This window comes from Mobula hypostoma, chromosome 2 (genome assembly GCF_963921235.1).
Source record: "Mobula hypostoma chromosome 2, sMobHyp1.1, whole genome shotgun sequence".
In the NCBI taxonomy this organism is placed as follows: Eukaryota; Metazoa; Chordata; class Chondrichthyes; order Myliobatiformes; family Myliobatidae; genus Mobula; species Mobula hypostoma.
In genome coordinates, this window is record NC_086098.1 from 222,327,845 (window position 1) to 222,399,933 (window position 72,089).

Genomic DNA, 72,089 nt, shown 5'->3' on the forward strand with positions numbered 1-72,089 from the left:
TCTAGCTGCGCGGCAGCATTTGTTACTGCGCGGCTACGCAGTTTCGAGGGAACGGTACACAAAGATTTCATCTCAAAGATGTACGGATTAGTTAAGGGTGGGCATGCTGTTGACGCCAGAAGAATGGCGACACTTGCGGGCTGCTCCAGCGCATCCTCGGACTGTGTTATTCATTGAGGTCAAGGTCAAATTTGACTGGATGCTTCGATGTAAACGTAACAAATAAACAGAATGGTAGACATCCCTCCAGATATGTATTCTCCCAATCTGCTGTTTCTTGCTGTGTACAAATCACACCTAATTATTTGGGAAAACTTTTAAATAAATCTAGCTTAAATATTGCTATCATTAATACAATCTTGTTAGACATCCCTCCAGATATATATTCTCTCAATCTGCTGTTTCTTGCTGTGTACAAATCACACCTAAATATTTGGGAAAACTTTTAAGTTGCTGCAGAATAGCTTAATCCAAACAGTTTGCAATGTAGGATGTATAAAATATATCACAAGGAAAAAATATTTTACATCCTAACATTTTCCTTCTGTCTTACGGCAGCTTCATTAATACAGCCGACTTCACATTAATACTCACAGAAATAATCAAAACCAACTGAATGGATTTTGTAATCACTGAAGAAAATTACATAGAAGAGTTTTGTACCTTTCCCATTTGTAGAAAATTAAAATCCCTCAATCTGGTCCTTTAACCTTCTCAAACTAATAATATATTCATTCACCATTGCTAAACGGTTAATACTGATAAGATGGCACCGGTAAATCACAGCCATATGCTGTATGTTGCTTGCAAAAACTTGTAAATACGTATACTGTACCTCTTTTGAATTACTCTCATTACAATATGCAGCATGTAATTTTCCTTTAAGCAATGTACTTTTGAACCATTATAATTAACTAGTGATTTCACGATCTTCTGAAAGATTTGGCGGACTTAACTCTTAAGCATGTAGTTACAGCACTTCTAAGCAGATGCAGGTACATCGCCATGGCCGGAAGCAAGTGAGGAAGGGTGGACTCCAAGCCAGGCGGAAATGCAGTGGAATGCGACACCCTCTACCCAGCATCTTCTTAGCAGAGGAGCAGCTGCAGCATTGCTTTGAGTTGGTGGACTGGGCAGTGTTCAATGGCTCAGAGGATCTGAAAGAATATGCCAGTTACCACGGGCTTTATAAAAAGTTATAAGTGTGTCCCCACAAAATCATCCAGTCTTCACCAACCAGAAGCCCTGGATGAACCATGAGATCCACAATCTGCTAAGGACCAGATATGAGTGGCTTTCAGGTCTAGTGAACAAGAAACAAGAGACATACATCAAAGTTGCTGGTGAACGCAGCAGGCCAAGCAGCATCTGCACCTCTTCCTATAGATGCTGCTTGGCCTGCTGCGTTCACCAGCAACTTTGATGTATGTTGCTTGAATTTCCAGCATCTGCAGAATTCCTGTTGTTTGCGTTTAAAGAAACAAGAGATCCAGTTATGATCTCCAGAAAGCCATCTTGCAGGCCAAGTAGCAATTCCAGACTAAATTTTAACAAATGAAGAATGCTCGACAGCTGTGGCGGGGTTTGAATGCTATTACTTCTTACAAAATGAAACCAACCAACATAGGTGACAATGGGGCTTCACTTCCAGATGACTCTGCGATTTCAATCTCTGAAGGATGTGAGAGCATCCTTCAGGATGAATCCGCGGAAAGTATTCTGCCCAGATGGGGTACGGCCGAGTACTAAATACCTCTGTTAATCAACTGGCTGGAATGTCACCTATCTTTAATCTTTCACTTCAGCAGTCAGAGGTACCGACCTGCTTCAATATTCTGCCTCAGTGTAGCACTTGCATCCACTGTATTAAGTGTTTTGAAGAGGTTGATGATGAAACACATAACTCCTGTCTGAGAAGTGACTTGGATCCACTCCATTTTGCCTACTGGCACAAGAGGCCCACAGCTATTTCACTGGACAATATATCATCCCCTCAAAACTAATTCCTGTACAATCGGATCCTCGTTTACCTCAGTGAGGAAACTTGAGTTCAGTTTAACAATATCTCCTCCACAATCTCCAACAGCACAGGTGAACAAGGCTGTGTGCTTAGCCCCCTGCTCTACTCACTTATGACTGCAGTGGCAAGTACAGCTCCAATGCCATATTTAAATTTATGACATTGGCCAAATCAAAGGTTGTGACAAATCCACGGATAGTAGGTAGATTGAAAATCTGGATGAGTGGTGCCACAACACCCTCTCAATGAATGTCAGCAAGACCAAGGAGCTGATTATTGACTCAGGAGGAATACCAGAAGTCCCTGAACCAGACCTCATCAGAGAATCAGAAGTAGAGGACTAGCAACTTTAAGTTCCTCAGTGTTATCATTTCAGAAGAGCTGTCCTGGGCCCAGCACATAAGTGCAATTATGAAGAAAGCATGGCTGTGCATCTACTTCCTTAGTTTGTGTAGATTCGGCTTGACATCCAATATTTTGACAAGATGTCTATAGATGTATGGCAGAGAGTACATTGACTGGTATGGAAACATGATGCCCTTATACAGAAAATTCTTCAAGTAGTGGATATGGCCCAGTCCATCACAGGTAAAGCCCTTCCTACCACTGAACACTGGTGCAGGAAAGCAGCATCCATTAAGGACCTCCACCAACCAAGCCATGCTCTCTCCCCACTGCTGCCATCAGAAAGGTAGTACAAAAGCATCAGGTTCAGGAACAGCTATATCCCCTCAATCTTCAGGCTCTTGAACCAGTGGTGATAACCTAATTAAAAATAATAACCTCACTCATCCCATCTCTGAACTGTTCCCACAACCTATGCATTCACCTTCAAGAACTCATCTCATGTTTTACTATTTGCAGTTGTTATTTGCACACCAGTTATTTGCCAATTTTGTTGGGTGAGGTCCTTCACTGATTCTATTATGTTTCTTGGATTTAGTGAGTATGCCCACAAGAAAATGATTTTCAGGGTTGCATATGGTGATGTCTGATAATAAATTTACTTTGAACTTTGATGTAGGTATCCTTAATTTTATTATATTACACATTTTAATTAAGTACGCAAGTGTACTATACCAGTTTGAAAATATCCTGTTACACAAAGTTTGTATACTTACAGTTTGCAGATAACAGATAATTCAGCCCAATTAATCTGTGCTTGCCTCCAAAAACATTGCCATTTGGTCCTATTCCCCTGTAACCTATTGTCTCTCACACATGCCCATCAAATACCCCTAATTCTTCTGCCACCCAATTGAGAGATGTGGATGGAAACCAGAGCACCCAGTGGAAACTCATGGAAAAAAAATGCAACCTCCATACAAAGACCACTGAAGATCAACATCAAACCCAGCATATTTTGCAGCACAAAGTGCCAGCTCTATTATCAGTCAGACCTTTCAGAGTTAAATGGAGGTTGTGTTTATAAAACAATCTCTTGATAACATTCTATAGTAAAACTTTTACTTTTTTCTTCATAATGAAGAGCTGGTGAACAGTTTCATGGATACTAACCCTACCAATGTGAAGCACTAAAGCTAATTTTTCTGAGTTAACAATAATTTGGCCATTGATCTTGAAAAATATCAAATGCAGAGCATTTAAAAAAATAAGCACAATTAGAAAAACAGCGTGTCAGAGTGCAGGATCAATTTAGAGACCTAACTTCACAGTGCCAGAAACCCAAGTTCAAATCCTGATCTCAGGTACTGGTTGTATGGAGTTTACACATTGTCCCTCTGTGTGCATTTCCTTTCTACATCCCAAAAACTTGTGGGCTGGTAGGTTAATTTGCCATTAAAAATGGTCTGTGATTGATAGAATCTAGGAGGAAACAATGCAAAGGTAGGAAGAGTAAATGTTGGGACTGATGTAGTATTAGTGTAAATCAATGGCTGATGGTTGGGCCACTCAGTTAGCTGAAGGGCCCATTTTCATGTTATATCACTCAAAGATTTTAAGACAAAACTTGACAGAAATTGAGTTGTTATATAGTAAAGCACTTCTACTATGAATTATTACAGACCACTTTGCCTCCTGGAACTAAGACAGGCATACAAACATTGAAAAATGCAACAATCCATTGAAATCCCCAAATTTGCCTTGTTTTTACCTTTTAAAGTATTTTTTTTTTCCTCTGGGTGTCTGAAACTTCCAAACACAATACAGCATTTTAATGCAACCAAATTAAGATACTAAATTTTACAAATCTTATTACTATTTTGGCACGCTAGCATTTTATAAACAGGCATAATTCAAGTTGAATCCTTTACCTAAAAGAGTGGCTGTACAAAATTACCCTCACCAAAGGCAGAGAACACAATAATTGCATTTATACGACACCATGTCCCACATTGTCCCTTGATTTCCCCAGTGAAATGTTATAACCAGCATCCCTCAACACCAATGTTTAATGCAAAATAAAAATTATGGTATCAGGATTAAAAATACACCGAGACATCATTAAAGTAGTCCTGTTCTATTGAACCCTAGCTTTTGAAGCCCTGTTAAAATAAAAAACACAACACCACTTAACAATGAAAGGCTATTTAGCCCAAATTTATTACAAATAAGAAACCATTCAAACAGGCATGAACTTCTTTTCCTAGTCTTGTCTATAAGCTAATATACAAAATGCAGATGTGCTGCACCCCATTTTGTTGGTTTGACTGAGCACTGACCATATTGGTTTATCAGCAGCTGTATAAGATTACTGTTTCAATAAAACTCCACATTGATAGATGAACCAACCTTGACTAGAGTCAAAATAGTACTGCAGCAACCACTCATATGCACCAGGGAACAGATGGAATCAGTTAATCACGGAGGAACATTAAATACTGTGTATCAGATTTTCACTTACATAATACTTCAAACGATCCATCAAAGTATTATTAAATAAATCTAAACCAACATCAGATAAGTAAACTCCTGCACCAGTATAAAGAGCTTCACACTCAATGTTAAAATAAGGATGCTCTATGAACCTTTGCCCTCTGTATTCCATGTATTGCTTCATTACCCCATTTATGGTTTTCCTTACAGACTCAAGTTGGGCACCAGGTTGAGAAGCCCATCTAGGAAGTGGAAGCAATTCTGAACACACCAGTACAGTTTTTGGAAGTAGGGCTTCCAGAGCTCCCAGCACCTCTTTCAACGTGTATATTAAATCAATAGCCCGGGTATAACCTATCTCATTATCTCCCAAGTGAATGAGCAGGTACTTTGGGGGCTGGTTATGACTCAGGTGATGAATTAATAAGCCACGGAGCTGGCACCATCTCAGGTCAGGTGTGCTCAGCCATTGAACTGAAAAACCGAGTTTATCAAGGCCAAGATTGATCCCATACGGTTTGGTGGCTGCTCTGTCACGCGCCTGGCTGATGATCACATGTCCTGCTATCCACACAGTATTCTGGGTGTCTGAAACATAAATAATACCCTGTTGAGCCAGAAGAAAAAGAGGAACTGATGACTCAGTGCTTAATCAGAATAGGGATAGATGTTTGGATACAATTATATCCTTGCAGCAGACCAGTGCATTTGATGGTCTTCTAGCAATGTATATGATCAATATTAATCCCTCAACTTGGTTAGAAATCACTCACTATTCTTTCAGTGCTATATAATTCAGCTCCTCTAACTCAAGCAATGCAGCTGCCTCAGTGTACTTCGTTTAATCTCCAAGGAATTACAAAGTTAACATTACTGTTTGTGCCATACAATCCTATTATAAACACTACGGCTTTTATCTAATTAAAAGAAAAGTTTGTTGTTCCCTCTACTACTACCCCAAATCTAAACATTTGACCTACATATAAAGATGACTTTTCCCAATCTTTACCAACCCAAAAGAAACACCGTGATGACGTGAATTAAGCCCAAAACTGACATTCAAACTAAAATTTAATAAGAGCAGTCATTTCTCATTTTAAGATTGATGCACATCAAGATCAAAGATAGAAATAACCAGGCACACAATAACTATATTATGGGATCTAATTTCTATATTAATATAGCTTTTAAAAATACACCATTGGTGCACTAATTTCTAAATTTATAATTTCCAGTTGTTCCCTGTGCTCTAGTAGGTTTTACTAAAATCTAGTTTAGGAAAAACACTACAATTCCCTTTTGAAAAAAAAATCACATGGCTGCAGCTGCATTTTTACATAAATGTACTAGTAATATACACTGGCTTCCTTGTTCAATGAGATCATGTAACAGGAGAACTTAAAAACAATGACCAGGAAGTGACAAAGAAAATTCACTGGGTCATTATCATTTTAAAGAGCTGGTTGATAGTTGTGTTCTCTTTGGTTGTCATGATCTTGTACAGTTCATGAGACAATACATTTCTTAAACACGAAAATGCATGGCCTTGTATCTGTAATCCTCTGGATTATGGAACTCTTGCTACTGGTCAAACTTCCACAGGGATTAGAAAAATGCACAGTAAAAACCATATATTGACTCCACAGAATCAAACTAATCTGAAGTGACATCCCATCACAGATGTTGAACTATTAGCCTCAGATTAATAATCAGTACACCACTTGCAATATTTGTAGAAAAATTTCAACTGCAGCTTCTTGGGTGTTTTTATTGACCACAGGTCCAAAGGGCTTCTTTGATAATTAACAGTGATCCAATTATGCACCATTCTTCATTTCATCTTCAGTTCGATTCCATTTAAATAAGGATCTAGCCTTCAAATAAACATTCATAGTTGACCTTAAGCACATTGTTCACAACTTGTACTCAGACAGACCAAGTCTCAGAAATCTCAACTTTTGCCCATTTTTCTGCAGTGAAAGTTCATGCCCACTTGTCAACTTTCCAATTTCTGCTACACTATTTCAGACAGGTTTTCAAAAACAAAATCTTCGCTTCCACCGTACCATTTTTTTTTGCTGTTATGATTCACTTGCCATTGCTCAATATTTAACTTTACTCTTCAACCTTCCTTGTTCATATTGCAGTGGGGAAAAAGCTTTTATTATACTTAGAATGGAATGTGTTTACACTGGTTTTCTGTCACCCATCTTTGCTCAGGTTTTGGACTCCAACATTCTCCTGCCCATCCAATACATACACAATAAAAAGGGGAAAAATGGAAGAGAAACGTTTATTCTTTACAAACCAGATGAAAGTAGTGACTCAAACATTAACATTTCTACTAAGAAATATATACAGCCACCATTCCACAACTGCAAATGGTTCCGGCTACAAATGAAGCACGTAAAACAATTTCTCATAGCTGCAGAGAGTGAACATAAGGGAAGGGAAATCACAAATGTAACAGAAAACCATAAAAATTACAAAAGTCAATTTTACAGAACTATAATGACGACACAAACCTGTCTGACGTAATATCTAATTATTAAAAAAAGAGGCAAAACATTAAAATATAAAAAAAACTTGTTTACTTTTGTAAGAGATCTGCTATCCTGGGTTTTAGTTACATTTTTGGAAATACCCATTTTAAAACATTGGATTCAGACTGCAGCATCATGCTTTAATACACAATCATCTGGCTAACATTTCCAATTTTTTTTTAATATATTTTAAAAGATTAAAGTCATAAAGAACCGAGTGATTGCATTAAGGCCTTGTTCATTAACAAATGCAGTTTTTTTAAATTATATACAGTAACAACCGATATCGAGTGCCTTTATAAAAATTTTCATTTCCTGGCTACCATAAAATCGTTATGGATTTCTTAAAATCACTTTCAAACCCAACAATAACCAGATTTATTGAAGCACTCTCTGGATACCGACATTTGTTTATGAAACCTTAACAGGTAGCCTTAAGGGGATTCAATAGATGTGCTGACTGCTCTTCTTTAAAGACAATTCCACCCAACCCCAGACTTAGTAGTGGCGCTGGTAAGACGCCATAGAAGCCTGGTTCATTGGTTGCCCAGTACGTGGTACCTGAGCAGATGCTTGGTTTACCAAGTGGGAAAGAGATGGGCCACTCTGAATAAGAGTATCCAATGCTTTCTGCACACTAGGGTTATCAAAGTTTATACCTGTTGCAACACCAGATCTCTGGGCCTGAGACAAAGCATTTGACTGGATGGGGTTTGGACCTCGAGGTTGCTGCTGGCCATAAATACCTTGGGTTTGAGGCAGAGGTGAGCGAATTGCAGTGGCTCTTGGTGCAACTGATTGATTTATTAAAGGTGGAAGTTGTGAATTAGGGCCTGTCATGCGCTGCTGAGCTTGAGACAAATATGAAGAATTACTGAGACCAAGCTGACCAGCACGACTTTGAGGCTGGGTGTTTAGTGCACTTCCATATGTGGGGCCCTGTGCTCCTGCAGTATTAGTATTGGTACCAGACGCTCCACTGTTGAAGAGGCTTAGGATCTTTGCTTGCAGCTCTTGCTGTTGTGTTGCTTGTGCATCCTGTGGACCTCCCTTCAAAGATTGAGCATTTGGCAGAGACTGTTGTGCATCAAGTGGACTGATTCCAACAGAGCCCATGTTTGTTCTTTGCATGGGAGCTGGATTGTGAACAGATCCTGTCAAGAAAAATAGTACACTTATAACCATGCTTATGTTGAATTACAGCAGCTTAACAAAGGACCTGAGCAAGAAAACATTACTTTTGAAGACCTGGTTAAGCAAATAATTTAATCGGAGAACTAGTGACCAAGCAGATGAAATAATGTTATTGTAGTCTAATTAGAAAGAATTATTAATATTGTAAGACAAAATCTATGCTGTGCACCACATTCCCTGTACTTATTCATGATTTGAATATAAGGAATGCATCAGATTCAAGAAAATGTTGCCAAGACTCCAAGGATAGATTATAACTAGATAGTCTGTGGAAGAAAGGTTCTGAGTGATACATATTTTTAGGATTCCGAACAGATTTTGGAAATTGAAGAATATTTATATCCTGGGGGAGTTTAGGATAGGCAAACATAATACTAAAATAAGAGCCAGGTTTTTTAAGAGAGCAGACAAGAAACACCACTAAATGGTGATAGATGTGTGGAAAGTTCAAGGAATTTCCTATCAAACACCTTTCCTCAATAAATTTTACAATACATTAAAAAAAATTGTCCTAAATTTAAATATTTTATTCATTCATTGGAAGCAAATCCAGTTTGAAATGCCACCTTTAAATGCTCTTTAAAATCATGGACAATTAGATCGGGAGTATGTATGGTGTTCTCATCCACAATGGGGCACATTCCTAACCTGACAATAGTTTGAGCAGGTTACATAGCTTGATGCTCAGCAGCTACATTCCCAAACAAAGCAACTGCAGCAGGAAATAATCTCTGCAGTTTCAAAACTTCAAATAATCATTACAACAGTCAAAACACTGCCTCCACTACTAATTCTTTTTGCAACCACATCAAAATCATAGAACTTGCATATACAAATTATCAATGTTACCATGCAAAGAATCTCCTCCTCGAAGAAACCGTTCCTTTTTCTCTCTCAGATATTCTATGATTTTATCAATTTCCTCCAAGGAAAGGTATCTTCCATCCACAAGTAGGTGCAATAATGGCTGGATGCTAGGGGGGTTTCCTCGCTCTTCAAGCCCTCCTTGGGTAGGTTCACGTTCACGCATGATTACTTCATCTGCCATTTTTGCTGCCTTTCTTGCAACCTCTTCCCGCTCCTTTTCACGCGTTTCTGTCTTGTACCTTTCATAATTACGTGCAACCAAGATCATAGCATCAGCTATTGGCATGTTACGATGCTCTAGAGTTGAGAAGTGCAAAACAGAATTGCATTTAATAACATTCTAGATTCCCGAAATTTATCAAGATTAACCAAAATTAAAACATTGTTTTACCAATCTAGACAAACCCTAAAGCTAAAATTTATCACATTGCATTAAACATACTTGAATTTCACAAATGAATGGTAAGAAATTAATCAGGTCAAGCATTCTATGTCCGGTCATCAAACTGAAATGTTATTTTCTCTCTCCAGATGCTCCTTCACCTAAGTGTTTTTTTAGTTTTATTTCAGATTTCCAGCATCTGCAGTTCTTTTTTCACTGAAAACTTGTTTTGGTTTCTTAAACCCCAAGAGTTCTTCGAAACCTGTATTAGTATATGACAAATTAAACAAAACGCTCCCTCGTCAAATTATTTAAAACTATTCCTTCAATTTCTGAACAAGCAATCTTCTGCATTTCCCACTAACAATTAAAAGATCATCATTTATATCCGGAAGAGAATCCTGCTCTTTAGGTTGAAAAACCAAAACTATACAGATGCCAGAAGTCTGAAATAGAAAAGGCTAGAAAGTCAAGCCAGACAGCAGCTGCAAAAAGAGACATAGTTAGACACGTCAGGTGAAAAGCCTTTGGTCTAAACTGAGAAAGAGAGAATAGGGAAAGAATGGGTAGGACAAAGGAAATAGAGTAATACTATCTTAATTTGTCACCTTTGAGCTTCAGAAACACCAAAAGATTTTCCATTTCATTGTATGCTATTAACGTCCAGACAAGTATTTCTATACATTACACTGTAATTATAAATAAAGGTGGATTCATTATACATTATATAGTGAATCCAATCAATTTGAGTCCAGCAAGAAGTCAGACAAAACCCCATCTCTGAGTAAAATCTACCCATTTTCTGAACTCTAACCTCACAGAGTCCAAACCAGAGCCACATTTCACTTGTTCTTAGGACTAGCTCACATTCCAGAATAAAGCAGATGCTGGACCATCAGGATTTCTGAAGTATGGTTTGCCGCATTATCAAAAATTTACTATATACCCAAAAAGAGAAAAGTAAAGAGGATGAGGAACAACTGAAAGTTCAGGTGACCCATCAATATGAATAAATATGCACTTCAAAGCATTCATCCACCCTGGAAAAGATGATGATGCATCTGGTGGTGGAACCTCATCAAAGAGACAAAAAAATGCCCTCTAAATGTGGGAATTGATGGAAAGCTTTGGATGACAAAAGAAGAAGAATGCTTGATTGGCAGTTTTATTAACAGGGAAAACCACAGTAAAGGAGAACAGAAGATCTCAAAAGCATTCTTATGGAACATCTTATCATCAGAAAAGATGAAATGGAGATGAAGAATATACATTTTATATACATAACATCGTTAAATGACAATAAACTTGATTTGACTTGAAACTAATAATGTTAAAGAAATATTGGTGGAAAATTACAAAGAAAGCTTATTTGGTCACAACGATCAGCACTTATGAATCCCAATGAAAAACTATCTTTTTTTTTTGGGGGGGGGGTTCTGCCTGTTATTAAAGAACAAAAAGAGGCAGCAAGAGGACATTTGCATTGTTCAAACTGACTGGCTGTAAAGAATTTGAGCAAATTTAGCACTACAATTTAAATTAACTTAATGAGAAAGTCTTAAACTCAACTTATCAGCTGAACTGAGTTTTATGAATCATTCTCAAAAGATGCAACCAAAAACATTACCAAAATTCATTCTGACAGAAAATGTGATTGGTTAAAGCAAAACTTTATTTACTTCAAACCAATCTCAAGATATTTGACAACAGTAACAACACCTAATACTGCATGAAAACGGTTCCAACAATAGACAGGGAGCTTGATGTTATCCTAGACAAAACACCCCATTTGACTGGCATGTATTCAGCCACTTTTTCACTCCCTCAAACATATTTATATTTACAACATATGCTAAACCAGCAATTTCCTCCACCAAAAACAACTCCTTGGTTTGGAGCCCTACAAAACCTCTGCCAATGAGTCCAGAGGTCAAGGCCCATAGGTCGACAGCCCTGGGTTAGTGTGCCCAAAGGTCATAAGTCTAAGAGGCTGCAAGTCCAGGCAAGCAACTGAAGGTTGGAGGCCCATGTCTGTGAGCCTGAGAGTCAGCCTGTCCTGGGTTGAAGGCCCATACATGTACATGACTGGGAGGGTGGGAAAGGGGGTTGTGTTGCTGTTATTGCTTTGTTTAGTTATTGTTGCTGCTTGTGTTCTGCTGAACATAGAGGGAATGCTATGCTGGCATCAGAACATGTGCGCCCCCCCCCCCGCATACCCTTAAGTTGTGTTTGTTAACACAAATGACGCATTTCACTGTATGTTTTGATGATAAAGGAATCTCAATCTGTAGTTTCCCTTGGAAATATCTCGCTATTAGTTACACTATTTGCACTAATCCTATTCCTTCCAACTTACACCCATTCACCTAAGCAGTAAATGTGCTATTTACCGAGGCAAAATAAACTTAAGAATCAGCAAGCCTTTCAATTGAGGGAGGAAACCATGCAAAATCCAAACAGCACTGTGAGATCAGGAACTAATCCAGGTGGATGAAACTGGGCAGCTCTACCAGCAGTGCCACCCTGTCGAAATCCTGGAACTGCTCATGTCAAACAATCAAGGGGGTAGTTTAATTCCACCTTCTCAAGGGAAGGCAATAAACCCTAGCCTTGCCAGCAACATCCACACCACTAAACTTCAACAAAAACAATTCACCAAGATTTTGAACATTGCACAGCATTAGAAAATATGACCTGACAATAAATATACTCAGTATTAAATGTTCATCAGCAAGTTCTAAACTGATATTGAAAGATTAAAATGGAATGAGAACTTCAAATTGTTTTCATTCACTGTGCTGAATTAGTTCGGGCATAACAAGCTGCTCAAAATACAAAGATTAACTTTTTTTTATGATCACATAAAATTTTAGCAAATACAAATCAGAGAAAATATGCTAAACACTATCTTAAGAGGGCAGAAAACTCACCCTGTGGTGTCCCAAACAGGATATTGACAGTGCATGATCTGTGTATTTCATGTTGTTGAGTAATAACAATTGCAAATGCTGTGCCTCCTCTGCTGACATCTTCAAGAGCTTGAGTAAGCGACACTTCAGTATTCAGGAATATCAAGTCAACCACCATACCAAGGTCGCGAACCTTACGACCAACAGACTCTGCATATTCCCTAATTAATTGCAAAATTTTATAAAATTAATATCCATATATTAAGATCTCCAAATTAAGAACTATAGCAGAAAAATGCTGTGAAACCTGAGCAGACATTCTACTATCATGAAATTGTTGACTACTTTATGCCACACAACTTTATTTTAGCATGGTCTCCTGCACAGAATTCTGTTGATAGCACTTCCATGTGACCCAGCCCATACAAAGCTAACCTAGCAGAAACATAACAACTTTGAACACTGAATCTGTGTTCACAGATCAGAACTGCCCCTTTTTAAAAAAATTTAAATATTTATTTAAATTCAAAGGGCACATCCAAATACTAAACCACAATTAAAATGATTGAATCTAAACTAAATAAAGAGTAGTTACATTTCTTCCAGGACAAGCCTGAGCTTGGAGGTTTGCTTAAGTAGGTGCTTCTCACATTTGGACTCAAGAAGGAACACCAAAGCAGCAGATGTGTAGTTATCAAGGATGCCAATTAAGATCAAAGCCTGTGCTGGAAACTGGGTTTTCCAATGGAATTAAAGCATAGGACCCAACATCACTGATACCAATGGATAGTAAAATCTGCCTCAATAAATCTCAACTGCTACAAAACATACTTTCTCAGATACCCAGAGTCACAGTTGCAAAAATACTTAAAGACTATTCTGTCTGATAAATAGAACCATGTGCTCTTAACAAAGCATTCCAAAGAAAAAGTTCTAACAACTCAGATTAATCCAGTCCCAGCTGTAATTTGTTAAGCATTTAATGCAATGATAAAACAGGGAAGTACCACTGTGGGCTCACCAGAATATGCTGAATAAAACCTTAATCGAAATGAAACCCAAATGGGGCATACAGCTGTAGAGCGCAATATTGATTTTTTTTTTCAGCTTTGAAACGGGCACAAGCACCACTGTTACAATGTGACCATTGATTCTTCCAATTCAACTGTTGACTTACCCTGTGAACTGATCCAATTTTGCATCTTTCTAATGTAGATTCGTCTTGGGCAATATAGTAACGTGCATGGTAATCAGCTCTATATGAATGTGATAAAATATCACTGTCTTACAATTCCCTATCAACAAAGATCGACATACAATTGGCCTTCCCAATGGTCTGGTTGATGCACATATATGCCAACTTCTCATTTCTCAGGCTTCCAAACTTGTCAACCATTACTTTCAACTTCTTAGAGGAGTTTTTCTTTGATATTTAATAACTAAGTTTTAAATCTCATTTCAAGTTCTATAATGTATAGGAAGATTTTGATGTCTCTTCAATAAACAATGCCATCATCACAAGATTCAAATTAGTAAAACTGTAATACACCAATTCCATTGCAGGGAAATGGCAATTTATAAATGTATACCATACTCCAAATGTGGCCTTACAAAAACCTTGCCCTCTAACCAAGACTTCTAAAATCCAAATCCTTTGTAATCATTTGCTTTGTAACCGATTGCTACACCCATAAAGATTCCTTCCTACACCTCATGAAGCAGCACATCAAAAACACTTTGTATAGCCACATACAATCATTTCTGTTTAAAAATTACTTTTCTATTTTTTTTACCGGAGAGAAAAGGCTCATTTTCCTATCAAGTTCCTTATCAAGTACCTTTTGGATTTCTAGATACTGTGTATCCACTAATTCCTCTTCATCTTCACTGCTAGTTACACACTCAAAAGAACACTTTTAATAAACTACATTGATAATAACCTACTCATTTTCCCCCCATCTAGCATTGTATGATGCTGTAGGGTCCTTATACAATCAGTGAAAACCAAGAAATTATGCCGCGTGGAACTCTCCTAGCTTGAACCCAACGTCCAACAACTGGATTCTTATTTCTACTGTGCCAAGTTCTGTAACCAATTGTCATAACTAAACCCTTACCTTATAAATATACAAAATACAATACATCCTCCTACTAACAGTATACTGTTGAGATTTGCTTTGTTCCATTTCCCTTTTATAAACTTTTGCAAAGTAATGTTTCACCTAACTGAACAGTTTTCATGGTGGAACACTGGCTGGTTCTCTGAATGTGACAATCGAAGCAAATGCAACAAGTACACCCAATCTTTAGAGCATAAACAAACAACCAGTAAAAGAAAATTCATTTTTCACACTCACCAATTTGCAATTTCAACCAAAAGAAGCAATAAAAAAAAAAGCTGGGAAACTCACATGTGACTATGATGTAGCTCACAGTAATGCCAGTTAGATCTTGTTGCTGTATCGGAACTAAAGCCAGTGGATCATATTTTTAACAGATCATAAATAGATTTATTAAGCACATGAAATATTCCAGATAATTCTAAAAATTTACTATCAATCCACAACTGCTCTGGGCGTGACAGTGAGCTTTCTTGAATTATTTAGTTCTCCTGGTGAATGGAATCCCGCTGCTTTTGGGGAGGAGATACCCAAGTTTCAACCCACTAGCAACAAAGTGACTGGGAACATTATTTCCAAATCAGAATGAACTCAAATTAAAGGAGAACCTGCAGGTGGTGGCAATCCTATATACCAATTGCATCTGTCTTATCTTGGCAGCAGAACTGTGCATATGTTTGGAGATGCTATTAGAGTAGACTTAGCAAATAAATAGATCCCAGCCAATCAAATTAGCTGAAGACTGATATTAGTATGGACCTTAGGAGGAAGCCAAGAGAGATGCAATAGTAACAAATCCTTCTACTTTGTCTTTTACAATCATTGAATAGGTTTTGGTGCTGCTGAGAATAACTATGTTCTCAGCAACATTCCCTCATCCAGCTGTTAACTCGTAACAACCCATCAACCATTACAACTAAATGCAGCAAAAATTGGTTGTGGGGCCACCTAACTTGTGTCAATTGTGCACTACCTTACATGAGATGTGCCTTAATTTATTTGTTTAGATACACCCATGTTACTCATGATAATTTTTAAAAACTTCATAATTAAGGACATACTGAACAATAATGTTACACACTACCAAATCTGTTCCAAGACTCTAATTGTGCATAATAATGCTAACAGACAACAAAATGGAAATGTGCTCATGTGAAGATATTAACAGGCCTCCATGAAGTAGAGGTCCACTCATTTCAATACTGTCAAACCTATATTCATGCAGCTCCACTCCATCTTTGTACATTCTGTGTCCTTACTGCAGTTCTGCTTATTGTACTATATGAAGTAATACCAATCCATCAGCAAAGATGGTGCATGATAATCAGTAAGAAGATACTTTGCCCACATGATATCATACTGTTGCTTGTAGGACTTGCTTGATGCAAAATAAAAGGAACTGGAGCAGCCAAAAATAGGAATGAAGCTAATTAATAAAAACAAAGAAAATGAATGATTCAGATCTAGTATCACTGGACAGATGGTAGCAGACAGAAAGGGAATTGGATAAGTAACTGAAAAAAAAAGTTGCAGGGCCATGGAGCACAGAGGAGGAAGGCTAAATGGATTGTTTTTTACAATTAGTCAAAGTACCAATAGATATCTATTATGCTGTAAGCTTTTCTAAGGTTCTGAATAAGTTTCCAAAATATATCGTTTTGACATGTCCCAAGATCATGAAAAGTAACTTTCTTTTACTCACTTTTGCTGCTTGTTGACGACAATAACCGAACAATCCACAGGTCTTTCAGCATCATAACGTCTTTGGATTTCATCATAATACTGGCGATACAATTCTTCTCTTCGGCGCTCTCTTCTCATGGGATCTTGGGAGAAAAATTAGAACAAAATTTAAAAAGCTTCTGCTTACCCCACCCAGATTATGGCTTGACATAAGCTAAATAAAAAGTACATGGTATTAACAGCTCAGTATATAGGCATTATAGGACAGTGTACTCCTACATTTCCCTGAAGCCAGACATCCTAGCAATATAGTCTTACATCTCAGAAAAATTGTTCATTGGCATGATTTGAACAGCAGATAACAGAGGCATAGCAGCTATTTATCAATCCACAAATGTTCAACATTTGTGTATCTGTGGTTTGTACTGCAGTACTTTTGGACAGTAATTAGATATAGGAATATTAAGAGATCATCCTGTATAAGGGCACAAGGTCCAGAACACAATAAAATCTCGTTAGTGAGCTAAAAAACAGCCTTGATCACTGAGTATGTTATGAATTTACAGTTTTCAAGATAAAATTACTTGGTCCAGATTGGATATACTCTTGTGTTGCAGAGGGAAGGCACAGAGGAGATTGTAGATTGTCAAAACATGCCAAGAGTGAGGACTACAAATGTGCCATTGTATCAGTTGGTTCAAGGAACACAGGATAAACTCAATCACTACAAGCTATTCAATTTAATTTCAGTGATCAGTAAAGTTCTGGAAACAATAATTCAGGGACAGAATCTATAGTCAATCGACAAATGGACTACTAATTTTTATTAACAAGTGACAAATTAAAGAGAGCTAGCTTGGATTTATTAAAGGCCAAGCTGCGCCTAATGGACTGGATCGAACTTTATTTTGAGGAAATAACATGGGGTTGATGAGGGAATTGTGATTGAGGATACACACGCACCTCCAAAAATAATAAATAAATCACTTCTTTACCCTCCAGAACCTTTGCATCTGTCTAAAGTGTGATCCAAAAACTTGATAATACTTTAATGTGAAGCTATTCTATGCTTTATACAGGCTCATCATGACTTACTTGCTTTTTAGCTATACGCTTTGTTATATTATCTATTTACAGACTTGCCTTCAAAACTGGGCCCCAAGGATGCTGCAATTCAGAAGGAAGTTCCCCAGCAGAGCAATCCTAAAGACCACTGCTTTTATTAAGTTGGAGTCTGTTGTACTTGGCACCATTTGTAAATATGCAAACACATAAATTCAAGCCACTGAAAAAATGCAAGGTTTGCAACAGACTTCAGGGAATCATAGATAGGTAGATAGAATATGCAAATGTGCGGCAGAATAAAGTTAATCCTGGGCAAATAAGATAATTATTAGTAGGAAAAAACATTACCTTGAGAGCATAATTCTAAGACATACAAACATAAGCGGGGGGGAGGGGGGAGGAGGAGAGGAGATTTGCTGGGCAGCAATCTGTGTGTTACTTAAGAGAAAAACAGGGCTATTTGAAGTGGTTACCAAACTATTTCGGATGTAGGCCTATTAGGTGTAATGCATATAGCAGGAAAACAATGAAGTCATGATGAGCATGATGAACATAGAATGGCCTCACATCAAACTATTATATCACATAACAAACAAATTCTGGAGAAAATCAACAGGCCAGGCAGCATCTATGGAAAAAAAGTGAACAGTTGACGTTGTGGCCAAGATCCTTCATCAAGACTAATATCAAGTTCTTGGATCATGCTTTAGATTGATGCAAAGGCTCTGGAGGGTAGAGGAGTGATTTATTAAAATGAAATAAAAGAATGAAGGACTTTGGGTACACGGGAAGGTTAAGGAAATTAGGGCTATTCTCAAGAGGCTGCAAGGGTATCTATTGGAGGTATAAAGTGAACATACAATAGAAAAAATGTTCCTCTTTGCACCAAGGGTCAAGAACAGGTGGAAAACCAACAGAAGTAGGACTTTTTAAGTTCTAAAAATACAGCAAGTGAAGATAGATTCAATTAAATACTCAAAAGGCATCTGGATACATACTATCAAGGATTCAGCAGAATACATGGATGAGTTGGATCTCTCATGTATAGACTTTACAACTGAAAGTTTCTTTCCCTACTGCAGTTACTGTGATCAGCAAATTTAGCTTCCATAATTTGGAATTTTGGCAAAGACAGAAGTGGACCATCCACTCATACATGTAATAGAAAAAAATGCAAATGCTTTGGTTTCACCTTCATCCCTCATTCCTCACTGTTTTGACAACCCTGCTGTCAAAATAATTAATTCTCCACATTACAACTCACTGGAGGTGGCTTGACTGTAAAGTTTTGAATTGATCCAGTTATTACTGAGTCCTCTGAAGTAAAATTGAAGGAATATGGTGTTAAGTTATGGTGCTAGAACTTTAAGAGGAACAGGCTGTAAATTAAACACCCAGAGAATACTGGTCGTCTAGAACATGTTTCAAGTCTAAAGAAACCAGAGCGCCCAGGGGAAACCTACACAATCATACACCTGAGGTCAAGATTAAACCCCAGTCACTAGTGCTGTGAGGCAGTGGCTCTACTAGCTTTACCACTGTGTTGCAAGAAAACCCGTTCTTCATCTTACATCTCAAGCCTCCAGAACATCTTCTTTCCCCAGTCTATACAGCTCTCTCCTCAACACTATCTCATCTTCAAAATCCCAATTTAGCAGTCTCTCAGCAGCTCAAGATACCCAAAAATTTCACCCCCACATCCATCTCACCTAACATGATTCCAGACAAGTAAGATATGATGTTGTGAGGAGCAATTTCTGGCCTTTGTATTATTAGAGGTTGTAACTATATGGATACTAATAGGGAGACTGGGCAAAGAAGCCATCATTTCACAAAAACTCCTTTTTCCAGTTATAGCCTGTCCACTTACATATCTTCACCTGTGGTTTGTGATGTAAATAGGTCATTTTGAAGCTTATTTATAATTCCTAACTTGAATCAAGACAGCTCATAGCTACTTCAGTAAGTGCCACCTTGCCAACCTCCCACCTGCACAGAGTTTGTTTCATCCCATTCTCTTTAGGTGAATCACTTAGCATAACCACAGTGGATAAATAATTTTTACTACGTTCATTAACTGATTTGACAAGCAATATAGATAGTACAGAAGTACAAATACTTTATGAATCGCACTAATCAACCAATATAGACGAAACATTTATAGATGCTAAAACCAAGCCTGACAGAAATGCCCTTTACTGGAATAACCATGGAGCTGGACATATTATCACCATCATCACTGAACACCATCATCCTTGATGAGTAAGTCAGTAGAAGATCTCCTGAATTATCAAGTAGGGTTAGAACATTAAAATTTTTTGCATGCAAATATTACCATTTTTTTAAAATGGGACAGCAGGAATACTTTAGGAGACAACTAATGTTGAAAAATATTAGAAAGACTCCACAGGTTGAGGATGAAATACTGGTAAAGGATGAAACACGGTCCAAAATCATGATACAACAGTTTCAGATTTCCCAATATTGAATTCACCAAAATTCATGCAAAATGTTTTTTCTGAAATCTCAGTATTACCTAAAAGTTTTTGCTAAACATTCAATTAATTTGTTCTTTGCATGCAACATTATCAAACGATATCCCATTATTTACCATCAACATCCCGAGATGCTCTGGGATCCCATGGCTCACGGAATCTATCCAGATATGGCTCCTCCTTCCTGCGCAAAATATCATCATAGCGGTAATAGCGGTCATAAACTTCATCTCGCCTGCAGTGCAAAGAGATATTAAATTACATGAAACACATCGTAATATATAACAAAGATTAAAATGTTTAATAATTCCTGTAACTGAGGTTTCGTTGCCATTATTTGTTTATAAGAAAACCCAGTGAACAGAATTACAATGTAAAGTCCTTCACATGTTTAACACAATTGTCATTGCTTGCTGAATAGCACATGGGTCAATCATTCCACTTGCACCAGTTTTGTTAAGAAATAACAGCACATTATCAAGAGATTATGCTTTACTGTCAAGTAGCACACCGCATCATTTTGACATTCTGACCATAACTTGACTATTAAATCTATTAGCTCAATGGCAAGAAATGTTCCTTCCATTCAGTCTTCTACCGTTTTCTCTTGCTGGCTATTGACACTATAGGTTTGTAATAAGCCCCAAAAAAGAACCCACGCCAAATGGTCATTCTTAGCTATATTTGAATGCACTCTGAACTGAGAATAACTCGTGAGGCAGTAATTTGATAGATTAAATCTACTCAGTTAGCGAAAAGCACACTTCTGTGTAACTGACCATAAGATATAGGAGAATTAGGCCATTTCACCCATCTAGTCTGCTCTGCCATTTCTTCATGGCTGCCCCATTTCCCTCTCAGCCCCAATCTCCTGGCTTCTCCAAATATCCCTTTGTGCTCTGACTAATTAAGAATCTATTAATCTCTGCCTTAAATATAGCCAATGACAGCCTCCACAGCTGCTTCTGGCAACAAATTCCACCAATTTACCCCTCTCTTCCTAGTCTCTATTCTAAATGGACATCCTTCTAGTCCAAGGCTGTGTCCTCTGGTCTTAGTCTCCCCCACCACAGGAAACATCCACTCTATCGAAGCCTTTCAACATTCAATAGGTTTCAATGAGATCCGCCCCATTCTTCTGAGTTGCAGTGACCACAGGCCCACAGCTATCAAACACTCCTCATACAAGCCTTCCAATCCCAGAATAATGTACGTGAACCCTCTTCAACATCAGCACATCCTTTCATAGGTAAGGGGCCCAAAGGAGAGGTGTTAGAGCTGGTGTGACACTGCATCCAGGCTGGAGTCAGTGCTGCCTCCCAGCATTCGCCTGGCAGGAGACAAGCTGCATTATGGTCAACTGCAGATTTCTGCAGCATTTATGGACTCGGGATCTGAACTATTTCTTTTTGTGTGGTTGTATTTTATTGATATATATGCTTGCTATCCTGCATGTGCAAGGACAAGGCCAAGCAACCGTGTCACCCGTTTACAGCCTCCAGGAGAGGCGCTGGAGCTGGTATGCTCCAGCATAGGTGGCGTGGCACAAGACAAGCTGTACTGTGGTCAACTGCAGATTTCTGCGGCATTCATGACTCTGGTCTGGACTATTTTTGGCATGACTATCTCACTGATTTTACGTGCTTGCTATCTTGTAAGTGCTATGTATGCTTTGTGCAGTGTGACTTTTGGTACTGTGCTTTACACCTTGGCCCCGGAGTAACGTTGTCTCATTTAGCTGTGTTTATGTATGGTTGAATAACAATTAAACTTGAACTGAATTGCAAGCTGCTCACAATATTCCGTGGGGCCTCACTAGTGCCTTATAAATATTACACCTTTGCTTTAATATTCTAGTCCACTCAAAATGATTGCAAACATTGCATTTGCCTTCTTCACCACCAACTCAACCTGCAAATGAACCTTTAGGGAATCCGGCACGAGGACTCCCAAGTCCCTTTGCACCTCAGTTTTTGAATTTTCTCCATTGAGAAAATAGTATATACTTTTATTTCTTTTGCAAAGTACGCAATTATACAATTGCAAATACTGTTTTCCATTTGCCACTTCTCTGCCTATTCTCCTAATCTGTCTAACTCCTTCTACAGCCCCTGATTCCTCAACACTACCTGTCCCTCCACCTATCTTCGTATTGCCTGAAAACTTGGCCACAAAGGCCTCAATTCCATCATCCAAATCACTGACATGTAACATAAAAAGAAGCGGTCCCACTTCTGCCACTCAGCCAGTGTTTGCTCCTGGCATGCTCAAGTATACACCTTATTGACCCACAGGAAACCCTTCAGTTCTGACTAAATGAAATAGCGATGAATGTTCTACGTTCTATGAAGTTATAGATCTTGATGAAATACAACTGTCCTCGCCAGCCATAGATCAGAATGGCATTTATGTCTTTCATAACTCAGCCAACTCAGTCACCATGGTTCTACTAACTGCTGACAGTGAAATATTATCCATTCCACGGCCTTGGTGCTATCAGCGCATCTTCAAAAGTGATATTCAACATGACAGCATTAACTTGAAGAGGACGGCAGCTGACGTAACAGGAATGTTCATCCAGATATAACACAATACCATGTCATACATGGTATCAAGTAGTAAATGAATCAATTTCTTCTAGCACCATCACCACCTCTACCTCCATCAGTTTTAGGTCTGTCCCACAGTCGAGGTAGAAATAAAGAAGCCTGGGTTTGCTTGAAAAGTATGACTGCATATACAACAGGACTCTGCTTCTGAAAGACAGCTCTCCCAATTTTGGCACTAGTCCCAAGTGCAAATAAGGAAGACTGGAGTGTGAATGTCTTTGTTGAATAATTTGTAGAGGATGGAAATATATATAATATTGTAGATGAAATAAATGCAGGATAGAAACAGAAGCCCACTGTCACTCTGAAATATTAACTTTCTCTTTCTGTGTTTGCTACCTGATTTAAGGAGTATTTCCAACTTTTTCTGTATTAACTCAGAGGATACTGGAAACACCATCTGGTTTTATTACATTACCATGTTTTCTCTAGAGGCATATACAAATTAAGAGGTTTTCGTTAAAGGATCATTAATGAACAGGACAGCTTTTTCCCCTCAGTCCAAGAGTTTCATAATCATGATTGTTCACACTATAATTCAATGCCTGATTTATCAAGTTAGCAGTACAAATCCTCCAACTACCAGATGTCGTCTCTGGATCATATAGCCCGGGCCTCCAGATTACTCGTTTACAGACTCCAACCATGATAGAATAAATGCCACAGGAACTTAACAAACAGGAAGAAGTATTCATCATTTGGCATGAAATTACTCGCCAGGTATCAGCAAATAAATCTGACAGCATCTTATATAATTTTATTATAGAAATACAAGTCAAATTCCTAGGTGTTATTATTTGGAGGACCTGTCCTGGGCCTAGCACACAAGTGCTATTATGAAGACCAGCACCTCGCCTCTACTTCCCTCATTTGCGGAGATTTGGCATAGCATCTAAAACTTTGGCTAACTTCTAAAGATGCATATTCGAGAGTACACTGACTGGCTGTGTCACATTCTGGTATGGAAGCACCAATGCCCTTGAACAGAAAATCCTACAAAAATAGCAATGGCCCAGTCCATTACAGGTAAAGCACATCTACATGAAATATGTCACAGAAGAGCAGCATGCACTTATCAGGGACCTCACTACCCAGGATATGCTCTCTTCTCACTGCTGCCATCAGGAAGAAGGTACAAGTGCCTCAGGACTCACACCACAAGAAAATATTCCCACAACCGAAGGATTCAGTTTCAATAACTATTCATCTCATGTTCTCAATATTTATTCCTTTTTTATCATTGTTAATATTTGTTTTCTTTGCATTTCTTCTGAGCTCAAGTTGGTAAAACCTAAGGTGCGGGAATAGCCAAGCATGCTCATTTGTCAACAGCTAGGAACTTTCAGACTATTCTAGTGGTGTGTAATATTACTTCTTTCTGAAGATTTACATATATATTTCTGTGTAGCTATTGTTTAATGCTATTGTGTAGTGCCTTTGGGATGACACCAGTTAAAGATATCTGGACAATGTATACCTTGTCATGTTCCAAAGTCTTTCAATTTCCTCTTTTAATTCAGTACATTTCTGGTGTTTCTCATTTACTGATATCTGTTATTTAATAGATTTAGCCATTCCAAACACAAGTAACTAAGTTGTTCTAGCTTGTTTATTCTGTATTATTATAGCCAGATGGTTATTATGGACTTTCCTATCTGTAATAACTAATCAGTCATAACATAATTCGTGGTATTCTGATTTTAAAACTGAATCAGGCTTGTATTTATAGTAAGGTGTGATTTCATCTAAGAGTTTGTATTTTAAAGGTACCTTTTGATGAATTATGTTGATTGTGCCTGTATAAGTAATCAGACTGTGTTAAACTGCTACAAGATCCTGTAACATGTTGGATTGTTTCTGGTTTTTCCTTGGCACTTTCTTCATTTATCATCTTGAATTTGTTGGTCTTTTATTATATACTTTGATTTTTTTTTTGTTAATCACATGGTCCTGTATTACCACAAGGAAACCACCTGTTTCTGGGAAGAGGTCTCCAACTTGGAGCCAGGCATTCAATGCTTCCCTATCGACATCTAGTCTACTCAGATCGTGGAGATGTCTTCCATGGAGGGTCATGCTCTTCCATTAGTTAATTTTTTTCTTCAATAGTGATAATGTCCTCACTGTTCTTGGTTGTGGTCTCATTTAAGTTTAGTGGTGGTATACTTATCAGAATTGTCTATGTTTGCATGTAGTACTGATTCCAGTCATTGATGAAAGTATATCCTCTAAAGTTCTATTTGACTGTTGTGTTGATTTTTAATGTCTGTTATTCTTCTTCCCCCTTCTATTTCAGGTAAGTGTTAATCTAAGTACATTCAAATGTACATAATTTCTGAATTTTGTCATTTCAGTTATTTTTCTTTGTAAATTCTCCAGATTCTTTGGACCAAGATATTATGCCAGAAGAATATATTAATATAGGTATTACAAAAGTGGTTGTTGCCTTTGTTGTATTTTTGCTGATGAGCTCTGTTTGGCAGATTTTCTTAAGCCTCAAAGTAAATTTTGTCAAAGTATTTTTTCCTTTATCATGCTATGGCTTATTTTCTTCCCTTGCTGATATCCCAGATACCTACATGTTTCATATTCATCCATCAGTTGTATTGTATTCTACTGCACTGTTTTGTATTCTATTAGCCCTATTGCACCTTTATGTTTAATGTTCTGCATTTATCTAGGCCAAAGTTCATGTTTATGTCTTTTGAAAATAGTTCTATTTGAATTAATTGCTTTAGCTTAACTGATGAGGAGTATATAATTTCACAACAGCTGTGTATAAAAGTTGTGTTAAGGTATAGCTCATTTCATTGTTTCTGATTTGAAACCCAATTTTTGTCCAATTCAATACATTAGAGAGCAGGTTTAATGCCAGACAGAACTGCAGTCAACTTAGAGAGTTGCCTCGAAAAATGCCTGTTTATTTTGATAACGCTGGCTGTCCTTTTTTGGTTGTTAATAAATACAGTGATTACAGTACGTCAATGCCTCATCAGATGTTGCAGGAATTCCACAAGTATTGGGTGTTGTTTATATAAATATTAAGAACTTCTATTAACCATGAGTGTGGGACAGAGTCAAATGCTTTTTGGTAGTCAACATAGCAGCATGAAAGATTTCTGCTTTTCTGTTGGGCTTCTTTAGAATTATGTAATCTATCAAATTATTATTATTTCTTCTTTTTGTATTTGCAGTTTTTTGTCTTCTGCACTCTGGGTGAACACCCTAGTTGGGCAGTCTTTCAATGGTTCCGTTATAGTTAATATTCTATAGATTTATTGAGCATGACCACAAGAAAAAAAATCTCAGGGTGGTATACGGTGACATACATGCACTTTGATAATAAAATTTACTTTGAACTTTGGAATATGCAATATGGAATTCGAAAATGCTACTTCCTGGATCTCTGTTTAAGACAAATTAGAAATAAATGGGTTGTCAGACCTTGACCACATTACTAAAATAAATTCTGGGTTCCAAAGTAATCCAATCTTTGGTAAACCAAGACTGGTGCCTAATATCTTTTCTTTCCCTGGTAAGATGGTGGAGTGGAGGTAAACTGGAATGAAGACAGGAAATTGACTACTATGCACAAAATTGGAGTAGAACCTTAATAATCAAAATGGTTCCAACTCTAGTACAAATAAGGTTAAGTTTTTTTTATAGCATAACAACATAAGGTAACTAGCAAGTAGATGGTGATATACTCAGATCTAATGACCATTATACTAAGGAATTCATATCTAACTTCCTATGTATTATTATCCCAATGCTCAGAATCAGAAATAGATTATATAACTGACTTATATGATGTGAAATTAGTTGTACTGCAACAGGAGTACAGTGCAAAGACAAAAGAATTATGACAAATTATAAAATAAATACAGTGCAAAAATAAGGAATAATGAATGAGTAGTATTCAGCAATCTCATTCATGGCTGAGGAGAAGAAGCTGTTTCAAAATCAAGTGTGGGTCAGAAATACAATTATCCATTTAACATCTCTTGTTAGCTAGGAGTAGTAAGATAGATTTATTGGACAAAACTACAATGAGAGCTACAATCAGTATATCCAGCCTTATGCAATTTAAACATAAATTGCTAACTCAAAGTTAACTTGAAATACAGGTGCACATTCCTTTACCCGAAATTCTGAAATCCAAAAAGCTCCAAAAACCGAAGTTTTTTTCGCCAACAGCTGACGTCACTCAGGTGTGACATGGCAGCACTAGCAGAGGTTGCCAGACGTCAGTTGTGGCTCAGCACTCGTACTGGTTACACGTGTATTTGCTGTTCTCTGATATTTTGTGTTCACCATTGACTTTGTGCTTAATTTCACTGTGAAAATGTCAAAAAGAGCTGCAGATACCCCTATGGGTAACAACGAGAAAAAGAGAACTCACTACTGTATACGATTTAAATAAACAGAAAGACAAGTTACTAAAGTTTTATAGTGACAGTGACGTTCTACATTTATTCCAGTAAGTCATTTACCACCTGTTTCATTCGATTCATTTGAGGCTGTATATTTTTATGTTTTATTGAACATTTTTGTTGGAAATAAATTATTTTTAGATTATGAAGACACGCAGTCCTCTTTTATTGTCATTTAGTAATGCATGCATTAAGAAATGATACAATATTTCTTGTCATTATTCCCTAAACAATACAGTATAACAACTATTTACACAGCATATTGTATTAGGTATTATAAGTAATCTAGAGATGATTTAGAGTATACAGGAGGATGTGCATAGGTTTGGTGTGCCACTGGGTCCTAAAGTCCACCACATTGAGGCAGGTTAAATAAGGGACTTGAGCATACGTGTTTTTTGGTATGGGGGCGGGGGGAGAAAGAGTCTGAAATCCAAAAAATTCTTAATTCCAAAATGCAACAGGCCCCAAGGATTTCAGATAAGGGATTGTGGACCTGTACAAATTAGAATACTTGTAAAAACAGGTTCCAAAACACAAGTTCAATGCATTGCAAAAGTAAAACATCCAGAATTTTCAAGGGTGTAACACAGGGCAGGAATAATTTAATGGTTTATGCATAGAGATGATCAACAGTTAGCAATGGACACGAAAGCCAAAAATGAACATTCAAAACATCTAGTTGCTATAAACTACTGCAGAACATTTATGCTGGAAGGATGAGAAGAACTAATCAGAAGAATCAGCTGAACCTATGAAAAATCTGTGTGTGGAAATTAGGAATAAAAATTAACAGTTTGCCATTGAACATATGAATTCTGAGGTGCAATATCAATTTTATCTTAGGACTCAGTACAGGAAACAAGACTCACTTGAGGTAAGAGCTACTTTCTCAATGCCAAATCTTATGACAGCACAAATTGCTGTCAGAGTTTAATAAGTAGAAATGGTTCCAAGATCATACAAGGGGAATGAAACCTAGGCCAACATCAAAATAATCTTCATCTTGCTGAGTGATAGAACTATTATCAAAGTCTTAAGACTTGGCTCTTGACTGGTAGCAACAAACAGACACATTGCTGTACAATTTCTTAAATCTGTATGCAAGATCTTAAAATGAGTGCATACAATTAAGTTTTGCTGTAATGAATGAAAACTTACTAGCATCATTTAATATAAATTATGAAATTTAGGATACTAGTGACTCAAAGATTTTTACTTGCTTTCATTAACAAAATTGCACTATCAAAATCAACATGATTGACTTTTTTGTGCAGATAATACTGACTTAAAATAAAAAATATCACAATCCCAATAGGAAACTATGAACAGTGGTATTTGCGAATTCATATGTAAGTGAAGTTACTCCTCATTTAAAGTTCCAGCATGATACCCACTTCCAATCAAGTAAACAGATAAAATGGAAAAGAATCAAATCCTTAAACAATCAATAACTTAAGATTTTACTGTTGTGTTCACTATTTCAGTATGCTACAACTATACTCAATTCAGGTCTTGCTCCAACTAAACCCCTGGGTAATTCTGCTCACTCCGTAACTAACCAATCAGTAACAAATTAATAGGAAGGTCAGTAAATTTTAAGCACACCAAATCAGTATTTTTCATTGCACAATTTGAAGTAATTGTGTCTTCAAATCAAACGATGAAAATTAATATGTTCAATGGCCCAAATATAGTCAATTTATTGCCTTGGCAAGGTTTCTTCTCTTCTCCCTATTACGGAGATTGTTATCACATGAGCAACCTTTATGTAACATTCTACAGTCTAACAGTACTTCATTGCCTAAGGGCTACATATGATCTCCAAACTTACTGTGCCTGTGGGTGTGCCTGGCCAAGCTAATGAAGCATTCAAGTATATTGAAATCAGTAACTTCTAAATGAGTGAGATCATAAATGCTTAATGCTTGTAGTGCATTGGCCATTTTAAACAACTACCTGATTTAAACATGGAAAAGATTAGTCAACTTGAGATCATAGATTGCTCTTTTGATTATGGAAAATCAGCTGAAAATCATGCTAATGAAAAACTTACCCCTGACATCCCCTTGGTACCTATTTCTATGCCCTCTCCTGTTAGCTATTTCAGTCCTGGGGAAAAAGCCTCTGGCTATCCACACAATCAATACCCCTCATTACCTTATACACCTTTATCAAGTCACCTCTCATCCTCTGTCGCTCCAAGGAGATATAGAAATCTCAGGCCTCTCCAGGTACTGCCTGACATGAGTATCTAAACAGTTTTCACTTCAATAATTTTACCTGTAGCTTGACTCCCTGGGGTCTCTGGTATCCCTGTATCGATCATACAGAGGATCTCTTGCATCACGTTCATCCCTTGTAGGCCTGAGTGGGGAGCGATCACGTCTTACATCACGTTCATCACCAAAGGCAAATGGATCTCTAACGAAAGCAGATAAATAAAATAAGCATATTGTTGAAAAAGCCCTTTTGCTGTAATTCTCATACTCAGCTTAAATCTACTGAAAATTCATATTTGAATCCAAAGAACTTGATGTTGTCAATAATGCAAAATTCATTGAATACCAAAACAATGTTCTAAGTCACAAGATGCCTTGAGGTTAATGAAGGTTAAATAACAGATGACCTTGAAACATCTTAATAAAATTATGTAAGGTTAGTGCTTGCTGTATCTTTAATCTAATTAATTCAGTTTTCAATCGACTCCGATCTTGTTCCCAATCTCCATCCCATTCGCCGTTTGTTGCTTTTCACTGAAGTATCATTATAGACTACATTGTGCACTTCACAGTATACAAAAGCATTCTAGCTGAGTAGCAACAACAAAAACAAATCAAGTTGGGCTATTTTTACATTGTTTCTAGGCATCACTTGAGACCCCAACACTTGTTTTAAATTGTGCAGCTTTAATACTCAGATTTTGTAAACTGTAACATTTAACATGCAGGGGTAAAGAGGGGAGAGGAGAGCTGATGGATGGAAATAGGGAAAATATAAATATTACCCAGCAATGAGCTGAGCATTAAAGATACCCTCTTTATACATGTATGATCATAACTGGTTATTAGTTGAATTGCATGCTGTTTTGTACAACTCAGGAATCTCACCAGAATAGTTATTTAGGTTCACAGTCAGCATAAATCAGAAAGTCTCTAACATTGATCCAATTTTAGCATAATTATTGACAATGAATACATTTAGTCATTTCCTGAAGTTTTATTTGTCCCATTGGGTGTTTCGCAATGGAAATGTAGACAAACCTTCTACAGTATATGCCAATGTTCCACCAGCTCATTTTCCAACAGTTCCGGTGACTCCAGTTCCAGCTTTTCTTGCTCACCTTTTCAGAGATCCATGTTTAAATTCCTTAGAAGTCAGTGTAACTGAAATATCCATCCTATTCGTTGAAATCTTGTGCTAATCGACTGCTACTTACCTTCCATCAGCATATTATAAAATAAGCAAAGAAAGCAAACAAGAGAGGCAGAGAGCAAAAATGATGAGCAGGAACCAGAAAAAGAGCCATCCACAAGAATCTTCAATGATGAAATCTATATGTTGGTCTAGACAAACAGTTTGCTTAAATGAAACAATTCCTCAAGTAATCAGCATCCCAGAAATTCCATATTCCATACTTTTGGGTCCAAGTTCACACAAAGTGAATGATGGTGGACATATAGTATAGCTAATGGACCAAGAGTTGCCTTGCCATATCAGGCGGTAATCCTACAAGAAGAGAAGTGGTATCTCCAAACAGACCTCATGAAGAAGACTGACACTTCAAGACAATTGAACGAGTGACAAATCGATGAAACAGTAATTCCAAATGAATCGACTGTCATGGCATTAGAGCAGCTTTCAAACCTTTCAGGTACCGAGCTCTATATCACCGTACAGCAGAAGACGACTGTAGAACCATTTGGCAACAGAAGCATAGAACAGCAATAACTAATTATCGCCAGCTCCAAATCAGCCTCTTTCACCCTCACCCCTTTCCGTTCTGATACTTACCTCACTAGTCATGGCAATAAAAGACTAAATGTGTAAATGAATGCATAAATGATACTTTGAAGGAACAGCAAACAAGATGTGTAGTGATGTGTGACGGAAGGACGCAAACAAGAATCACTGGGAACCATGCTCTAGTCAACACTCCAAAGAACAGCTGGAAAATTTATTGCAAGCTGCAATTCATTTCAAAATGCACCAACTTTTATTAGTTTTTGTATAAATACTAATTTACATCTTGACATACATAAGCATTTATGCTACAATCATACTTTATTGTAACTAGCAAAATGTACAACTGACACGCCAAAAACGAACAAGTATCCTGAATAAAGATTTGTGTAACTTACTTCAACGCAAAGGTGGAACAGCCACTTTAAAAAGCAGATTCACAACTCCCCATACAAATTGGGCAATTTCAGGATTTTAATATGCTGCTTTAACAAGAGACGACCTTCATCCCATCATTGGCAAATAGTCTTGTCTTCGTGATAAAAAGATGCACAAGTGTTATTACCTTCTCGGAGGACTCTGTCTCCGTGCAGATTTATTCGAATTTCTTCGATCAGCTGCCATATTAACATCTGAAAAGAACCAACCAACCAATTTGTACAAAACAAAAACATAACAGACTTGAAAGTAAACATACCCGACAAGATTTACGTGAGTGTTTATTAACAGAAGAATTATTTCAAGTGTAAAGCAAATAGCTTACAGATGAATTTCGGACAAGTGATCATGAACTTGCATCTGAATTATGTACTCCAAACTACAGTTTTTTTTGTGGAAAATATTATTTTTCATTAGCTTGGAAAATGGAGTCAAACAGGAAGAGTGCTCCATCAAAGATTAAGAGAAAAGATATTGCAGATCTTCATAACCGTGTTTTAGATAAATGAACAGTTTGAAAATCTCTCTGGAACATAAAATTCCGCTATTTTGATCACAAAAATACAATTAGTTGGATTGATGGTCTGGAGTAATGTTTCCTCATTCAGAATAAACTCTGGATTACCAGTGAGCACACTAAAGATGCCAAACATGCCAAAACTAGTGTTAACACATCAATGTCCACGCTTTCAAAACCATTTATTTGAAAATATGGGCTGATACACTAATGCACAGGGAACCAGAATAAATTGAGCAATGGCAAACTGTTAAGCAATACAGTCCTTTATAAAAAAAAATGATTTTTAATGCTTGTAAATCCCATTGCATTCATAGTATACATTTGCAGTTATCTCAAGTTCTTACCTAATCTGTACCCTCTACACATTCGATCGTTCTCTCCTTGCACGGCAGCTTTAGCATCCTCAACACGATCAAACTGCACAAACCCAAATCCATGGTGCATTGACAAAGCTGCAAAATTAATGTTGTTAATGAAAATGTACATACCTGTGGGATGGAAAAATTCCAGATGTTCAAAAATCTCCATTCAATAGAGCAAAATTACTTCCCTTGACACTTGCAAGTTAAACTGGCAATGTCTAGTTCACAGAAGGTCAACAGAACTGATGACGAAGTCCATTACTTCTTCAAACTGTTCACTTGTTCAGGCAAAATTTCCCATTTATAGAAGGGAGAATTCCAAATGTTGCGAACAAGATCTCATCTTCTAATATGATAGCTCCAGACAACACCAGAATGAAGCCTACTTGTTGTAATTAGCCATCAGAATCAATGGTGGTGTTAAGAAAATCCACAAAACCTCGATTGTTTGGAGCTTTTTGAAACAGTCAAGGCGCTACAGAGAAATTGACTTCAAGGGAAAGTAATTTGTAATATTCACTAGATTTACAGAACATCTTTTTAAATACCAACAGCCAAAATGACCGGTTACTATTAACTAAACCCTAAATTATTCCAACTTCGCAAATCCATTACAGTTTGACACAATTTCCTCGTGGAGGGTTGGTTCATCTCTTAATCAGACAAGACTACATTGGATCTCTAATGTACAAATACCTCAAAAAAAGAACTTTTCCACTCAACCATAAACCAGCTAAAACATGTTAGTAAGATACTTTGAAGTCCAAACCATGATCAGTGTATGTGCCATTCCACAGTAAATTTGGCTAATTATTAATTTGATATGATGAGCATTTACCAATGGAGTTTAATCTCAATCCCCACTCGTAAATTCAATCTAATACTGACTCAAAGAAAAGTTCCACCTTGTCAACTACAATTAGCCAAAGATGCAAAAACAGTTTGCTTTCAATATAAAACAGACAGGTTCAGAGCTTAAATGGGCATGTTTTTATTTGATACATAAAAGTTAACAATGACAATTATACATTAATGTGACTGCAACAAGTACACAACTTGGCAGCAACTTTGTAGTCAAAAATATGACTAAAACATCGTTCCACGGGAATACTGCAGTTATTTGGTAGACATTGCCATTTTAACCTCAACAGAACCTAAATTTTAAACACTGGCAAAACCTCCAGATGCCAGTTTGCAAAATATAAAAAGCTAACTTGTAGAACCAGATACCTTCAAAATTAACATGCAATTTTCCTTCATGAAAGAAATTTAAGAACATTCAAAAGTTCTGAACTATATGTATTTCTTGGATCATCTTGACAAAGGTGTGACTGGTGTAAAACAAATCAAGCACTCCAAAATCCATTGAAACCTCTAAAAGTTGTGAATGTTTGAATGCTCTAGTCAAAACATTTAAAATTTGTCACAGACAGTTCCAAATAATGTGGATGTTTAACCATAGATTAAATGAAGTGAAATGCACAAAATAATCCAAGCCTTTGAGGCAGTAATCAAAAACAGTATAGAGGGACCAAGATGTCAGTGTTACTCTCCATGAAGGTTCCCAATTTCCACTGCTCCACTACTGAAGTCTTCAAGATTTAGATTAGTTAGATGAGTACGGACAAGAAACATGAAAGAAATAAGCTATAATCAGATTCTCTAACCCAGACTGAAGCGTGCAGGGTACATTTATAAATGAGAAATCACGCAGTCTTATGTACACACACCACAATGTCAAGATTACAATAAATCTACTTGCAATGCTAATTCTTCATTTTAAGCGATTGCTGAAGATGCTAGGGCAATACAGGATTTGATTGTCAATTGCAGCAAATCAAGCAACTTGGAAGAAAAACAGTATTTAAATGGTTTTATTTGTTCCCATTAATGGAAATACCACAATCTTAGAAATTGACACATTTCAGCTTTTACAAATTATCACTAATCCCCAGCATTAATAATGCTAAAGGGATTAATAATGCCTATAACAAAAAAAGATTAATACAGAGATGATTACATTTATAAGAAATAGGAGTTTCTTCTTGTAGTTTATTTAATTTATGCAAAATAAATTAAGCATAAACACACCAATTACGTAAAAAAAAATCATGTTGTTGATAAAGCCAGTATTGCCCATAGTACTAAGTTCATGATTCTTGCCCCACTGGGAACAAAAAAAATTCCAAACAATTTAATTGAAATAATGTGTAAGTTTATAAACCAAAAATGTTACTGAGGTGGAGATTTAAAAAATAAGTAGTTTAAAATTTGATTGCAAAAGCAAAAAAAAAATCCGGTATGACTTGCCAGGCAATTAAAATTATATTACCTATAAAACATTGGTTACCAAAAATGTTTATTTTATATTTTCAGCTCTGATGAACACTCACTGACAAAAAACATTTTTCTTCTTCATAGAAGACATTTATCTTCCAAGTACACCAGCTTACTTCAGAAGTCCCACACCCAAAGTATTTTATTCTGTATATTACTTTCAGGTGAAAAATATACAAAAGTGATTTAAAGCAGTGGCTTAAATGGTCTGTGAACTCCCATAATTCACTCACCCTTTTGCCAGTACTTCAAACTGAAGTCACATACCTCATTCAGAAAATAGACTGGGAATGCATCCTGGACTTGAGAGATTCATCCTTTTGAATCTTTCACTCCACTCTACCACAGAACTTGAGGACTATTCCTGTAGTACTAAAATTCCATAACATCATGCCATGGAAAAAAAAGTCAAGCATGATGTCAAGTGAGGAGGAGTGAAGGGAGCCACCAAGATGAATTACAGCACAGCTTTAAAGCAAAAAGGTGGTCTGTTTGTGTGCATTTCAGTTAACCTTATAATAACAAGGCCCTTAGCCATTCACTGTGCACCTCAGTATTGAAGGCAATTTCTGATAGGGGACCAATCAAACCCTTTTAAAGTAAGAGTACTGAAGCAGCACAGTGATTCAGAACCTGCAAAACAAGACACCAGAAGAAATGTAGCAAAACAGTCCTATACAGAGAAGTTTATAGTGACATAAAAGCAGCCATCCCCTTCAGAGCTAGCTCTGAAAAGGACACCCAAGTACAGTGCCCTGAAGTATTCAGCCCTCACAAATATCTTCACTGAGTACTGTCTTATTTTCCAAACTTAAAATTTAAAATTAAAAGCATTTTTGGAGCTAATCTACAAAACACTGTATATCATGTCCAATTAAAAGAAAAAAAAAACAAAACCTGTTTACCTAAAATTAAAAACCAAAATTGGAGGCTGAAAAAGTATTCACTCATCCCCATTGTAATTAATATGCCAACTTTCCCCAGGTGCAATACACTATATTAACCTTACCAACTCACCCAACCTGTTGATGTAGAAAATTAGAGGACCACCTGTCTTCAACAAATTCTTAAGAATAAATTCCCTCTCTGTAAGGTCCAACAGTATGGTAGGTTTTCAACAGACCAAACCAAAATGAGTGAAGGCAAAAGACCATTCAAGACAAGTTAGGGAAACGATAACAGAAACAGACAACACAGGGAAAAAGTACCAGACCATCACAAAGGCACTGTACATACCTCGAGTAGTCCATTGTGGAAAAAGTGGGGAAAATATTGAACAGCCACGCTGCCTGGGCTCTAAACCTAGTTGTCGGAGAAGACTGGCACTTGTAAAAGAGGCTACTGTGACATCAACACTCATTCTTGAGTGAGCTGCAAAAGTCAGTGGCTGCAACCAGAGATAAAGTTCATGGCTCCACAATTTCTAAGACCTTCACAAAAAGGGTATTTACGAAGCTAAACAAAAGCATCCTTGCCTGTAAAGGCTTTGCAGAGCATCACTTAGAAGATACTGTAAAGGCATGGAAGAAGCTCTTGTGGTCAGTTGAGACTTAAGTGGAATTTTTTGGCCTCAACATTAAGCAGAACATGTGGTGTCAATCTAATACTGCAAATCAGCCAGGTAACATCCTCCCTACTGTAAAGTATGGTGGAGATAGCATCGTGCAATGGGGATGCTTTTCAGCAGCAGGGACTGTAAATCTGGTCAGGATTGATGGGAAAATGAATGCTGCTAAATCCATTAAGATACTGGACAAGAACCTGCTAGCCTCCACTTAAACTGGGAAGGGAGTTCATCTTTCAACAGTATAAAGACCCAAAGCAGCCTAACAGAGCAACCATGGAGTGGCTTGAAATGAAGAAAAGTCATCTTCCCTAGGGTACTGACCTTAACCCAACTGAACATCTCTGGCACAGTGGACAAGATTGCTGTCCATTGCCACTGCCCAACTACTCTGGCAAAGTTTGAACAATTTTGCAAGGAGGAATGGGCAAATCTTGCTCCATCACACTGTGCAAAGCTACCCCAAAACACTACTGGCTGTAATAGCTACGAGAGGTGGTTCAACTGGGCAAAGTGGGATGAATACCTTTGTACTGCTGACAATTCAGTTTTTCATGCTTTATAAATTTCCATTGTTTTTGGGCTCTGATGTAGAAAAGAAGCACATGGTTCACAAATAAAAATTCTCAGTTAAACTGATCAAAATCCCTGGTTATATTACTCATTTATGTGAACAAAGGGTTGGGAGCTGAATACCTTTACAAGGCACTGTATGTATGGCAATGGCTAACTTATTTGCAATCTGGTTACGGTTTTCTCAAACAAACACGGATTCACCCATTAGGTTAATGTAAGAAACAAAGAAACACCTGTGACGAATGCCCTACTTTTCAGTGGTTTAAGCAATGGCCAGTTAGGCTGCCAATGCTCCTTTACAGTAAGACAAATGGAAAAATAACTGCGAACAAATCAGGATCCGAATAGCTTGGGACTGTTAAGATGAGTAGTACCACAAGATCCCTTGGCCTCTCTTGCCTGCTCTGCCTCTAATTAAATTTATAGCTAAACCTTTGCCTCAGAAACATTCCTGCAACATATTTATCCAGAATTCTATCAGATATTGAACAAACTCAACAACAGACAATTCCCAAGATTTCTTCCACCCAGAGGATATTTGATTTATTCTCAGCCAAGTTCTAATTGGTTGAGCACTTGGTTGAAGCATTCCAGGTCAGGGAACAAACATCTCTGCATCTTTCTTGACAAGCCCTGCAAGCTCATGTGCTTCACTTCCCATTCTTCTAAATTCATGTTCAAAACATGTACCTTTCCAGTCCCAGGATCTTTTGGTACACTTCTCCCTAAGGCAAGGAGGACAGAACTGCACACAATACTCTTAGTGCAACATACTTGAGGCTAGTATAAATTGTGGCATTATAACATTTTGTACTCAAACTTTCTTTCAATAAAGGACAGCATTCCATTTGACATCCTCTTTCTATGCTATACTGCATTGCAACTTTCAGAGTCATTCGCAAGCATACCCAGGTTCTCTGAACATATTTTCCAATTTCTAACTATATAAAATGTACTTTCTCTTCTATATTTTCCCCAAATCATACAACTTCAGTTTTCCATATTTCTTCTGTCAAGTTCTCAACCATCCACTAATTTGTCTGCATTCCCATGAAGCCTCTCCACATCCTGCTCAAGCTTCAATGCCACCTAGCTTTGTACTACAGTGCAGCAACTTTTAAAGTGACCAGATAAACCGAAAGCATGAAACTCCCATTTTGCAAGTCTGTGCTGATACTTAAAGGCTCAACAATGACCATTTAGGCAAATGTAAAGTTGAAACAAAGCACACTCACAGTGACATCATAAAAGCAATTAACTTCAATAGCACCTAATGAAATTTAAATAACATTCTGCTTGTATTTCCTTGTCCTTTGAAAAACAAATGCAAATATGAAGTGGACAAATAAAGAAAAGGCAATTTTTTTTTGTATTCCACCCAGAATATATAGTTCTGATTTCTCCAAGTGTCCACACACTATAAGACATTATGGATCAAAAGTTTGAAATCATCCATTGAAGGCTGTCAATTTAGTTCCATGTAGGACAGAGAAACCTTAATATAATAGTGCAGTTTGGATAGTAGCTTTAGATTTTCCATCTATCCTAGCAAAAGATGACCAACTTTATAGCTGTGTAATATTTATCTCTTCACCAGTTTCAAATTCATCACTTCTAAATGGTCAGTAATCACATTATGCTACAACTATGTAAGCCTATGGCAGGAAAAGTAAATTGTTAGTTACAGTGTTGACTTACGTTCATAGGTCAGTGCCAGACCTATAGATAATGCATGGTAAATGTGACTAATAATCACCCAATAACCTCTTTACTTCTGAATTTAAAATATATGCCACCAACAATCTGGCATTCATTCAAAAGCCAAAAGTTCAAAATATGCATGGTATAGTTTCCAATGGTCTCTCAAATTCTCATGCTTCATAGCTCTTCAAAGTAATTGAAATTCCAGGACTGATTTCCAAATCAGCAAACCAACAGATAAATCAGCAATCCTATTTGAATCCTTTTACTAAAGCTGCAAAAATGAGCTTTAATGAGAACATTATCCTTTACCAGTAATACATAATATCCAATCTAGCTTTACCAACATCTACAAACCAAGAACAAAAATCAAAAGTCAGTCCAGTTAAAATTATTCATTGATGGCTGTAGGGCTGAGAACCCTAAATATAACACCATTAGGATAGTAGCTCTAGATTTCAGATTTAGCTGTTGTTTTGCCAGCCAAATTCAAAATTATGTTGGACAATATAATCAAGATTTTTTTTAGACATCACAGCTCGAAGTGAAGTGTGTGTAATTGTCTGAGCAAATATCTGAAAATGAGTTTTACAGTTGGAGATATAAACAAAAGCATTAATTGTACAAGTTTTATCAGTTTTGACACTGTACTTTAAACCTGCATTTTAAATTACCAATTTTCATCATTATTACACTGTGAAACTGGAAGTAACGTCCAGATTTTTGAGGTGGAAGTCCAAAGTACTATCAATGATCAAAAGCATATTACAGTTAACACTTTCTCCAACAGAATTAAGTGAAAACACAACAACTGACATAATTTCAGTTATTATGCAGTAAATATTTATAATAATCCTTGAAAATCTAACAGATAATCTCTCAATCTAATGAAGTTGCTAATTCCATAGCAAGCCAAAAATTCAACACAGGAAATGGACCAGCCTGCGAAAGCTAATTATTCTTAATTTTATTTTGCTTAAATTTTAAAATGAGATGAATCACTCATCTATGAAGCCTGATGTCTTAGCTTCTTTAATTACAAGTATATTCCAACATTTCCTCAGTATTGAAGTTGAGCCAGATTAATCCATTGTTCTCTTGTCTATAGGATTCTTTCAGCAGGCTCAGTGGCCAATTATTTCAATCATAGCATACCTGCAGGGTCCCAGGAATCCAAATGAACTGGCAACCAAACAGAAGCTAGCATTATCAATGGAAACTGCCAGAATGTGCAGTGACTATAGGAATGCAGTAGATAGCACATTTCCTTCAATGGTCAATATACAAAATGGAATCTTAAATATCCAGATACTTCCCCCGCCCCCCCCAATTTAATCCAGTGAGGCAGAAATTTAAAATCTCTGTACACCCACCTACATGAACAATCAGAAGAAATTTTCCCAGCTAAAATAATTCTGAAACAGGAAAAAAAAACATTTAACAGCAGCAAACTGCATCATTACTACAGTTTGCTCTGAGGGTTCATTATACATACACAATAGAGGACCATCCCTGAGGTGACCAGCAAAACAACCAGCAAGAAAATCATTTCTCCAGCATGAGAATGAACTGAACAACTTGTTGTTATGCATGGTGTCAAAGTAGGAGACCAAATTGTTCAAATAATCTTTCAGGAAGTAAGCCCGCATACCCTAAATATTGAGCTTGAAATGATTTAACACATTTCTGTCAAATTACAATATACAGAAGTTTATACAATGAAATTCTGTGATATTTACAGTCATGCAGAGGCTATACTAGAAATCAACTTCCATGAAAACCTGACTGTTTTGTTGGGTTTTCAGTTCAGAATCAAGACTTTTACAGACACCGTAAGCAGCCAAAGGCAAAAAAAAACTTCTTTCCTACCTGTACCTAAACTGATCAAATAAGCTGCATTTTTAAATTATTAGTTTAAATAAGGAGCTTGCTCTTTAATCTCTTATGAGATTCAGTTATAAGAGACGTAGTAATTGAAATCATTACTCATTAGCCGATCTTGCAGCCCTACAGCTTTGACAAGCTTGATAAAAATTCAAAGATTCAAAATTATGGAAACAGGTGTGACATCACTGGTGACTGAACTTCTCAAGTGAAAAATACCAAAATCCAACTTAAGCTGACGATGGGTTCCACGTTGCAAGACAGATAAGACTGATGGTTTTCCAAAAGATAACTAGCTTAGTTATACCATATTTTAAAATTTCCAGGTTGGACCAAAATGAAGAATTGGTTGTATAAAGATGAAAGACGCCCAAAAATGTTGATGGCAACGCTACAGTTGCAATAGTATGGTACTCTTGAGTTTGTAGGCGAGAAACATTTTCCCGTTCTATTGACTGTAAGTGTATAGGCATGACGTTATTGTGCCTCAGAATAGAAAATTAACCACCCATTTGCAAGTTTTCAAGTACCACTTCGCCAAATTGTGGACTTCTCCCCAATAAAGTTAACATCTGTTTTAAGAGTAGTTTTTTTTAAGCAAACTATTTCATGCATATTGATCTTGATTGATATTGGTCCAAACTGACCATACAAATTCAGAGAATCAAACTTACCTCAAGCAACATGAGATGCTAAAACCCCTCCCTTCACATGATTTGGGTATATCCATTATATGCAATGGAATTCAGAGCTGTGCAAAGATGGACAAATTAATGATTCAAACTGATTTAGCATGTTGCTCCACCAAATCGTGAATTAGCTACAGATGGCAAAATTCCAGTTCTTGGTTCTTTCCACTACAATTTACTAACTTAGAAGCAAAGAGTCAACAAATGGCACTGGATTGGCTGAGGATAATACAGTTCTAAATTCTAAAATTGTGGTAACATACCTTTCGTGTAGTAAAAGGTAGGACATTAGAATCAAGTATCGGGTTCAGTTGGAAAATCTAAGGTTTCCAGATACTAACCATTTATCTTGCCATATTTAAGGAACATATCCTCCAAATCCTTCCTCACCATGGAGTCGGTGGGTAAATTTCCAACAAAAACGCGCCTCTCAAGATCTCGAGGATCAGCACTGTCTGTCTTGTTACTTGCACCCCGGTCACCACGCATTCTACGTTCTCGGGATGGGCTTCTGCTTCTTCTCCGGGACATCATTTAGAATCCTTTTATGGGCTTCACCACGTGAAACAAAAAAGAGAAAATTTCCATTTGCATTAGATAAGTTTGAGGAGAAGTCGTTAGCAAAAAGTGCCCTGTAAGTTACATCAGAAGTTATGCAAAATGAGATTTGGGACCACCGCATTAAGACCAGATTACGCTTTGTGCAGAGCCAGCAGCTGGTTTACAGATTCTATAGTGTTTTATATAATTAAGTTTTAAATTTGACATTGTTTACAGTGAGTCACAATTAATAATTTATTACAAGGCATATTACTTTGGGGGAGGAGGGCGGGGAAGAAATTGTCCCATGCAATTCCCAATACCTTTCTCAAAAATCAGAGGCTTCATTGTTCAGTTTAACCACAATTGATGGCATGTCACCGGGTTAAGATAGAGAATTAATAAATGAATCCCAGTGTGTTTGGTGTATTATGCATTTCTGAAAATAAACATGTTTGCAGATGTAGTTTCCACATAAAATACCAGTTTCCTAACATACCATAAATTATCCTTCTGTGAAATTCTAGAAAATATGTAGATGTTCTAATAGACATTGATGCAAAAAATGTCATCACTTACTCAAAAGGCAAATTTTATTCTTACTGAACGACAAAAATCTGGTTACAAAGCATGTGAAATAACTGAATTGCTCACAAGAGACTTTATGCAAGAAAATAGCAAAGATGAACTCACTACATCCGCAACAATACATTTAGAAAACAACTTTCACTCATGGATTGGTAATACAAATCATGAACAATTCATTTAGTTTGCTGAAATAATTAAGAACTAAACTCAATAATTTCTTCAAAAACAATCTTTAAATACATATACTCACCCAACGTGTTACTTAGTTTGACTATGAGGATACAGCACTCACAAGTAAACCAAAATGAAGCTCAATTTAACCACGACTACAATAAAAGATGTAGAAGATGGAATGGGATTGGTGAAGGAAACATTCAAATGGATGTACATCATTAGACAATGAGCAGAGGACTACATTATATTAAAGTACTGAACCCAGCTAACAGCAACAGTGTCACCCTCCACTTATTTTAAAAATAGCCTCTAGTTTATTGTACTACCAGATGCATGACCAATGATACAGTAATCTGCTCACCAGGAAAATATTTTTAAAAACTTAAGCCACTCATCTCCAATCCATCAGCTAGTGAAAATAGTAAAAATTTTCCAAAGGCCATGAGCCATTACAACACTCACAACAGAAATACCTCAAAGCAAGAAAACTTTTGAGAGTGAATCAAATAAATAATTGTCTTTCAGTATCTTCCAATCATTATATTTAACAAAAACATGGATATATTATGTGTTTTATAAAAGTTCTGTGCAGGTATAAAATTAATACCCAACCAAGACCAATCCAACCCGGACCTGTACCAAGAACCTATAGAATTTTTATACACACATTAGTGAAATCCATCACTGTAAGGAATCTACTTCATTTTACATACGCTTGCAGTCCACATCAGACTTCCTTCTGCACAAGTTTAAATAAAATAGTAAGGCTGAAATACACAACTAAAAAAAACATTAATTTGGTCTGATGCTTGTTCCATCATTCTGTAAGATACTGACCAAATCCTTCAGGTATTTTATTCAGACCATATATTAGTTACAACAAATTGTCTTTCTGAAGTTTTGACAAAATATTCATATTTTATTAAACCCTTTTAACTGCTAGGCAATTGCACAGATTCAAAACATTTCTTAATTTCAAATAATCAGTGTTTTGTTTCTATGATTTTGACCAGCAAGTGGGAGGTACACAATTCAGTTGGTGGTGGTGTTTAGTGTAGTAGGTTGTTGTAGGTAACAACAGGCAGAACTAGGCTGAGAAGAAGCAGATAGGAGTTCAATCCAGGAAAATATGAAGTGATACACTTTGGAAGTCGAACTTTAAAGTGAAATACAGGGTAACTGGCAGGATTCTTAGCAGTGTGGAGGGACAGAGAAATCACGAGGTTCTTGTCCATAGATCCCTCAAAGCTGCAGAGCATCTTGACGGGGTGGTTAAGGCACATGATATGTTGGCCTTCATTAGTCAGGGAATTAAGTTCAAGAACTGCGAGGCAATGCTGTAGCTCTATAACTCTGTTAGACCACACTTGGAATATTGCATTCAGTTCTGGTTGCCTCATTAAAGGAAGGATGTGGAAACTCTACAGAGAATATAGTGATTTACCAGAATCCTGCCCGGATTGAATAGCACATCTTATGAGGAGAGGTTGAGCAAGCCAAGGTTTTTCTCCTTTGAGTGAAGGAGGATGGGAGTTACTTTATAGAAATGAAAAGGATGAGCAGAGCATTGATAAGAGTGGACAGCCAATAGGGTAGAAATGGTTAAAACACAGGTCATCATTTCGGAGCAAAGTATGGGCGGGGGGGGGGATGTCAAAGAGGTGTTTATTTAAGCAGCGAGAGTGGTGGTAGAGACAGATAAATGAGGGATATTCCGGAGACTCTTAGATTAGAGCATAGATGTCAGAAAAATGGAGAGCTCTGCAGGAGGCAAGTAAAAGGTTGATCATGGAGTTCTATACATTAAACTTGTACAAGAAAACTACACAATGTGACAGCTTTCTATACTACCAACACCTTCGTAGTCACAAGAAATCAGCCCAATCACATTCTGAACCTAGGGCATTTATTTACAGTCAATCTGGCCTAATCCAAGCTGAGCCGAAGGACATAACTCAAATCAAACAAGTCTGGTCCTTTCATGCTTGTGCCACGATCCACAATGTATATATTTTATTTGCAATAACACACTAAACCAATACTGCAAAAGTAATCATTAAAGCAAAAGAACTTAATTGTGTTACAATAGGATGGACAGAGAAGTATCAAAATCTTCAGGTCCTGCCAATCAAAATGAGCATTAAATAACTTCCATAACAAAGGATTTAACCAAGCGTTCCAAATAAGTCTTTTAGTGTATTTATTACAACACAAATAACTTAGTTTCAAATGGGTTATTTTCAAATAGGTAAGAATTTTATACGGGTGGATAATTGCCCTTCCTGGGATAGATAACCAAATTCAACATTCACATACAGATACAAATCGCGCCAAGAATTTTTTGAGAAATTCAAGTATAGACCATCAGCAGTCATAGAATCTCCCTTTTTGCTGAAGTTACAATACTTTTTCCCCATTTTCAACCGAAGAAAGCCATAACATTTGATGTGCTTTAGTTGGATAACCAAATTAGTTGAAACGTCATCACAAAGATTAATCAGTCACTGTAATTGTAATATATGCATGCTCTTCAAAATGCACCTTACAAATGTAGTAACATTTTGCCTTGTTAAAACCTACACTGGTAGACTTAAATTGATTTTGAATTTTAAGATTTTAAATTCAACACTATTCGGAAATAACATTTTAACTTAAAAAGGCTGTCATAATCCACTCCTCAGATGTGGAACTGAACAAATTGATGACAAATTTAGAACTTTTCCCAACTGCTGCAAGCTCACACCTGCACTTTTAAGTGAACACAATTAAAGCAGAATTCCAAAGAAAAATGTACTGTAAGTGGAAAATAAAGTACCAAAATGAATTTTTTAAAATGTATCTTTCCAAGAGATCAATGCATAAAAATATTCTATTCCAATTGATGGAATGCTCATTTTAAAATCAGTTGAGTTGTAGTTGTTTGTACATAGGATATTTTATTCTGGCCATAATTCACAATTAACACAATAATGAATAAATGAAAAAAAATACACCAGCAGCACAAATTCAGTTTCAAATTTTATTGTTATAAACTGATTAAATTTGTTAAATGAGATGAAAACAATACCCTTGTGTATACTCTTCTTCGGTTGGGAACTGTGAAAATGGCAGAGGCAACTTTGGATCAACTAAACTTCATCCTAGGTTGAGGATGAGCCACTAAACTCATACTGTATTTTGAGCTGTCATACTTCAATCTGATTATAGACTCTTCTCCACTCAATACGTTCACCGTTGTCACATTGCCACATGGACGTTTCTTCACCAATTCACACCAGCAATCACTTGGTCCAACGACCCCAGCCCCTCGTTATGTTATTGATCCAAAGGTACAACCTTCCCTTTAAGTGAACGCAAGCACCATTTTCCTAACTTGTGGAAAAGGCAGCGCACCTAACTTCTTTCTCCCCGACTGGCGTTGACTCCACATACGGGATAATGCCGAACAGCGCAGGAAACTTGACAAGCGCTTTCACACAGGCCAAATGAAAAACAGGGTGAACCGTGCATGTTCCTAGTGAAGCTGAATCCAAATAGGAAGCAATTCCAAATCAATCACACACAAAAAATAATGAGGTCTTAATACAAATCGCCGGCAGATATCTTTTCGTGGTGTGATCTGGTCTGAGTGCATAAATAATTTTTAGGCCCAAGTGCACACATTGCCCTCCTTGCCCCGACGGAAGATTTCGGGCGAGTAGAGCTGTGATCTTTGACCTCTTCCCTCCGGCTGTATATCAAGCATCTTTGCAGGTAAAATTCATAGCTGATCGAATAAATGCGGGCGGCCATAAATCCGGCCCTCAGATGTTTTAAGTGCTGGGAGCGTGTATTGTTGTGCTAGTGCGGGAATTTTGAAGACACTCCAGATTACAGATTCCTTTATTCAGTCAGATGCAAAATGATGTGTGTGTTTCTAGCCAGCCACGAGAATGAAAGGTTTTATATTTCGCCACAGAGGCGGGCGGAAGCCGACACCGAAGGAAGCACCTCCCCCACCTCTCCCCGCCGCCATTTTAAGGCGCTCTGCCCTTCAGGACGCGTTCCCAAGGCGCATCGCTGGCGCAGAGCAGCCCCAGGCTTCTGCTGTCGATTGCCCGCCACACCTCAGCCACCAATCTGCCTCCCTCAACCACCGGCCGGTTTTCGTCGAGGCGGGCGGTGGCCCCAGCGGACGGCCCGGGGTTCGGCCTCCCCTCCGCCATGTTGAGCGGGCAACTCTTTGTCCGAAGGAACGTGTTAGGATTCTGTGTGCGACCGCGACCGGCTCCCACCGCCGGCTCATCCCTCAGAATCCCCGCTGATCCCTTACCGTTATCCGACGTGAAGTTTCACTCGCACTTTTTGGCGCTGACTTTGCTGCGGGAGCTTCCTTTTCTTGTCCGGACAGCAACGGCCGACTGCGATCCGCGACTTCTTTTCGCGCATGCGTCACTGACGAAGCGCTATGCGAACGCCACCCTGTCTGCGCATGCGCCGCTGGTCGGGCGCTGTCCCGACTGCGCACGTGCACAGTAGGGGGCAATGTTTTCGGGAGAGAGGTGAGATATGTCCCGGGGAGATGCGCATCATGCAAATACAGCGGGGCAGTCGTCTGAATCTTAAACCAGAAACTTAAATGTGACTTTGCAGATGCTGGAAATCTTGAGCAAGGCAAGCAAAAAGCTGGAAGAACTCAGCGCGTCAGGCAGCATCTATGGAAGGAAATAAACAATCGACATTTCGGGTCATGGTGAGGAGTCTTGATGATGGATCTCGGCCTGAAACGTCGATCGGCCAACTTCCTTTATAGATGCTGCCTGACCCGCTGAGTTCCTCCAGCATTTCGTGTGCGTTTCTTAATAAACCAGGAAACAACCTTCTTGACTCTATTTCACCTTGAAGTTGTGGACCAAAGGTTAGGGAGGTTGAACCGCCACTCAGTGGAGTACAGAAGGAGATGTGATCAGCTTTAGCACATTTTCTTTCATTAATCAGAGTAGAGGAATTGGGATGTTATGATAGAAACATAGAAAATAGGTGCAGGAGTAGGCCATTCGGCCCTTCGAGCCTGCACCGCCATTTATTATGATCATGGCTGATCATCCAACTCAGAACCCCGCCCCAGCCTTCCCTCCATACCCCCTGATCCCCGTAGCCACAAGGGCCATATCTAACTCCCTCTTAAATATAGCCAATGAACTGGCCTCAACTGTTTCCTGTGGCAGAGAATTCCACAGATTCACCACTCTCTGTGTGAAGAAGTTTTTCCTAATCTCAGTCCTAAAAGGCTTCCCCTTTATCCTCAAACTGTGACCCCTCGTTCTGGACTTCCCCAACATCGGGAACAATCTTCTTGCACCTAGCCTGTCCAATCCCTTTAGGATCTTATACGTTTCAATCAGATCCCCCCTCAATCTTCTAAATTCCAACGAGTACAAGCCCAGTTCATCCAGTCTTTCTTCATATGAAAGTCCTGCCATCCCAGGAATCAATCTGGTGAACCTTCTTTGTACTCCCTCTATGTCAAAGATGTCTTTCCTCAGATTAGGGGACCAAAACTGCACACAATACTCCAGGTGTGGTCTCACCAAGGCCTTGTACAACTGCAGTAGTACCTCCCTGCTCCTGTACTTGAATCCTCTCGCTATAAATGCCAGCATACCATTCGCCCTTTTCACCGCCTGCTGTACCTGCATGCCCACTTTCAATGACTGGTGTATAATGACACCCAGGTCTCGTTGCACCTCCCCTTTTCCTAATCGGCCACCATTCAGATAATAATCTGTTTTCCTATTTTTGCCACCAAAGTGGATAACTTCACATTTATCCACATTAAATTGCATCTGCCATGAATTTGCCCACTCACCCAACCTATCCAAGTCACCCTGCATCCTCTTAGCATCCTCCTCACTGCTAACACTGCCACCCAGCTTCGTGTCATCCGCAAACTTGGAGATGCTGCATTTAATTCCCTCATCCAAGTCATTAATATATATTGTAAACAACTGGGGTCCCAGCACTGAGCCTTGCGGTACCCCACTGGTCACTGCCTGCCATTCTGAAAAGGTCCCGTTTATTCCCACTCTTTGCTTCCTGTCTGCTAACCAATTCTCCACCCACACCAATACCTTACCCCCAATACCGTGTGCTTTAAGTTTGCACACTAATCTCCTGTGTGGGACCTTGTCAAAAGCCTTTTGAAAATCCAAATATACCACATCCACTGGTTCTCCCCTATCCACTCTACTAGTTACATCCTCAAAAAATTCTATGAGATTCGTCAGACATGATTTTCCTTTCACAAATCCATGCTGACTTTGTCCGATCATTTCACCACTTTCCAAATGTGCTGTTATCACATCCTTGATAACTGACTCCAGCAGTTTCCCCACCACCGACGTTAGGCTAACCGGTCTATAATTCCCCGGTTTCTCTCTCCCTCCTTTTTAAAAAAGTGGGGTTACATTAGCCACCCTCCAATCCTCAGGAACTAGCCCAGAATCTAACGAGTTTTGAAAAATTATCACTAATGCATCCACTATTTCTTGGGCTACTTCCTTAAGCACTCTAGGATGCAGACTATCTGGCCCTGGGGATTTATCTGCCTTCAATCCCTTCAATTTACCTAACACCACTTCCCTACTAACATGTATTTCGCTCAGTTCCTCCATCTCACTGGACCCTCAGTCCCTTACTATTTCTGGAAGATTATTTATGTCCTCCTTAGTGAAGACAGAACCAAAGTAATTATTCAATTGGTCTGCCATGTCCTTGCTCCCCATAATCAATTCACCTGTTTCTGTCTGCAGGGGACCTACATTTGTCTTTACCAGTCTTTTCCTTTTTACATATCTATAAAAGCTTTTACAGTCAGTTTTTATGTTCCCTGCCAGTGTTCTCTCATAATCTTTTTTCCCCTTCCTAATTAAGCCCTTTGTCCTCCTCTGCTGAACTCTGAATTTCTCCCAGTTCTCAGGTGAGCCACTTTCTCTGGCTAATTTGTATGCTTCTTCTTTGGAATTGATACTATCCCTAATTTCTCTTGTCAGCCATGGGTGCACTACCTTCCTTGATTTATTCTTTTGCCAAACTGGGATGAACAATTGTTGTAGTTCATCCATGCAACCTTTAAATGCTTGCCATTGCATATCCACCGTCAATCCTTTAAGTGTCATTTGCCAGTCTATCTTAGCTAATTCACGTCTCATACCTTCAAAGTTACCCCTCTTTAAGTTCAGAACCTTTGTTTCTGAATTAACTATGTCACTCTCCATCTTAATGAAGAATTCCACCATATTATGGTCACTCTTACCCAAGGGGCCTCTCACGACAAGATCGCTAATTAACCCTTCCTCATTGCTCAAAACCCAGTCCAGAATAGCCTGCTCTCTAGTTGGTTCCTCGACATGTTGGTTCAAAAAACCATCCCGCATACATTCCAAGAAATCCTCTTCCTCAGCACCTTTACCAATTTGTTTCACCCAATCTACATGTAAATTGAAGTCACCCATTATAACTGCTGTTCCTTTATGGCACACATTTCTAATTTCCTGTTTAATACCATCTCCGACCTCACTACTACTGTTAGGTAGCCTGTACACAACTCCCACCAGCGTCTTCTGCCCCTTAGTGTTACGCAGCTCTACCCATATCGATTCCACATCTTCCCGGCTTATGTCCTTCCTTTCTATTGCGTTAATCTCTTCTTTAACCAGCAACGCCACCCCACCTCCCCTTCCTTCATGTCTATCCCTCCTGAATATTGAATATCCCTGAACGTTGAGCTCCCATCCCTGGTCACCCTGGAGCCATGTCTCTGTGATCCCAACTATATCATAATCATTAATAACAATCTGCACTTTCAATTCATCCACCTTATTACGAATGCTCCTTGCATTGACACATAAAGCCTTCAGGCGCTCTTTTACAACTCTCTTAGCCCTTATACAATTATGCTGAAAAGTGGCCCTTTTTAATGCTTGCCCTGGATTTGTCGGACTGCCACTTTTATTCTTCTCCTTTGTACTTTTTGCTTCTACCCTCACTTTACACCCCTCTGTCTCTCTGCACTGGTTCCCATCCCCCTGTTATGAACTAACCTCCTCACGCCTAGCCTCTTTAATTTGATTCCCACCCCCCAACCATTCTAGTTTAAAGTCACCTCAGTAGCCCCCGCTAATCTCCCTGCCAGGATATTGGTCCCCCTAGGATTCAAGTGTAACCCGTCCTTTTTGTACAGGTCACGCCTGCGCCAAAAGAGGTCCCAATGATCCAAAAACTTGAATCCCTGCCCCCTGCTCCAATCCCTCAGCCACGCATTTATCCTCCACCTCATCGCATTCCTACTCTCACTGTCGCGTGGCACAGGCAGTAATCCCGAGATTACTACCTTCGTGGTCCTTTTTCTCAACTCCCTTCCTAGCTCCCTATATTCTCCTTTCAGGACCTCATCCCTTTTCCTACCTATGTCATTGGTACCTATATGTACCACGACCTCTGGCTCCTCACCCTCCCACTTCAGGATATCTTGGACACGATCAGAAATATCCCGGACCCTGGCACCAGGGAGGCAAACTACCATCCGGGTCTCTGGACTGCGTCCACAGAATCGCCTATCTGACCCACTTACTATCGAGTCCCCTATCACAACTGCCCTCCTCTTCCTTGCCCTACCCTTCTGAGCTACAGGGCCAGACTCTGTGCCGGAGGCACGGCCACTGTCGCTTCCCCCGGGTAAGCTGTCCCCCCCAACAGTACTCAAACAGGAGTACCTGTTGTTAAGGGGCACAGCCACCGGGGTACTCCCCATCACCTGACTTTTCCCCTTCCCCCTCCTAACCGTGACCCACTCGTCTGCCTCCCATGGCCCCGGCGTGACCACCTGCCTTCCACTCCTCTCTATCACCTCCTCACTCTCCCTGACCAGACAAAGGTCATCGAGCTGCAGCTCCAGTTCCGTAACGCGGTCCCTTAGGAGCTGCATCTCGATGCACTTGGCGCAGATGTAGACGTCCGGGAGGCTTGGAGACTCCAGGGCCTCCCACATCCGACACCAAGAACAGCAAACTGCCCTCACAGTCATAATGCCCCTCTCCTCAAATAACAATAGAAAATGAATGTCAAACCTTCCTCGCCTCGCCCGCTTCCGCCTGAGCCCTATGATGAAATAGTATAAGACTTTGGTGGGGCCTAATTTGGAGTATTTTGTGCAGTTCTGGTTACATTTTGACCGGACTGATATCACTAAGATTGAAAAAGTACAAAAAACATTTACAAGGATGTTGCTGGGACTTGAGGACCTGAGTTATAGGGAAAGATTGAATAGGTTAGGATTTTTTTCCTATGGATTATAGGAGAATGATGGGAGATTTGGTAGAGGTTTACAAAAATATGAAGGGTATAGATAGCATAAATGCAAGCAGACTTTTTCCACTGAGATAGAGTGAGAATAGAACTAGAGGTTGTAGGTTAAGGGGGAAAGGTGATATAGTTAAAGGGAACTTTTGGCAGAGTTTTTCACTGAGGGTGGTGTAAGTGTGGAACAAGCTGCCAGAGGAAGAAATGGATGAGTGTTCACTTGCAAAATTTAAGAGAAGCTTGGGAAAATATGTGGATGGGAGGGGTATGGACTCAATCAGCTGTGGGGTCCATTGTTTTTTTTCTAAATATCAGTTGATAGCTTGTTTGAGATGGAGCATAGAAAAGGGAGAGATTTGTCAAAAATGGTCCGTGATTTTGAGGGTAGGAAGGAAGTTGATAGTGAAGTTGATAAAACACACAAGTTCTGCATGAATGCTGGAAGCAGCACCAATGCAGTTGTCAATGTAACAGGAAAAAGTTTGGGGAGTGGTAACAGATATGGCTTGGGACAGGGACTGTCACATGGCCACACCTTTGATTGGTATGAAGTAAGGGCTATAAAAAGAGAAGCCGTTCAGGGCAAGAACATGTTCTGGTAGATGGATGAGAGTGTTAATGAAGCAGGACCTCAAGGGTGGTAATCTCAGGATTGCTACCTGTGCTACATGCCAGTGAAGGTAGGAATAGGATGCTCTGGAGGATGAACAAGTGGCTGAGGAACTGGTGTAGGGGGCAGGGTTTCAGATTTCAGGATAATTGGGACCTCTTCTGGGGCAGGTGGGACCTGTACAAGAGAGACGGGTTACACTTGAACTACAGGGGGACCAATATCCTTTCAGGGAGGTTTGTTAGTGCTATTGGGGAGGCTTTAAACTAGATTTGCAGGGGGATGGGAACCAGAGTGCCAGAGCTGACAGTGTGGCTGGGGTGAAAATAAATGATGTTAAAAGTTCAAGCAAATCAGCTAATAGAAAGGTTGTGAGTGGTGGTAAAAATCTTCTGAGGTGTATATATTTCAATGCTAGGAGTATTGCGGGGAAGGCGGATGAGTTGAGGGCGTGGATTGACACGTGGAATTATGACGTTATAGCAATTAGTGAAACTTGGCTACAGGAGGGGCAGGACTGGCAGCTTAATATTCCAGGGTTCCGATGTTTCAGATGTGATCGAGGCAGAGGAATGAAAGGTGGGGGAGTAGCATTGCTTGTTAGAGAAAATATTACAGCAGTGCTCAGGCAGGACAGATTAGAGGGCTTGTCTACTGAGTTCTTATGGGTGGAGCTGAGAAACAGGAAAGGTATGGCCACATTAGTGGGATTGTATTACAGACCACCCAATAGTCAGTGAGAATTGCAAGAGCAAATCTGCAGAGAGATAGCAGGCAGCTGCAGGAAACATAAAGTTGTGGTGGTAGGGGATTTTAATTTTCCATATATTGATTGGGACTCCCATACTGTTAGGGGTCTAGATGGTTTAGAGTTTGTAAAATGTGTTCAGGAAAGTTTTCTAAATCAATATATAGAGGGACCAACTAGAGGGGATGCAATATTGGATCTCCTGTCAGGAAACGAGTTAGGACAAGTGACAGAAGTCTGTGTAGGGGAGCACTTTGGTTCCAGTGATCATAACACCATTAGTTTCAACTTGATCATGGACAAGGATAGATATGGTCCTAGGGTTAAGGTTCTTAACTGGAAGAAGGCCAAATTTGAAGAAATGAGAAAGGATCTAAAAAGCATGGATTGGGATAGGTTGTTCTCTGGCAAGGATGCGATCGGTAGGTGGGAAGCCTTCAAAGGAGAAATTTTGAGAGTGCAGAATTTGTATGTTCCTGTCAGGATTAAAGGCAAAGTGAATAGGAATAAGGAACCTTGGTTCTCAAGGGATATTGCAACTCTGATAAAAAAGAAGAGGGAGTTGTATGACATTTATAGGAAGCAGGGAGTAAATAAGGTGATTGAGGAGTATAAGAAGTGCAAGAAAATACTTAAGAAAGAACTCAGGAGGGCTAAAAGAAGACATGAGGTTCCCTTGGCAGTCAAAGTGAAGTTTAATCCAAAGAGCTTTTGCAGGTATATTAAGAGCAAAAGGATTGTAAGGGATAAAATTGGTCCTCTTGAAGATCAGAGTGGTCAGCTATGTGCGGAACCAAAGGAAATGGGGGAGATCTTAAATAGGTTTTTTGCGTCTGTATTTACTAAGGAAACTGGCATGAAGTCTATGGAATTAAGGGAAACAGGTAGTGAGATCATGGAAACTGTACAGATCGAAAAGGAGGAGGTCCTTACTGTCTTGAGGAAAATTAAAGTGGATAAATCCCTGGGACCTGACAGGGTGTTCCCTCGGACCTTGAAGGAGACTAGTGTTGAAATTGCAGGGGCCCTGGCAGAAATATTTAAAATGTCGCTGTCTACGGGTGAAGTGCTGGAGGATTGGAGAGTGGCTCATGTTGTTCCATTGTTTAAAAAAGGATCGAAAAGTAATCCAGGAAATTATAGGCCAGTAAGTTTAACGTCGGTAGTAGGTAAGTTATTGGAGGGAGTACTAAGAGACAGAATCTACAAGCATTTGGATAGACAGGGACTTATTAGGGAGAGTCAACATGGCTTTGTGCGTGGTAGGTCATGTTTGACCAATCTATTGGAGTTTTTCGAGGAGGTTACCAGGAAAGTGGATGAAGGGAAGGCAGTGGATATTGTCTACATGGACTTCAGTAAGGCCTTTGACAAGGTCCCGCATGGGAGGTTAGTTAGGAAAATTCAGTCACTAGGTATACATGGAGAGGTGGTAAATTGGATTAGACATTGGCTCAATGGAAGAAGCCAAACAGTGGTAGTAGAGAATTGCTTCTCCAAGTGGAGGCCTGTGACTAGTGGTGTGCCACAGGGATTAGTGCTGGGTCCATTGTTATTTGTCATCTATATCAATGATCTGGATGATAATGTGGTAAATTGGATCAGCAAATTTGCTGATGATACAAAGATTGGAGGTGTAGTAGACAGTGAGGAAGGTTTTCGGAGCCTGCAGAGGGACTCGGACCAGCTGGAAAAATGGGCTGAAAAATGGCAGATGGAGTTTAATACAGACAAGTGTAAGGTATTGCACGTTGGAAGGACAAACCAAGGTAGAACATACACGGTTAATGGTAAGGCACTGAGGAGTGCAGTGGAACAGAGGGATCTGGGAATACAGATACAAAATTCCCTAAAAGTGGCGTCACAGGTAGATAGGGTCGTAAAGAAAGCTTTTAGTACATTGGCCTTTATTAATCAAAGTACTGAGTATAAGAGCTGGAATGTTATGATGAGGTTGTACGAGGCATTGGTGAGGCCGAATCTGGAGTATTGAGTTCAGTTTTGGTCACCAATTTACAGGAAGGATATTAATAAGGTTGAAAGGGTGCAGAGAAGGTTTACAAGGATGTTGCCGGGACTTGAGAAACTTAGTTACAGAGAAAGGTTGAATAGGTTAGGACTTTATTCCCTGGAGCGTAGAAGAATGAGGGGAGATTTGATAGAGGTATATAAAATGATGATGGGTATAGATAGAGTGAACGCAAGCAGGCTTTTTCCACTGAGGCAAGGGGAGAAAAAAACCAGAGGACATGGGTTTAGGGTGAGGGGGGAAAAGTTTAAAGGGAACATTAGGGGGGGCTTCTTCACACAGAGAGTGGTGGGAGTATGGAATGAGCTGCCAGGCGAGGAGGTAAATGTGGGTTCTTCTTTAACATTTAAGAATAAATTGGACAGATACATGGATGGGAGGTGTATGGAGGGATATGGTCCGTGTGCAGGTCAGTGGGACTAGGCAGAAAATGGTTCAGCACAGCCAAGAAGGGCCTAAAGGCCTGTTTCTGTGCTGTAGTTTCTATGGTTTCTCTGGGAGCTGATTGGATCTTTGTTGATGAAAGAAGTGAAAGGTTTTACGGCCTTCTAAACAGCATCGATGAAGGTTAAGGCATGGAGGCAAGTGCAGAAGGCAAGCAAGAGTTCAGCGCCAACAGCCTTCCTTTTGATCGCTGTGTGGCAGGCAGGTAGACCTCTGCATTCGTGTGGTGCCTCTCTCTTTCCATGAATGTCAGTAATATCACGGGATGGTATCATGGTTCTGCATTTACAGATTGGACTTTCGGATTTATGGACTGAGGAACTTTTCAGACTTATAGATTTTATATTCTGTGTTTCTTTTCTTGCCCGTTCCTTTTCTGTTTTGTTGTGTGAGGGAAGGAGGTTTGAGGGTTGATATTCTGTTAATGTCCTATTAGTTTTTTTGTGCAGGTGAGGGGTCGTTTTTTGGGGGTCAATATTCCAGTTCCATTTTGTGCGAGGGAAGGGGGGATTTGGGTGGGAGTTGATGCCATTCCTTTTTGTATGGGGGATGTTTCTTTCTGAACGACTTTATGTTCTTTCTGGAGAATCCAAGTTTCAGAGTTGTATATGGATATTTGTTTTGATAATAAATGAATCTTTTTGAACCTTCTTGATGAAGAATGGAGGTTATAAAGAGTGGATATCCCTGGTGAAGATCAGGCAAAGGGGGTTAGGGATTTGGAACTTGTCAAAAGAACGAGAACATACAAGATGCCCCATATGCGGATTGTAAGGTACTAGACAAGGGGATGAGATAGTCAAGGTATAGGGGATAAGTTCAGTGGGACAAAAGTAGGCCAAAGCAATGGACATAATAATACTGAAGTAAGGAGGAATTTCTTCAACCAGAGAGTGATGAATCTGCAGAATTCATTGCCAGAAAGGTCTGTGGAGGCCAGGTCATATAGTCTATTTGAGGCAAAAGTTGATGCATTCTTGGTTAGTATGGGGATTTATGGTTACCGGAAGAAGTGGGGAGGATGGGTTTGAGTAAAGGAACTAAAACAGACATGGTTGAATGGTGGAGCAGTCTCGGTGGATCAGGCTGTTTTGACTTAGGAAGCAGTGGCCTGATGTTCATTGGCAAGATGGGTATGAGAAGGTGTATGAGATGTAGGAGCTTGGTATTCATTGGCAGTGTGGATGCAAGGAGGTGTATGAGGCAGGGTCTGATGTACAATGGTTGGGTAAGTTGGATTAGGTTTGAAATTACTATTTAAATTGTTATTTTTTCTTGTGATTTAGCCTTCTTTATGTTTGCTTATATGTTTGTATCATGACCTATTTGTCTATAAATGTTCAGTGGGTGTCTTCGGTCTGTTCTTTGGTTTTACTTGCCTTTCCTCTACTTACTTGCTTTTGTGTTACTTGCCTTGCTGGTACAGATTGGCCGTATCTGACCTGTTCTGTAATGAAAAGCTAATAAAATGGCTGTAAACGTAAGGCCTGTGTCTCATTTCTGACTTCTGAAGAGCCTTCTGGACATCATCTCCAGATCTAACAGATATGACAAGGATTATGAGGCAGGGGCCCGATGTTCACAGGTAGGATAGGTATGACGAGGTCTATGAGGCAGGGGCCTAATATTTATTGATAGGTTTGGTATGGGGAAGTGCAGGAGGCAAGGGCTTGAAATTCATTGATAGAGTAGGTACGAGGTGTATGAGAGTTGTCTCCTGGTCTGGTCAGTCTGTCAATGGACAGTGGCACCACCATCGTCTGGTGGTTTGATGACTAATTTAGGATTGGCACATGCAGTCAGTCAGGGTCTGCTTGGAAATGAATGATGGGAGTGGGGAAGTTGATGCAGTTGATGCCACAGCGACAATTGAAAAGGTAAAGGGTGGCAGAAGTCCCGGAGAGGTTGACCATGAGGAAGGGGAGTATGGAAACAGAAGAGTGTCATTAGTGAGGATTTAATGTCAAAAATGTAGGGCACAGAGTAGAGGAAATAGAAAACAAGGGCTCAACAGCATATCAGGCTCTGAACAGGTGTGAGCACTAGAGTACAAAGGTCAGGCTGTCATTATGTATCAGGGAAGAGGAAATGTGGGGAGTGGGGATAGTGAAGACATGGCAGGAGGTAGAGCTGGGGCAAGGCAGGGGTCAGAAGAGGGTAATGGGGACCAGGGATCAAATGGGAAGAAGTGCTGGGAGGAGAGAGAGGAGGGAGAATTGGTGTTAAGACTAGGGGTGGAATAGGAGGTATGAAATATATATATATCTCCCCTATATATTGGCGAGACCCAACGCAGACCGGGAGATCATTTCACTGAACACCTACGCTCTGTCCGCCAGAGAAAGCAGGATTTCCCAGTGGCCACACATTTTAATTCCACGTCCCATTCCCATTCTGATATGTCTATCCACGGCCTCCTCTACTGTAAAGATGAAGCCACACTCAGGTTGGAGGAACAACACCTTATATTCTGTCTGGGTAGCCTCCAACTTGATGGCATGAACATTGACTTCTCAAACTTCTGCTAATGCCCCACCTCCCCCTCGTATGCCATCTGTTATTTATTTATATACGCACATTCTTTTTCTCTCTCTCCATTTTCTCCCTCTGTCCCCCTCACTATACCCCTTGCCCATCCTCTGAGTTTTTCCCCCCTCCCCCCTTTCCTTCTCCCTGGGCCTCCTGTCCCATGATCCTCTTATATCCCCTTTGCTAATCACCTGTCCAGCTCTTGGCTCCATCCCTCCCCCTCCTGTCTTCTCCTATCATTTTGGATCTCCCCCTCCCCCTCCCACTTTCAAATCTCTTTCTCACTCTTCTTTCAGTTAGTCCCGAAGAAGGGGCTCGGCCTGAAACGTCGACTGCACCTCTTCCTAGAGATGCTGCCTGGCATGCTGCGTTCACCAGCAACTTTGATGTGTGTTGTATGAAATACCTCTATCGTGTTCCAGTTCAGTACTGCACTGTGAAGGTTTATTTGCCTTAGAGAACTTGATGAATCCTGTTCCTAGGAAAATTCCCCATGGAGGCCTCCAAAAAGAACATTGCCTGAGGTGTGATTTAACTTCATGCAATTCCCATTTGATGCATCGGGACAACTCACAATTGGAGGTGCCTGAGCAACTTTCCAGAGTGACAGATCATAAATACAAGGAATTCTGCAGATGCAGGAAATCCAAAGCATCACACACAGAATGCTGGAGGAACTCAGCAGGTCAGGCAACATCTATGGAGATGAATAAACAGTTGATGTTTCAGGCTGAGATCCTTCTTCAAGACTGGAAAGAAAGGGGGACGATGCCAGAATAAAAATGTTGCGGTGGGGGGCAGGGAAGGAGGATAGCTAGAAGGTGATAGGTGAAGCCAGGTGGGTAGGAAAGGTATAAGGGCAGGAGAGGAAGGAATCTGATACGAGAGGACAGGGGACCATAGGAGAAGGAGGAGGAGGGGGGTTCCTAGGGACAGGTGAGAAGAGGTAAGGGGTCACAGGAGGGAATAGAAGAAGATGAGGAGAAAGATTTTTTTTACCAGAAGGAGAAATCGATATTCATGCCAGCAGCTTGGTGGCTACCCAGACAGAATGTAAGGTGTTGCTCCTCCACCCCGAGGATGGCCTCATTGTGAAGGGAATCAGAAGTAAAATGTTTGGAGTGACCATGAGGCCACAGCGACCATGTTTTTGTCATGTGTCAAGTTCTTTTCCACTTGCGTATCACCAAAGTAGGCAGAACAATATCATTTAACTTCCAAGCAATGTGTTGGGGATAAGGCTGAGAGTCACATTTAATATACTAGTAAATCATATTTATCAACTAAGCTAAATATTTGTGAATGGATGAGCCAATCTTAAATATATGCATTTTCTTCTACTGAGTTTTCCACAATGTTTAAAGATCTCCTTGGACTTGTGGCAGATGTAGACAGGGTGTCCACAGGTCAGTGTGGATCCATCTCGCCGCATTGTTTCTATGTAATGTTCAGTATATTACCTACATGATGGTTTCTGTTTTGAATATTGAAGAATGTCAGCTTTTATCTTGTCATTAAGTTACCCCCCCCCAACAATGAACAGCTTTTCTCCTTCTTCTTGCACCAATGTAACATTTAGACAGTTAACACTGCAACCAGTTCAGTATTTCAGTTCATTGTTTGGAGATTCCACACCTTCCCGTTGCTTGGGAATTCCATTCCTTGCTGTCACCCATACCAGGAGCTGTTCCAGTTTTATCTGGCTGCATTTTAGAAATCATATACAGGTACAATATTTTCAGGCATTACTGACAATTTTATTCCATTCTCAAAATGTCCTCAAAAAAGTCGTTGTGAACTGCCTGCTAAAATCGCTCTAGTCCTGGTGAAAGTAATCCCTTAATGCTATTAAGAAGAGATATGGATTCCAGTTATGATAAATGAATGGTGTGCAACTTGAAGAGGAATATAGTCATAGAGCACTACAGCACAGAAACAGGCCCTTGAGCCCATGTATCTATGCCAAACTATTATTCTGCCTCGTCCTGTCGATTCGCACCTGAACCATATCTCTCCATTCCCTTCCCATCCACGTAGTGGTAGTGTTCCCATGCCTCTGGTCCTCCTTGCTGCTAGGAAATGCAGGTTTTGGAGCTGCCATGGAAAGAAAATGCAATATACCTTGAAGCACCTTACAGCCACTATGAATGTGTTAGAGTGAACATTAGAGTTTACAGGAGATGGAATACCAATCAAAGGATGTGCTTTGCCCTGTCTTCTGCCGTGCTTCATGTGAGTTTACAGAGCTGCACTCGTCAAGCTGTTAGAGAGTATGCCACATTTTGGGCCGAGACCCGTCATCAGGTCTTGACTTGTAATTGCTGGAAAGGCCTGATGTGAGTCACTTGCCACACGATACCCAGCCTACTTCACATGGGAAGGTCGATGCCACTGTGATAACTGTACTGGAATAACTTAGCTAGAAGCAGAGCTAGTTCTGGAGTACAGGTCTTCAGTGCTACACTAACATGAGAAAATTTGCCGTATGCTGCAAAACCGAAGCAACACGTATAAAATGCTGGAGCAATTCAGTATGCCAGGCAGCATGTATGGAGAAGAGTAAACAGTTGCACGTTTTGGGCCAAGACCCATCATCAGACTGTTTACTCTTTTCCATAGAAAATGAGGAAGATTGTCAAAGTAGAAGAGTCAATTAATATTTAAAAGTGATAGGGAATACTTCAATTGTGGATTTGTTCAAACCAATGCCCTATGCGATTCCAGTATTGAGATTAAAAGAGTTTGGAAAACATAAGGTCCATATAAAAACACATTAGACAGGTAGAACAGAAAAGAGGTGTTCCTCAATGAATAGTAAGAAGTAAGAACTAAACTAGAAGCAGCACCTGGATGTTAATAATCTCTGGACTATTAAATGAAGGATAAAGATGAGCTTTATTTGTCATGTGTACATCAAAACGCCGCAACGTTCAGTGAAGTGCTTGCTGCATGTATGTCAAAACGAATCAGCATGGATTGAGCTGGGGGCAGCCCGTGCGTGTTGCCACACTTCTTGCGCCAACATAACATGCCAACAACTCACTAATCCTAAACGTACATTTTTGAAATGTGGGAGGAAACCCACGCAGTCACAGGGAGAATGTGCAAACCTCTTACAGACAACAGTAGGAAATGAACCCTGATCGATGATTGCACTGTAAAGCACTACCATACCTCAGTATTCTTGGCTGAACATACTTTATACTTTATTGTCGCCAAACAATTGGTACTAGAACGTACAATCATCACAGCAATATTTAATTCTGCGCTTCACACTCCCTGGATTACAAATATTAAATATTAAAAATAGTTAAAATTAGTAAATATTAAAAATTTAAATTATAAATCATAAATAGAAAATAGAAAAATGGGAAGTAAGGTAGTACAAAAAAACCAAGAGTCAGGTCCAGATATTTGGAGGGTACGGCCCAGATCCGGGTCAGGATCTGTTCAGCAGTCTTATCACAGTTGGAAAGAAGCTGTTCCCAAATCTGGCCGTACGAGTCTTCAAGCTCCTGAACCTTCTCCCGGTGGGAAGATGGACGAAACGTATGTTGGCTGGATGAGTTGTTTCCCTGATTATCCTGGCAGCACTGCTCCGACAGCGTGTGGTGTAAAGTGAGTCCACGGACGGAAGCACCACACATCAAAGTTGCTGGTGAATGCAGCAGGCCAGGCAGCATCTCTAGGAAGAGGTACAGTCGACGTTTCAGGCCGAGACCCTTCGTCAGGACTAACTGAAGGAAGAGTTAGTAAGAGATTTGAAAGTGGGAGGGGGAGGGGGAGATCCAAAATGATAGGAGAAGACAGGAGGGGGAGGGATGGATCCAAGAGCTAGACAGGTGATTGAGAAAAGGGATACGAAAGGATTGGTTTGTGTGATGTGCTGTGCTGTGTTCATGATCTTCTGCAGCTTCTTCCGGTCTTGGACAGGACAATTTCCATACCAGGTTGTGATGCACCCTAGAAGAATGCTTTCTACGGTGCATCTATAAAAAGTAGTGAGGGTTTTAGGGGACAGGCCAAATTTCTTTAGTTTTCTCAGGAAGTAAAGGCGCTGGTGGGCCTTCTTGGCAGTGAACTCTGCTTGGTTGGACCAAGTCAGGTCATTTGTGATATTGACACCAAGGAACTTAAAGCTTTTGACCTGTTCCACTTGCGCACCACTGATGTAAATTGGGTCGTGCGGTCCGCTACTCCTTCTGAAGTAAACAACCAATTCCTTCGTCGTGATGACGTTGAGGGATAGGTTATTGTCTTCGCACCATGCCACCAGGTTCTTAATTTCCTCTCTGTACTCAAACTCATCATTACCCGAGATGCGGCCTACGATTGTTGTGTCATCAGCAAACTTATATATTGAGTTTGATGGAAACTTGGCTGCACAATCATGGGTGTACAGTGAGTACAGCAGGGGGCTGAGTACACAGCCTTGTGGGGAACCAGTGCTCAGAGTGATTGTAGAGGAGAGCTTGTTCCCTATCTTTACAGCCTGGGTCCTGTTTGTGAGGAAGTTGAAGATCTAGCTCCAGATCTGAGTGCTAAGGCCCAGGTTCCGGAGCTTAGGAATCAGTTTATTTGGAATGATGGTATTAAAGGCAAAATTGTAGTCAATGAAAAGGAGCCTTACATATGCGTCTTTATTCTCCAGGTGTTCTAAGGAGGAACGTAGGGCCAGAGAGATGGCATTTGCCGTTGACTCGTTGCTCCAGTAGGTGAATTGCAAATGGATAGATTGTTTCAGAATTGCCTTTAGCATTCACGTGCTGCGTCTTGCCTTCATGGATAATGGGAATGACCATTGGCCTCCATCCTCCTCTTGGTTGTTTGATTGTCCATTACCATACATGACTAGATAAATCTTTGATTTGATCCATTGCTTGTGATCTTGCTTGGCTCCATCTATTTCAACCTGTTTTGCAGTTTAACATACATGTATGCCTATCACAGCTGCACTAGGTTGCCACTGCCTATTTTCCTATTGCTGAGAAATTGAATCTTCCTGTAAAGGAACTATAATAAAGTGGGGAGGTCTTTTGTTGAAGATGAACAAAAGCTATTTCCTAAGAAAATAATATGAATCTGTCACGGTCCAGTCCGTTGACTCCTCTGTCTGCCTAGGTACCATATCCGATGCGGATGTTGGTGACCATGGTTTTCCATATAGATCTATCCTTTGTTTTTTGGATGATTTCCATTTCCTCGATGTGTAGCCACCTGACTATGCTTTTGATGTACATAAGCCGAGGTCTTCCTCCAGGTTTACTCCCCTCAATCTTTCCAGAAAGTATGAGTTTTTCTTGTTCATCTTTCCGCATGATGTGTCCCAGGAATCTGAGTTGTCTTTCTCTTATTGTTGGTATGAGTGATCGAACTGCTTGGGCTCTTCTGAGGATTTCTTCATTTGATGTGTGTGTGGTCCATGATATTTTTAACATTCTCCTGTAGGATCGCAATTCAGCTGCTTCTAGTCTCTTTTCCATTGCTGGAGAAATGGTCCAGCATTCACTTCCATAAGTCAGGACAGAATAAATGTGGCACTGCAGTATTCTGTTTTTAGTGTACGTGCTCATCTTTCTGTCTGTTAATACGGTCTTCATTTTTTGGAAAGCTTCTTTTGTCATTGCTATTCTGTATTTGATATCTGTGTCACACCTGCCATTACTTGTTATTAGGCTGCCAAGATATTTGAATTTGTTGACTCGTTTGATGTTTGTATTTCCGACCTTGATCACACATTATGGGATGTTTGTCTTTCTGGAGATGACCATGCTTTCTGTCTTCTTGGTGTTGATTGAGAGGCCTCTGCGATTACTTTCTGCTGCCACTATCGTGAGTAGTTCTTGGAGTTTTGTTTCTGAGTCAGCTATTAGTACGATGTCATCAGCATATCTGATGTTATTTATATTATGGCCTCCCATTATGAATCCTTTGATGTCTTTGATACTTCTCAAGATATTTTCACTATACAGGCTGAATAAGTCTGGCGAAAAGACACAACCTTGCCTGACTCCTCTCATGATATTCACATACTCACTCACTTCTCCTTCTATGCTGATGGTCCCAGTATAAGTTTCTTAAGAAACGTATATCTTTCCCATCTATGTCAAGATCTTGAAGTATTTCCAGAAGATCTTGCTGTCTGACAATGTCAAAAGCTTTTGTATAGTCAATGAAACATAGGTAGATGTCTTTCTGTACCTGGATGGCTCGTTCACAGATCATCCGTTGAATGAAAATTGCATTTCTGCTTCCAATGTTTTCCACAAAGCAGCTTTGTTCTTTACTGATTTCTGGTTTTATACAGCATACGAAAGGATTGGTTTGTGTGATGTGCTGTGCTGTGTTCACGATCTTCTGCAGCTTCTTCCGGTCTTGGACAGGACAATTTCCATACCAGGTTGTGATGCACCCTAGAAGAATGCTTTCTACGGTGCATCTATAAAAAGTAGTGAGGGTTTGTTTGTTTTCTCATGATTACTCTGAGAATAATTTTTGCCACGTAGCTCATCAGGTGTATTGTACGATGTAACTCACCTTCTGTTGCTCCCTCTTTCTTTGGAAGTGTGATGAGCACTGATTTACTTAAATCATCAGGTATCTCCCCATGATCATAGATTTCATTTGCTATTTCTGTTATTTTCTCTATTCCAAAATCTTCTAAGGCCAGTATCATTTCAACAGCGATGTTGTCCGGACCAGTTGCTCTGTTATGTTTTGTTTTATTTGTGGCTGCTCGAATTTCTGATTTTAGAACACTAGGTCCTTCAAGATTCTTCTTTATGTTCGGTTTTTCTCCTCTTTGGTCTTCAAAAAGTTCTTCTATATATTCTGTCCATCTGTTTAGGATTTCCTCTTTGTTCATAATTAAGCTGCCATCTTTTGCCTTGATGCATCCACTTGCTGAGCAAGGTAATTTCCCCGTTAGTTCTCTAATCTTATTGTGCATCAACTTTGTTCCAGGGTTAGGGGTTTTTAGCATTTCTATCTCTGAGCATTTCTCATTTAGCCATCTGTCTTTAGCTTCTCTACATTTTCTTTTTATTGTCTTATAAAGTTGTTTGCATTCTTCGCTGTCTCTTAGTTTGATGGTCTGTTTTTGTTGCATCAATTGTATTATATCTTCAGTTATCCATTTCTTCTTACTTTTCCGTTCTTTTCGTGGGATGGTTTCTTTTGCAGCTACAACCATGGATTCCTTCAGTATGTCCCAGGAAGATTTGCCTCCTTCATCCTGCAGCAATTGAAAATGGTTTTTCACCTTGATTGTGTATTCTGTTTTCAGATGAGGGTTGTTTTGTAGTTGTTGATAATCCAGTGGTTCTGAGCTTTTTGGTTTCTTTAATTTTCTCATCTTTATTTTCATTTTGCAAATGACTGGTATGTGGTCGCTTCCACAGTCTGCTCTAGGGTACCTTTTAGATTGAGTTATTGAGTTTTTGAATCTGTTATTGATTGTTATGTAGTCGATTTGATTTTTGTTGTTCCCATCCGGGCTTCTCCATGTCCATTTCCTTCTTGGATGTTGTTTACACCAAGTGTTGGTGATTATCTGATTGTTTGTTTTACACCATGATATAAGCTTTTCTCCTCTCTCATTTCTTTCTCCCAATCCCTGGTCTCCAACAATATGGTCTTCTCTTCCCTCACCAACTTTTGCATTGAAGTCGCCCATGACTATGATGGCTTCTTGTGATTTGTATTCTTCTAGTGCTTTGTCTCGGGAGTGGTAGAAGCATCAGTTTCTTTCTCTGAGCTTGCCCTTGTGGGTGCATATACTTGGATGATCGAGATGTTGTTTTGTTGTCTTTTTAGTTTGATTAGCATCATTCTGTCTGAGATATGCCAGTATTCTTGCAGGCTCTTGGATGTTTCTTTGTCTGAGATGATTGCAACACCCTTTTCATGTTTATCTCCATCACAGTATATCATCTTATAGTCGTCTGGTTGGAATATTGGAATACTCCAGTGCCTTTCCATCTTATTTCACTTAGGCCTAGGATGCTGACTTCTCGCCTCTTCATTTCTAATTTTACGTTTTCTAGCTTACCAGCTTGGTGCAGGATTCGAACATTCCAAATGGCAATTCGCAGTCTCTTGTTCTTGCAGACAGTAGTGGTATGACGATCCAGGTTCACCTGTCTGTTTACATGATATCCCGTACGGAGCGAGGTGTCCGCATTATTTGGAAGTGGGCTGCCATTTACGCTGTTGTCTCTTACATTTGTGTATGTATTAACCATGGTTGTACTAGGGATAAAATACAAGAGGTAGCTTCCCCTTGCTTGCTTCCAATGCAGTGTCTTTACAAGACAGGTGACCCTGAACATTGTCCTATTAAAAGGATCTACTGCTCAGCGTCTGAGAAGCAGGAACCATCAATTGTGTTACTCACAACTTGCCTTCTGCTTCATCCACCACCTGCATTCTGTGGCTTCACTGTAACCCAAGTAGGGAGGCTAACAGGTGCTACACCTTGCCTAAGGGTGACCTGGAGGTAGCTGTAGTTAATAGTAACCTCATTACCCAAAGCAAATGCTCCACAGCCAGATGTAGTTTATCCTCATACCCAGGAGAGCTCCTCATTTCAGTTAGTTTCCTTTTCCCCGTGTTCCACTGGGCTCCTTGATTAGGGCACCTGATCCTCATTCGAACCAGCAGCATAAAAACTCCGGCTTACGTCTACTCGCTGCTGGTTCGTCACCTCAGCAGAACGGCTATGCTCAATCCGGGCTGCCGAGAGTGAGTCGAGTCGAGAGCCTTCTGTCCACAGTTCCTGGGTTGAGTCGACAGCCTGTCATCCGCTGTTCCTGGGTCGAGTCGAGAGCCTTCCGTCCGCTGTTCCTGGGTCGAGTCAAGAACCTGTCATCCGCAGTTCCTGGGTTGAGTCGAGAGCCTGCTGTCCAGCTGAGTTTTGCCGGCCATTTGCCGCTTCATGTGCTACCCAGAGTCAAGATACAAAAGGACTGTCGTTGTTCGTTTTTGTTTTCTTGTGTCCGGCTGAGTATTGCAGGCCGTTTGCTGCTGCTCCATGCTGCGATATGAATTGTCTGTCGTTGTTTGTGTTTGTCGTCTTGTGTCTGGCTGAGTATTGCTGGCCATTTGCTGCTGCTCCGAGCCGCAATACAAATTGTCTGTCATTGTTTGGTCTTGTCGCTCTGTTCCAGTCAAGTCCAAGTCCAGGCTCTGTGTTCCAGTCAAGTCCAAGTCCAGGCTCTGTGTTCCAGTCAAGTCCAGGTCCTGGCTCTGTGTTCCAGTCAAGTCCAAGTCCAGGCTCTGTGTTCCAGTCAAGTCCAAGTCCAGCCCCTGTGTTCCGGTCAAGTCCAAGTCCTGTCTCTGTGTTCCAGTCAAGTCCAAGTCCAGGCTCTGTGTTCCAGTCAAGTCCAAGTCCAGGCTCTGTGTTCCAGTCAAGTCCAGGTGCTGGCTCTGTGTTCCAGTCAAGTCCAAGTCCAGGCTCTGTGTTCCAGTCAAGTCCAAGTCCAGGCTCTGTGTTCCAGTCAAGTCCAAGTCCTGTCTCTGTGTTCTGGTCAAGTCCAGGTCCTGTCTCTGTGTTCCGGTCAAGTCCAGGTCCTGTCTCTGTGTTCCAGTCAAGTCCAAGTCCGTCTCCGTGTCAAGTCTCCGTGCCTGTGTCCTGCACCTGGGTCCGCTCCCAGCTGCAGAATCATTTGACTTTAACAACTGTAATTAAAATAAACAAGGTAAAGCAGGGCCCATGGTATTTCAACAACTCAAAAAGTTGTAAAGCTGACGAGTAACTCATCAAATCTGCAATGTATGTTGCAATGCAACGGCAGATGCCATCTCTCTGGCCCTACATTCCTCTTTAGAACACCTGGAGAATGAAGATGCATATGTAAGGCTTCTTTTCATTGACTACAGCTCTGACTTTAATACCAGCATTCCAAATAAACTGATTCCTACGCTCCAGCACCCGGGCCTTAGCACTCAGATCTGCAGCTGGATCTTCAACTTCCTCACAGACAGGACCCAGGCTGTAAAAATAGGGGACAAGCTCTCCTCTACAATCACACTGAGCACCGGTGCCCCACAAGGCTGTGTACTCAGCCCCCTGCTGTACTCACTGTACACCCATGATTGTGCAGCCAAGTTCCCATCGAACTCAATATATAAGTTTGCTGATGACACCACAATTGTAGGCCGTATCTTGGGTAATGATGAGTTTGAGTACAAAGAGGAAATTAAGAACCTGGTGGCATGGTGCGAAGACAATAACCTATCCCTCAATGTCAGCAAGATGAAGGAATTGGTTGTTTACTTCAGAAAGAGTAGCAAACCGCACGACCCAATTTACATCGGTGATGCACAAGTGGAACAGGTCAAAAGCTTTAAGTTCCTCGGGGTCAATATCACAAATGACCTGACTTGGTCCAACCAAGCAGAGTCCACTGCCAAGAAAGCCCACCAGCGCCTTTACTTCCTGAGAAAGCTAAAGAAATTTGACCTGTTCTCTAAAACTCTCACTAATTTTTATAGATGCACCATAGAAAGCATTCTTCTAGGGTGCATCACAACCTGGTATGGAAGTTGTCCTGTCCAAGACCGGAAGAAGCTGCAGAAGATCGTAAACACAGCCCAGCACATCACACAAACCAATCTTCCGTCCTTGGACTCACATTACACCGCACACTGTCGGAGCAGTGCTGCCAGGGTAATCAAGGACACGACCCACCCAGCCAACACACTTTTCGTCCCTCTTCCCTCCGGGAGAAGGCTCAGGAGCTTGAAGATTCATATGGCCAGATTTGGGAACAGCTTCTTTCCAACTGTGATAAGACTGCTGAACGGATCCTGACCTGGATCTGGGCCATACCCTCCAAACATCCGGACCTGCCTCTTGGTTTTTTTGCACTACCTTCCTTTCCATCTTCTATTTTCTATTTATGATTTATAATTTAAATTCTTAAAATTTTTAAATATTTACTATTGATTCGTACTCCAGGGAGCGTGAAGCGCAGAATCAAATATCACTGTGATGATTGTACACTCTAGTATCAGTTGTTTGGCGACAATACAGTATAAAGTATAAGGTATGTGTTCCAGGAGCACCAATGTCAGGGATAGTATTAACATGTTATTTATTTAGAAATGCAGTGTGGAACAAGCCTTTCTAGCCCACCAACCCACCTATTATCAACCTCTCACTGCTACGGGCAGAAGTCCCACTTGCTTCAAAAGGGCAACAATTATACCACTGTCTAAGAAGAATAATGTGAGCTGTTTTAATGACTGTCTGTCAGGATACTGTTCATCTACTATAGCTCAGCATTTAATACCATCATTCCCACAATCCTGATTGAGAAGTTACAGAACCTGGGCCTCTGTATCTCCCTCTGCAATTGGATCCTCAACATCCTTACTGGAAGACCACAATCTGTGCGGATTGGTGATAATATCTCCTCCTCGCTGACGATCAACACTGGTGCACCTCAGGAGTGTGTGCTTGGCTCACTGCTCTACTCTCTCTATACACATGACTGTGTGGTTAGGCATAGCTCAAATACCATCTATAAACTTGCTGATGATACAACCATTGTTGGTAGAATCTCAGGTGGTGACAAGAGGGCGTACAGGAGTGAGATATGCCAACTAGTTGAGTGGTGTCACAGCAACAACCTGGCACTCAACGTCAGTAAGACAAAAGAGCTGATTGTGGACTTCAGGAAGGGTAAGACGAAGGAACACATACCAATCCTCACAGAGGGATCAGAAGTGGAGAGAGTGAGCAGTTTCAAGTTACTGGGTGTCAAGATCTCTGAGGACCTAACTTGGTCCCAACATATCGATGCAGTTATAAAGAAGGCAAGACAGCACCAATACCCTTTTAGGAGTTTTAAGAGATTTGGTATGTCAACAAATATACTCAAAATCTTCTATAGATGTACCGTGGAGAGCATTCTGACAGGCTGCATCACTGTCTGGTTTGGGGGGTGGGTGGGGGCTACTGCATGGGACTGAAAGTAGCTGCAGAAGGTTGTAAATTTAGTCGGCTCCATCTTGAGTACTAGCCTACAAAGTACCCAGGATATCTTCAAGCTGCAGTGTCTCAGAAAGGAAGCATCCATTATTAAGGACCTCCAGCACCCAGGGCATGCCCTTTTCTCACTGTTACCATCAGGTAGGAGGTACAGAAGCCTGAAGGCACACACTCAACGAATCAGGAACAGCTTCTTCCCCTCTGCCATCCGATCCCTAAATGAACATTGAACCTGTGACACTACTTCACTTTTTTAATATATATATTATTTCTGGTTTTTGCATGATTTTTAATCTACTCAATATACGTACACTGTAATTGATTTACTTATTGATTTATTATTATTATTTTTCCCTTCTCTATTATGTATTGCATTGAATTGCTACTGCTAAGTTAACAAATTTCACGACACAAGCCGGTGACAATAAACTTGATACTGATTCCGATTCTGATTTAACATTAGCCTAATCAAGACAATTTACAATATCCAATTAACCTAATAACCAGTACTTCTTTGGACTGTGGGATGAAACCAGAGCACCCAGAAAAAAAAACATGTATTAACAGGGAAAACCTATAAATTCCTTACAAATGACACCAGAATTGAACTCTGAACTCCGGAGCCCTCCAAGCTATAAATGCGAAATGTTGACTGCTCTGTTACCATGGCATCCTACTAGAGGTCAGACTGGATCTCTTTACCGACCTGACTCGAATATGAGCAACAGAGGTGGACTGCCCTTGACCTCAAGCAGTACTTGACAGATTGTGGCATCAACCAGGGATTAAAGGGATTAAAAATAACATTAGCAAATTTGCAGATGACACAAAGCTGGGTAGCAGTGTGAAATGTGAGGAGGATATTATGAGAATGCAGGGTGGCTTGGACAGGCTGGGTGAGTGGGCAGATGCAGTTTAATGTGGATAAATGTGAGGTTATCCACTTTGGTGGTAAGAACAGGAAGGCAGATTATTACCTAAATGGAGTCAAGTTAGGAAAAGGGGAAGTACCACGAGATCTAGGTGTTCTTGTACATCAGTCACTGAAAGCAAGCATGCAAGTACAGCAGGCAGTGAAGAAAGCTAATGGCATGCTGGCCTTCATGACAAGGGGAATTGAGCATAAGAGCAAAGAGGTCCTTCTGCAGCTGTGCAGGTCCCTGGTGAGACCACACCTGGAATATTGTGTGCAGTTTTGGTCTCCAAATTTGAGGAAGGACATTCTTGCTATTGAGAGAGTGCAGCATAGGTTCACAAGGTTAATTCCCGGGATGGTGGGACTGTCATATGTAGAAAGGTTGGAGCGACTGGGCTTGTATACACTGGAATTTAGAAGGATGAGAGGGGATCTGATTGAAACATAAGATTATTAAGGGATTGGACACGCTGGAGGCAGGAAGCATGTTCCCGCTGATGGGTGAGTCCAGAACCAGAGGCCACAGTTTAAGAATAAGGGGTAGGCCATTTAGAATGGAGTTAAGGAAAAACTTTTTCACCCAGAGAGTGGTGGATATATGGAATGCTCTGCCGCAGAAGGCTGTGGAGGCCAAGTCTCTGGATGTTTTCAAGAAAGAGATGGATAGAGTTCTTAAAGATAGCGGAATCAAAGGTTATGGGGATAAGGCAGGAACTGGATACTGATTGTGGATGATCAGCCATGATCACAGTGAATGGTGGTGCTGGCTCGGAGGGCCGAATGGCCTACTCCTGCACCTATTGTCTATTGTCAACCAAAACTGGTCAATGGAAGCCACGGTTAAAATTACCATGGCTGGAGGAGACCTCATTGATGTCTATCCACTGGCTGGGGGCAACCAAAGGAAGGTACTCTGGGTTGATAGAAGTTAATCGTCTCATCCACGGAACATTACTATTGGAGCTCTTCAAGGCAGTGTCCTCAG

At 39.8% G+C, this 72,089-nt stretch overlaps 1 protein-coding gene across 7 annotated transcripts; it reads right to left on the reverse strand.

Annotated features, from left to right (window-relative positions):
• Positions 1-3,049: 3,049 nt before the first annotated feature.
• Positions 3,050-46,941, reverse strand: ncoa5 (nuclear receptor coactivator 5). Of its 7 annotated transcripts, XM_063041530.1 has the most exons (12): positions 46,807-46,938; positions 41,534-41,744; positions 32,424-32,531; positions 31,687-31,753; positions 29,442-29,582; positions 20,233-20,351; positions 16,576-16,699; positions 15,165-15,221; positions 12,775-12,974; positions 9,445-9,759; positions 8,148-8,555; positions 3,050-5,446 (listed from the first exon to the last, which is right to left on the reverse strand). In XM_063041530.1, exons 2-12 carry the CDS (start codon positions 41,724-41,726, stop codon positions 4,857-4,859), a joined length of 2,322 nt encoding a protein of 773 aa, XP_062897600.1. In that variant the 5' UTR covers positions 41,727-41,744; positions 46,807-46,938; the 3' UTR covers positions 3,050-4,856. The 7 variants fall into 7 exon arrangements, with proteins under 7 accessions (XP_062897600.1, XP_062897602.1, XP_062897601.1 ...); XM_063041532.1 differs by lacking the exon at positions 32,424-32,531; XM_063041531.1 differs by lacking the exon at positions 15,165-15,221.
• Between the last annotated feature and the right edge of the window lie 25,148 nt (positions 46,942-72,089).

What these genes read in the sequence shown, in the direction of transcription:
- ncoa5 (XM_063041530.1), bottom strand. Translation starts at nt 41,726, where the DNA reads ATGATGTCCCGGAGAAGAAGCAGAAGCCCATCCCGAGAACGTAGAATG. An exon ending in GTGTAGAGGGTACAGATTAG is followed by an intron (nt 31,754 to 32,423) that starts GTAAGAACTTGA and finishes GGTTCTTTTCAG; the next exon opens with ATGTTAATATGGCAGCTGAT. An exon ending in AGCATCTCGGGATGTTGATG is followed by an intron (nt 16,700 to 20,232) that starts GTAAATAATGGG and finishes TTTTCTCCCAAG; the next exon opens with ATCCCATGAGAAGAGAGCGC.